Genomic DNA, 72089 nt, shown 5'->3' on the forward strand with positions numbered 1-72089 from the left:
CCTCAACTGTTTTCAGTTCTGTATTTTAAATTGTTGTGAAACACCTTCACAGCTTCCAAAGGCTTGAATAACTTGTTCCACTATTGCAGCTGGTTGGAGCAGATGACCCTTTGGGTCATTTTCAACTCAACCATTCTATATTAAAGGGATGTCCAACAGGTCGATCCCTGGGAGGTTTTGGTAGATCGCGGTCGATTGCTGGCTCCTCCATCCGGCCCCACCCCCTCGCCCCGGCCACTAGATCGCTAGAACGGAAGTTGGAGGCCTCACTGAGATGCTTACTGTTTCATTAGCGATTTCTAGGTGAGTGACTTTTTTCATTTATTCCCTTGTCCTGCTCCTCCCCCCCCAAAAAACGGGACGTTCCTCCCTAAAAAAAAAGCTCAACAATTTTGACCTGAACGCCCCCCAGCACTGCCAGTTTTTAAATTGTGCGAGTAGATCACAGTCTCTTGGAAGCTGGACGTCCCTGCATTATATTATATTATATTATATTATAATTAAACTATAATATACAGGTAGGTAGCCGTGTTGGTCTGACATAGTCGAAACAAAATAAAAAATTCCTTCCACTAGCACCTTAGAGACCAACTAAGTTTGTCATTGGTATGAGCTTTCGTGGGCATGCACGAAATCTGAAGAAGTGTGCATGCACACGAAAGCTCATACCAATGACAAACTTAGTTGGTCTCTAAGGTGCTACTGGAAGGAATATATATATAATTTTCTGTTTTACAATTTAGAATACAGTGGTACCTCGGGTTACAGACGCTTCAGGTTACGCGTTTTCAGGTTGCGGACCGCAGGAAACCCGGAAGTACTGGAAAGGGTTACTTCCGGGTTTCGCCGATCGCGCATACGCAGAAGCGCCAAATCACATCATGCGCATGCACAGACACGGCGCTGCAGGTTACGAACACTGAGGGTTGCAGACGTGCCTCCATCACGGATTACGTCCACAACCTGAGAATCCACTGTACTCATTTAAGCATCCTTAAAGTTTAATGACTTTCCTTCTTCTCTTCCCATGGTTCATTTTGCATGTCATAAATCCCCGCATATTTTACAAGGAGTATACCGTCCAGTATTCCATTACTGTATTGCATCCATCAAAACTTATATGCACGGTTGAATTTATCTTAATGCTGCCAAAGTTTTCAAGTGTACACAATTCCCCCCATATATTCAATAAGCATTTTCCAATCTTCTCCAAACATATGTTGTTCTTGTTCTCTTATTCTATATGTTAAGTCCGCAAGCTGTGCCTATTCCATCAGCTTAGGTTGCCATTCGTCTTTGGTTGGGACCTCACTCGTTTTCCATTTCTGGGTTAACAAAACATGGGCCGCAGTAGTGCCAAACATAAATAACCTTTTGGGGGAATTTCCGTCTGAATTATCCCCAACAAAAAGCACACTGGATTTTGTTTTGTTTTTAAAAAAGGTGCGTTTAAACATTTTTTCCAATTCATTATAAATTATTTCCCCATACTCTTTTAGCCTTTTACAGGTCCACCACATATGAAAGAACATTCTTCCAACTTGACTATTCTATAACTTTGCTGAGGCATTTGCAGCCTCTTGAATCCACTGGGCCCAATTCCATCAACAGAAGTTCTTCTTTCTGATCCCTGCCAAATTTCAAGTCTCTCCTCATTACGCCCTTGAAACTTCTCTTTCCCACACCTGTTACCTATTAAACTGAAAGAGGGAGCTTTTGCCCAGCAGACCTGAGAATGTCGGAAAACTCTGCTCTCCAACGAACTTCTCGCCTCGTTAACTTTTACAAGTGGGCTGTGCCCTTTGTACTTTAGTGTCAACTAAAGGGGGAACAAAATGCATTCTCCAGTTTTTGGGCCCACTATGAGTCTAAAAAGGGACGTCCCGTAGCCCTGGGACGACGAATGTGGAACATTGCTCTGAAAAACAGTTGTTCTTTTAGAATTGAAATTGGTTTGGCCAATTGTGTAACTCTCTCTCTCTCTCTCTCTCTCTCTCTCTCTCTCTCTCTCTCTCTCTCTCTGTGTGTGTGTGTGTGTGTGTGACCAAAATCCAGCATCGCCTGAGCTCTGCGAGTGCGGCTTTCTCCCGATTGAACTGCAGAGTGTTTGAGGACCGGGACATTCTCAGGGAAACCAAAATGCTTGTTTACAAAGAAGCAGAAGCAGAGTTTGGACTTGATATCTCACCTTTCACTCCCCTTAAGGAGTCTCAACGCGGCTAACAATCTCCTTTCCCTTCCTCCCCCACAACAAACACTCTGTGAGGTGAGTGAGGCTGAGAGACTTCAGAGAAGAGTGACTAGCCCAAGGTCACCCAGCAGCTGCATGTGGAGGATAGGGGAATCGAACTCAGTTCACCAGATTACAAGTCCACTGCTCTTAACCACTACACCACTATTGTACTACCAACCTTATTGTATGCTTGTGAAACATGGACCACTTATAAATGCCATGTCCAACTCCTCAAAAGATTCCATCAATAGTGTCTCTGGAAATTTTACACATCACTTGGGAAGACAGGTGAACTAATACCAGTGTACTGGAAAAAGCAAAGATCACCAGTGTGGAAGCAATGATTCTTCAACATCAACTTTGTTGGACTGGTCATGTTGTATGGATGCCTGATGATTGTCTTCCAAAGCAACTACTCTATTCCCAACTTAAAAATGGAAAGCGTAATGCTGGTGGTCAACAAAAGAGTTTTAAAGACTGTCTCAAGGCAATTTTTTTAAAAAATAGTATCAACACCAACAATTGGGAAACACTTGCCTGTGAGCACTCCAATGGGAGAACAGCCTTTACCAAAGGTGTCATGGGCTTTGAAGATGCTCGAACTCAGGACAAAAGGGAGAAACATGCTAAGAGGAAGGCATGCTTGGCAAACCCTCACCATGATCAACTCCCACCCAGAAACCAATGTCCCCACTGTGGAAGGACGTGTGGATCGAGAATTGGACTCATTGTTAAAACTGTGTTTATGGAAGACAATCTTTATTGGCTACAAGGGATCACAGAAGAAGGAGAAGGAGAAGGAGAAGGAGAAGAAGAAGAAGTGTGTGTGTGTGTGTGTGTGTGTGTGTGTGTGACAACCTAGGACATAAAAGGAGTCATTAAAACCAAGTAAAGAGCTAAAATGTTAGCAATCCAGATTGCAGATGGACCTTTTCACCAAATCAGCCTACCGGCACACAGGAATCTATTTAATGCCAAGTTAGTGAAGGCAATGAAGGTCCTGGAGGCGGTTGGAGGATGGATGGCGGCTCACAGATTGAGGTTGAATCCTGACAAGACAGAAGTACTGTTTGTGGGGGACAGGAGGCGGGCAGGTGTGGAGGACTCCCTGGAAGTAGACATAGGGCCTTCTCGGTAGTGCCGCCCGCCCTGTGGAACACCTTCCCATCAGATATCAAAGAGAAAAACAACTACCAGACTTTTAGAAGACATCTGAAGGCAGCCCTGTTTAGGGAGGCTTTTAATGTTTAATAGATCACTGTGTTTTATTTTTCTGTTGGAAGCCCCCCAGAGTGGCTAGGGAAACCCAGCCAGATGGGCGGGGTATAAATAATAAATTATTATTATTATTATTATTATTATTCCATTCCCCTAGCTAGCTCAATACTGTCTTCCTTGGGGATAGCCAACATAGCATCCTCAATGTGTTGTTGGACTCCAACTCCCATGATGCCTTGTGTCTGACTTGTTAGTTGGAGTCCAACAACAACTGAAGGGCACCATCTTTGCTGTCTCTGGTCTACATTAACCAGCAACATGTCTCCATTTTTTTCAGACAAGTGTCTTTTATAGGGACTGAACCTGGGACCTTTTGCATGCTCTACAGCCGAGCTACATGGCTGTTCCTCTACAGCAGGCATCCCCAAACTGCGGCCCTCCAGATGTTTTGGCCTACAACTCCCATGATCCCTAGCTAAGAGGACCAGTGGTCAGGGATGATGGGAATTGTAGTCCAAAACATCTGGAGGGCCGAAGTGGGGATGCCTGCTCTACAGCCGAGCTACAGCCCTTTCCCAGTTGTTAAGAGGCTTTCTTGCTAGCCTGGTTTCTTTGCCTGCAGTTCCCCCCTTTGCCCAGAGCTTGGTGGGGGCACACTAGCTACATCTCTGCTTGACATCTAGTACCAGATTCAGGACCTGCTCCAAACTCCAGTCCTGATCTTTTGCTGCTATAATAGCACTGGAATGTTGACTATGTTTCTGGGGTCAGTCACGTCGACCCTCTTTCATTTCCTTCAGTCTTCTTGTGCCGAACTCTTAGAATCCGGATTCTTGGGATGCAGGATTTTGATCTTGGATTTGCAAATGTTATACTTAGCAGAGGGACTTTGAGTCTGCACAAATCACATTTTGTACATTTTGAAGAAGGGTTGATTCACACACACACAGGTTGCTCAATCTGGCATGTGTGAAACAGTCGCCAGACTTGCGAGGACGGCTCTGTCTTTACCTACATGGGAATAGGTTGACATATTTTTTTTAAATATAAAAAAACCTATTTATTGATGCAGCATAAAACAGTGCTTATTCACCTATCATTTCCAGAAGATTGAGATCAAAGAATACTTTTGTACTGTCTAACCTAACCATGTTATCATGAAAATTCTCTTTTTTATTATTACTAAAAAATTATTTAGTTTTTCAGTTGAAAGTTTTACAGTCAATTATCAAACAACCAATATGAAAACAAGATTCCAAAAAATATCCTGAACTTCCACTCCTCCCCTTTGTGGGTCCTTTCGTTAACCATTCCCTCCTCCATCTTTTAGGATTATCCAAATCTTTTAGATCTCCAAATTTCCAAAATTCAACTACAAGTGTTATTCCAATCCTACTAATGATTTTAGCTATTTACAGTGGTTTTTAAGATAAATTATAAATTTCCCCTGTTCCTTATTAAAATTTTGTTCTTCCTGATTTCTGATTCTTCCAGTCATTTTTGCCATTTCGCCATAATCCATCAAATTAATCTGCTTTTCTTCTTTGTCTTCTTTCCATCTTTGGGCCATTAACATCCTTGCAGGTTACCATGAAAATTCTCATTCCCAAAGTTAATAAAGCGTCACCACTTTTCTATAAATCTGTCAGCTTGGGATTTAGAAGAACCTCTTGTGAAATTAATTGGTTTTCTTAAAAGTGTGATTTCCGCTTTTTCAAAAACCCACTAATCTATGGTCCATGCTTCAGAAGGTCTGAAGTTCAACGGCATCTCCGGGTGTTGCCTGAAACTCTGGAGAGCAGCTGCCAGTCAGTGTAGAGAACACTGAGCTAGATGGATGCAGCATATAGTTAGCTTCCTGTGGTTCCAGTGCAAGAAAGGACACATTCTGGCAGCACTTAATAAATTTAATACTAATTGTCAGTCCCCCATTTTTATTTTTATTTTATTTTGGAGGACACAATGAGGCTATTTTAGGAGTCTGTAGGCAGGCGGCTGCCTGTTCTCCATTGAATAATTGTCAAAATATTGTTTCAGAATTGGCTAGTTATTAGGATAGGTCCAAAAAAATGATATGAAATCAGCTAGAGGGAAGTTATTACAATTAGGAATGCTGGTGTAGGTATGGCATATTATTGTCGTCAAACCAACGATTCATGTTTTGCCAGACAGGCACACAAAGGGGCTGAGGCTCATAGAGCTTTCCGATAAAACTTGCTAGAGAGAACTCTGTGAGATCACTTCCTTTGTCTGCCTTGGCAGGAAGCTGTTCATCCTTCCTTCCTGCCTGAGCAGCATTCTCTTTCAGGGCCATCTTAAGCGTATCTGCTTTGATGGTGTTTCCTGCTCGGCAGGGGGTTGGACTGGATGGCCCTTGTGGTCTCTTCCAACTCTACGATTCTATGATTCTATCATTCTTTATTTCAGCAGCCGATATTTCACATTGATATTTGAATTCGGCAGCTGAGATATCACGGACACTATTGGACACTATTTGATGAGCTGAAATACAGCGGTTGCCACACTTGGAGTTGTCTCAGGTATCAGGACAGGTGACGTGGGACCTTGGACAGCTGCTGCCAGCCAGGGTTGACAATACTGAGCTCAATGGACCAACAGCTTGTGAGCCATCTTCTTATTCCTTTGGTCTTGGAGCTTGCAAACTGTTCCAGGCTCACATTCCTAGACCTTCAGTGTGCAGCCTTGTGCAAATCAATACCATTCCCCCCCAACGATGGCCTCTCTAATTAGTCTCAAATGTGTATTTAGTTAAGGAAATGTCTAGGGAGCCCAGCAGTAAAGTTAATTGCTTGCAAAGGTTTTAATGGTGATCTGATTGCATTAGCTTTCGACTGTTGCTGACTTTGGCAGCGGGCTCTGTAATTTTCACCGAATTTATGTTAACTTTGACCCTAGACCTTCCTGTCCCCCCCCCCCTTTGAAACCTGCTGCGGAAAAGACAGCCAATGAATTTGACTTTTTAGTGCACCTCGGTCTATTTTTAGGTACGGGCGTTTGGTGTTTATATTCCGGGGGGAAAGTGGAGAATCTGCATAATTTCAAATAGATCTAGCCTGGGATATCGTATGGAGACTGTGGCTCTGTATGAATTTCACAAGGGTTTGCTTTTAATTCATTTTAGGGAAATCTGCACTGAATTCTCGGGAATGACGAAAGGAGAGTGGGTTAATGGGTCAATGGAGCTGACTGTGAACCAGGAGGTTGGTGGTTTGAGCCCACCCAGGGACAGCTGTGAGCAGAATTCCTGCATTGCAGGGGCTGGACTAGATGACCCCCGGGGACCCTTCCAACTTTGCAATTCTATGATTCTATGGTTGACTTGCTCCACCATCAGTGGCGTAGCATGGCTTGCGAGTGCCTGGGGCAGTGTGGAGGGGATGGCTGGGAAACAGATGGAGAACACATGCGTATTCAACTGCCTAACCACGTCCACATCAACGCATCAAACCAACTTGTTAAATCTGTAATGATTCAATGGGTGAGAGATTTTGGATATCTTCTTCTTCTTCTTTGGCAATCACTCGTACCTGAGTAAGATTGTCTTCCATAAACACAGATTTAACAATGAGTCCATAAGTGACTGTGGAGGCCAATTCTGGATCCACACGTCCTTCCACAATGGGGACATTGGTTTCCGTTTCCGGGCGGGAGTTGATCACAGTGTGGGTTTGCCAAGCGTGTCTTCCTCTTGGCACGTTTCTCCCTTGCATCCTGAGTTCGAGCATCTTCAAAGCCCATGCCACCAATTGGAGAGTCCACAGGCAAGTGTTTCCCAGCTATCGGTGTTTATAGTACAGTACTTTTCAAAAATTCTTTCTTTCTTTCTTTCTTTCTTTCTTTCTTTCTTTCTTTCTTTCTTTCTTTCTTTCTTTATACCCCGCCAATCTGGCTGGGTTTCCCCAGCCACTCTGGGCAGCTTCCAACAGAAAAATAAAATAAAATAATCTATTAAACATTAAAAGTCTCCCTAAACAGGGCTGCCTTCCGATGTCTTGTAACTTTTTCTCTTTGACATCTGATGGGATGGTGTTACACAGGGCGGGTGCCACTACCGAGAAGGCCCTCTCCCTGGTTCCCTGCAACTTGGCTTCTCGAAACGAGGAGACCGCCAGAAGGCCCTCGGAGCTGGACCTCAGTGACCGGACAGAACGATGGGGGTGGAGACGCTCCTTCAGGTAGATTGGGCCGAGGCCATTTAGGGCTTTAAAGGTCAGCACCAACACTTTGAACTGTGCTCAGAAACGTACTGGGAGCTAATGTAGATTTTTCAAGACCGGTGTTATGTGGTCACGGCGGCCGCTCCCAGTCACTAGTCTAGCTGCCGCATTCTGGATTAGTTGTAGTTTCCGAGTCACCTTCAAAGGTAGCCCCACGTAGAGCGCATTGCAGTATTCCAAGCGGGAGATAACCAGAGCATGCACCACTCTGGCGAGACAGTCTGCAGGCAGGTAGGGTAGGCCTTGAAAAAGTCTTTGAAACTCTTTTGTTGACCACCAGCATTACGCTTTCCATTTTTAAGTTGGGAATAGAGTACAGTAGTACCTCGGGTTACGAACACGATCCGTTCCGGGTCGCAGTTCGTAACCCGAAAAGTTCGTAACCCGCAGTTCGTAACCGAGCGCCACTTCTGCGCATGCGCAAAGCGCGATTTTCATGATTTGCGCATGCGCAACGCACACGCTGCTTCTGCGCATGCGTGGGACGCGCGCACACCGAAAACACTTCCGGGGGTGCAGAGTTCGTAACCCGAACTGTTCGCAACCCGAGCGGTTCGTAAACCGAGGTACGACTGTAGTTGCTTTGGAAGACGATCATCAGGCATCCACACAACAGGACCAGTCCAACGAAGTTGATGTCGAAGAATCATTGCTTCAACACTGGTTGTCTTTGCTTCTTCCGGTACACTGGTATTAATTCGCCTGTCTTCCCAAGTGATGTGTACAATTTTCTGGAGACACAGTTGATGGAATCTTTCAAGGAGTTTATAAGTGGTCCATGTTTCACAAGCATAAAGTAAGGTTGGTAGTACCATAACTTTGTAAACTACATTGCGAATGTCCTGGTCCTCAAACACTCTGTGGGAAAAACTATGGAAAGAGGATTTAAAATTTACAGCGTGTTACATGCTGAAAGAAAACTACATGAAGATTATGTACCGTTGGTATTTAACACCCGCTAAGTAAGCAAAAATGTATAGGACTAGCTCAAATGTATGTTGCAGATGTAAGGAAAAGGAGGGCACCTCTTATAATATGTGGTGGAATTGTAAAAAGATAACGGAATTCTGGGAAATGATATATAATGAATTAAAGAAAATGTTTAAAATAACATTTGTTAAAAGACCGGAAGCCTTTCTCTTAGCAATTCTAGGTGCAGACATATATGAGAAGACTATTTCTGTACAGCTGCAAGGATGTTACTTGCCCAGCGGTGGAAAGAGGAGCAGATGCCGACAAAAGCAGATTGGCAGATGAAATTATTAGACTATGCAGACAGGGGAAATCAGAAATCAGGAGGGTCAAAACTTCAACAGGGAATGGGACAAATACAGACTGCATCTTAAAGAACACTGTAATCACCTGAGTTCTTTGGCAGGATTTTGACAACTCCTGCAGTGTTACAGAGATTTGGATATTGTGGAGAACTTCAATGTGGAGAAATTATAATAATGCAGTTGACTTAGATATACAAAGGACCCACAGAGGGGAGGAGGGAGGTCCTAAGATTCAGAAGAATCTCATTTGATTCTAAAATTTAAATTAAATGTGATATTTATTTTGAAGAAGAAGAAGAAGAAGAAGAAGAAGAAGAAGAAGAAGAAGAAGAAGAAGAAGAAGAAGAAGAAGAAGAAGAAGAAGAAGAAGAAGATGATCCAAGGGCACGGGGAAGCTATGAGACAGGGGTCCCAGTGGCTTAAAAATTGAGAGGAAGAGTGTAGCAATTGTTTTATGGGATGAAACTTAATTTTTGAAAATGTCTTCAATTTAGTGGTCATGAAAATATGTTTTGGGGCATGTGGAATTCAAATCTGCTATTATTTTTGTGATTGGGCAACATTTAGCTTGGTAAGTCTCCATTTGATGACAAGACCAAAGGGTAACGGCGGAGGTAGCCGAGTTTTTGGTAGGAGTCCTCCAAGGAGCAGATTAACAGAAAAAACCACAGATTCTACACACACACACACACACACACACACACACACACACAATCAGTCTATGTAGCCAACTGCTGCCTATATATATATATATATATATATATATATATATATATATATATATATATATATATATATCAAGGCTCTTATATGTGATTTTCTCTTTTATGGTTTTATTTGTAAAATGCCTAATAAAGGTTTGATAAGTGACAACACATAAACTGCTTTCAGAAAGCAAAACAAAACAATTTCTCCTGAAAATGACAGGCAATGCTAAAAAATAGTAGTAGCAAATAAAATAATATCAGCAGGGTGGATAAAAATCAATGATTTTTTTAAAAAAAATCGAAAAAAAATCGGATTTTTTTTATTTAAATCGATTTTTTTGATTTAAATTGGATTTTTTTAAATAAAATGCTTTTTGAGGAAAACATATTACCATCCAAAGGTTATTCCATCATGAAATAAAGATTAGTTTTTTAATTATGTAGTATAAGGTTGTATATGTTTAATTTTGGGGGTAAATAAATTCCATTAATCCATTCAGCTCTTCCAGAGGTTTTTGTAAGATTATTGGGCAGTTTCTCTGCCTACAAGATATTATCTCAGGTGCTTGGTTTACTTTTGCAGTTCTCAAAACTGAATTTGACTCAACAGAGATCACATGCCTCTTCTTCACAGCAAAAATGTTATAACATGAACAGAGTTGAGAAAAAGACCTTAATCCTATTGTTCTACAAACCTCTGAATACAGAAGCAAGCCCTTCAATGCTAAGTTTCAAGAAGTTCAGTGAATAGAATAGAAACAATATTTTTCTGATTGTTTGGAGTGGACAGTATTTAAGTTTTTCATGTGTAGGCTGGGATGACAGTCTAAGTTTCTTAAAATATATATATTTTGTTTTTGTTTAGCCAAATTAGTTAACAAACATGGATGTTTGTTTAAGCAAATAACATTTGCTGAAATGTTATTGTTTCAGTTGAATAAATCTATTTAAATTGTTATTATTAAGGTAATGATTATTTTTCTCCTTCCTAAGTACAACAGTAAAGTTGTCCAAATATGAATGATTAACCTATTAAACTGGGGATAAAAAAACTAATATGAAAAGTTGTTATTCTAAAAATCTTCATCTACTTGCATAATAAAGTTATACCAGCAAGAATTAGTCTTTATGATTTAAATCAACTATGATTTAAATCAAGCCTTACTGACTAGTGATTTAAATCGTGATTTAAATCAGTTTGATTTAAATCAAATCCACCCTGAATATCAGTATATATGGTATACCTGAAAGTACTTGGAATTTTAATGATTCCCCTGCCATTTTACATGCATTTTACTTACCAAGCAAAGTTAAATTATATTGATTTAACCAAAATCTCTTTTAAATTCCTAAGTCAGGTTACAACTTTTTAGCACCTCTCTCTCTCTCTCTCTCTCTCTCTCTCTCTCTCTCTCTCTCTCTCTTGGAATTTGAAAGTTGAAAAATTCAACATGCCCTGGACTGTGGCATAGTTAGCATTTCCTGGTAGGGCTGGGACAGAACCATGGGTTGCTGCTGCCTGTCAGTGTGGACAGTATGGAGCTAAATGGACCAATGGTTTGACTCAGTATAAAGCAGGGGAAAGTTCCACCAGCTGATGGTAGCCATCCCGGTTTTGGTAGGCATAATGCCCCGTGGATGCCCTAGGCAGGCTAAGACACCCTCCCCCATCCCATCTGGGCCAGCTAAAGAATACGTATTCGTCAGAAAAGCCCCGCAGGCTGCGTTTGTGCTCCCCCTTCTATAAAAAGACAGGATATTTTGTTTCCAGCGAAATATTAAATCCCCCGTTCTCTCACACCTCTGAATGGTTTCTCGCTAGGGGTAGAAAAATAATACTATGAAATTACCCTTTTAATAGATGGTTATATATACATATAGAATAATTTTAGAATTCCTTCCTTTCAGGCCCGTTATTCTTGGTCGGTGGCCAACCATGTCTGGAAAAACATTGGCAGAGACTTTTGCGGGGGTGGTGCAGAGGGCAGAGAGTTAAGGGGGCAGGGAGGAGAAAAAAATATGAATCAAGAGGAGAAATGGAATCACGCCCGTGGGGGAATAAAGTCTTTATGTAGTCCAGGCTTTGGGCCATTTCTAGGGCTTGGGATGAGGAAGCAGAGAAGCAGTTTTATAAATGTGGGGTTGCATGTGGAAGTCAAACTCTCCGTAGAAAAGTCGGCTGTCAACGCTGGCATTCTGCCACTCCAACATGGAGAACCTCAGACCTATGGGACCTGTCATGGCCTGGTTGGGCACAGAGGAATGTTAAGAGGTGAGGAACCCTCAAAGGTAGTGTAGGATGTGATACATAAGTAGCAGTCAAGTACAACATTCCTTGTTTTCCTAGAGTGGACATGCAGGGGAATGTTTGGTCCAGCCAGTCGAAAACTTCCTGTTTCCTCCTGACTGGGACATACTTCCTTTGCATGTGACTAGAGGTGGGCGTGACCTTACCTGTCCAGCTATCAAAAGGGACAAGGCACACAGCACTCTCTGTCTTTTTTACTTCCTCCATCGTTGGAACAGCTTTTAGCTAGAGATGCTCTGTCAGCTTCCAGCCAACAAAGGACACTGGGATTATCCCCATATGGAATAACTCCACATGTATATACTTTGTAACTAAGTCTACCTCCAAGGATCCATCTGTGAACTGAATGTGAGTAAACTACTTTTATATACTTTACACAAGATTGTGGCGTGTTTATACTTTTAAGAAGGATATAAGGGGACTTACCAGGAACCTGATAGTGAGAGGCTTACACAAGCCTGCAACTGGCTACCCGCTGTGCGTTCAAAAGGGAAATGTGAAACTCTGCTAAGTAAAGGAACTTGCTAGCGCAAGTTTGGAAGGCTATCAAAAAACACTATACCCTCTCCTGCCTCCCTGAACATTCCCACAGGAAGAAGGCTCAGAGTCCAGGGAGTGGTGGTGTGACAATGAAGAGTGGACATTGGGAGAAGAGGGAGAAGATTCGGAAGAGGAGAGGGCAGAAGCTGAAGTGGCAACAGGGTTTAGTGAGCAGGAAGAGTCTGTGGCAGAGAGCAGTGCAGATTCAGAGGCCAATTCAGAGGCATACCTTCCAACTTTCCCCAGATGAAAATACGGACATTTCTCACTCCCCTGCAGCTGACCGTCCTCGATCCCCCGCTTCTCTCTCCTCCCCACAGAGCATTTGCTATCAGAAGTAGGGCTGCCACCACTTCGCCAGCGGGACACACCCTCCACCGGTCTGAGAAAACCCTTTTAACCCCCCCCCCCAGCTTGGTAGATTTATAGGGACAGAACTACCCAAACTGTATAGAAACTTATTACAGCTAGGTAGCTGTGTTGTTCTGACGCAGTCAAAATAAAAATAAAAAATCCTTCCAGTAGCACCTTAGAGACCAACTAAGTTTGTCATAGGAATGAGCTTTCGTGTGCATGCACACTTCTTCAGAATGTAATGTAAGAACCATGAATGAAGGTAAGCTGGATGTGGTCAAAAATGAGATGGCAAGAATAAAGATGGAGGGCACAAGGAGAAGGGGATGACAGAGGATGAGATGGTTGGACAGTGTTCTCGAAGCTACGAACATGAGTTTGACCAAACTGTGGGAGGCAGTGCAAGACAGGAGTGCCTGGCGTGCTCTGGTCCATGGGGTCATGAAGAGTCGGACACGACTAAACGACTAAACAACAAAATGGCGTCTTGCTCATGAGTGTTAGAACAATGTTTTCTCTCTTCCCTTTGATCATTTTTGAACCCCTGTTTCTTTTCTCATCAATTGCTGGAGGGCGACTGGGAAGAAAGTGTGCAGGAGTGAAGTTTCGTTTCCAGCACAGCGCCAACTGAAGCGGCCTCATCTCTCCGGGTTCTTAGCGTAGTAGCAGCAGCAGCAGTAGCATCGCCCCTGTTCTCTCCAAGCCAGGTGTTCCTTGTTAACAGCGCGGCTGAGCAAAGAGGAGATGAATGAAAAGCCTTTCCAAGAAATCGTACGGGCTAGAAATAGCTCTCCAGTCTTCCCTCCTGCCAAATCCATCTTCCCACACTCAGATGCTTTGGCGGCGCCTCCCTTGCACACATCTGAGGTACGCAGGCTGCTGGGGCGACTCTAGGTGGGGCTGGATCCACACAAAGCTAGCAGCGTTTTGCTCTGTAGAAAGCGAGGAGACTTTAGCGATCAGGGCTAAGGTCTACTGATGTCAAGATGCAAACACCATCTTAAAGGGGGAGGGGAGGCTCTTTTGATCTTGCCAAACTTTCTTGCAAACCTGCCACCCTCACCCATTTTCCCTCAGCTCTGTGCTTTGCATTCCTTTAATTATTTATTTATTCATAGGTAAAAGGTAAAGGGACCCCTGACCATTAGGTCCAGTCGTGACCGACTCTGGGGTTGCGCGCTCATCTCGCATTATTGGCCGAGGGAGCCGGCGTATAGCTTCCGGGTCATGTGGCCAGCATGACAAAGCCGCTTCTGGCAAACCAGAGCAGCACATGGAAACACCGTTTACCTTCCCGCTGTAGCGGTTCCTATTTATCTACTTGCATTTTGATGTGCTTTCGAACTGCAAGGTTGGCAGGAGCTGGGACCAAGCAACGGGAGCTCACCCCGTCACAGGGATTCGAACCGCCGACCTTCTGATCAGCAAGCCCTAGGCTCAGTGGTTTAACCACAGCGCCACCTGGTATATATAAGATTTTAATTCAGTTTTCAGTTTTACAGTTTAGAATACTCATTTTTTTTTACATCCTTAAGATATCAACGACTTCCCTTCTTCTCTTTCCTTGGTTCATTTTACAAATCCCTGCATATTTTACAGAAACTATACCATTCAGTATTCCGTTAATTCATTCAATCAAAACTTGTTTATGCTGTTGAATTTATCTTAACGCTGCCAGCATTTTCAGCTGTACACAGTTATATTCTGTAAACACTTTCCAATCCTCTTTAAACGTAGGTTCTTCTTGTTCTCTTATTCTATATGTTAAGTCTGCAGGTTGCACATATTCTGTCGACTTAAGTTGCCATCCTTCTTTGATTGGGACCTCGCTCGTTTTCCATTTGGGGGCTAACAAAACACGGGCCGCAGGAGTAGCATACATAAATAACCTTTTTTGACACCTGGGAATTTCAGTCTGAATTATCCCCAACAGAAAAGACTTTGGTTTCGGGGCAGAAAGTATTTTTAAACATTCCCCCCCCCCATTTCGTTATGGATCATTTCCCAATACTCTTTTACCTTTTTACAAGCCCACCCTATATGAAAGAACATTCCCTCCACTTCTTTGCCGTGCTTTGCATTCCAACTCCTTCCTTCAAAAGAGATGTGTGTGATGTCATCAGTGTGACGCCACATCACCAGGAGGAGGCTGTGGAAGGAGCCTGACATGGCACGGCTTCAATGGCCGGTGTCTCCGCCTCTCTCACACTCAGGTAGGTAAAAAAATGGTGTACAGTATAAAAAACCCTCTTTTTCTCTTTCCTCTACTTTGTTTTCCTTTCCTTCCTTTTTTTATTTAGTTTGTTTTAACTGTATGCTGAAAGTTTCAAAAAAAAGGAGAAACCTTTAAATAAATAAAGTCCCATCAACACCAGGCAGCAAATACCGAGCTCCTCTGAGCATGTGCCGATCACCTTCTCTGAGAATAAAGGTGTTGCTTAAGAGCAGAGGGGAGACAAAAAACCTTTGGAGAGTGAGGTAGCTGGGTTTTGGGTTTGTTTGATTTTTGCTGCTCTCCTTAAAAATTGGCCCAGTGCTCTGAGACTCTGCCCATTCCCTCTGGTCCCTGTTAACTGATTTTAAGAGAAAGAGTTCCACTGGGCATGTGCAAAGTACCTCTGAAACAGAAAAGCACCCACCTGTTGTTTCTTAACTGATCTTCTATGAAGGAGAGCAATAAAACTGCAGGGCCACAAACTGGCATGACGACACCTGGCCACAAGGGATGGGACAAATTTCTGGGCTAGTAAAATCCTGAAAAGGTTTGCGCAGGGTAAAAAGGTAAAGGACGCCTGGACGGTCAAGTCAAGTCCAGTCAAAGGTGACTATGGGATTGCGGCGCTCATCTTGCTTTCAGGCCGAGGGAGCCGGCCTTTGTCCACAGACAGCTTTCCGGGTCATGTGGCCATCATGACTAAACTGGCGCACGGAGGACCATGACGAGTGCCAGAGCGCACGGAAACACCGTGTACCTTCCCGCCACACTGGTACCTATTTATCTATTTGCACTGGTGTGCTTTTGAACTGCTAGGTTGGCAGAAACTGGGTGAGAGCAATGGGAGCTCACTCCGTCCCGGGGATTCGAACCGCCGACCTTCTGATCAGCCAGCCCAAGAGGCTCAGTGGTTTAGACCACAGAGCCACCCGCGTCCCATGCCACACTCGGGAGGAGCCGGCCATTGAAGCTGCACCGCACTTGGCATAGCTGCCAAGTTATCCCTTTTTTAAAGGGATTTTCCATTATGCTGAATAGGCTTCCTCGCAAGAAAAGGGAAAACTTGGCAGCTATGCGCACTTGGCCTCCTCAACATTGAGGGGGTGTGGATCCTTCCCAACAGATATTGAGGGGGCTGAAGACACCTGGGCCCCTTAGAGTTGGTGCGCCTGATCAGAAGATAGTGTCAAATTTCCTTCCCACTCACAGCAAAATGAGCAATCAGTCAGACAGCATCTATTACCACTTTCCTTAAAGTCAAGCAGATTCTCAAGGATAAGCCAATCAGTCTAGTCAAGCAGTCGAGACATTTGCCTGTCAGCGTCCTCAGCCTCTCTGCATCCTCCTCATCTTCCTCAACACACCTGGAAGCCTTTTCCCAATCATTTCCTTGTGGATTTCCTCTTGTGACGCTTCGGCATCCAGTTGCCAGTCTTTTGCATTTGCATTTTGTATCTTTATGTTGTGAACCACTTAGGGTTGCCAGACTCAATAGAGGAGAGGACTTCTGTGCCTTTAATTGCCCTGCTCGCTTTTGAGTCTGGAAGCCTTAAAGAGAAACCAGCAGACCCTTTGTTTAATTTCCAAGCAAAGGGTCTGCTGGTTTCTCTCTAAGGTTTCCAGACGCAAAAGAGAGCAGGGCAATTAAAGGCACAGAAGTCCCGTCCTCTATTGAGTCTGGCAACCCTAGAACCACTCCGTGATGTTCGGATGAAGGGCTCTATACCAATGTAATGAATCAATACTGGTGGGTTCTCTGTTTCTGACACGGGATGGAATTAGCTCCTGGTCAGAAGACACCCATGCAATAGGGACAATTAGCCCCATGGCCATCGCATGTCATGCATGCAGCGATATGTTGAAAAAACAGCACATCCAGATCATCTAAGCAGATGTTCTACAGCTTATTGCTATACAAAATTCATTGCCTTTCGGGGTTTGGGCTGGCAATTTTGGGGTTTTTTCTTCCATTCCTCACTGCTGCCAGTTGCTTCAGAGAAGGATCAGCAAATTCAGATCAGCAAATGCCAGCTGGCTTATTTTCCAAACAATAATTACAGGGATTTCTTTGACAAGATATTTCTAATTTGCCCATTATGCTTTCCAAAGTCTCTCTCTCTCTCTCTCTCTCCTTTCTGTCCGGTCTCCATTTATTCATTTATTACTGCATTTAGGAATTGCATCCTATGAAGCCATTTCACAATGAAGAATGATTTTGTTTCCCTAGATGTACATCTTTAAAAAGAAAAGGAAGAAACTCACAGATATGTATACAGATAAACAGATGGTATGGAAGGAGAGACAGCGTGGTGCAGTGGTTAGAGTGCAGGACTAGGAACCGGGAGAGACCAGGGTTCAAATCCCCCCACTTGACCATGACGCTCACTGAGTGACCTTGTGGGGCAGTCACTGCCTCTCACAGCCTATCCTACCACACAGGATTGTTGTGGGGATTAAATGGGGTGGGGGTGGGACTTGTGTACCACCTTGAATACCTTGGAGGAAAAAGTGAAACTGAAATGAAATGGAAGGAGCCTCCCTTGTGAATTGGTATAATAAGGTCTGGAAATGGACACTTTGTTGAGAAATTCATCAATAAACGTACAATCATAGAATTGTAGAGTTGGAAGAGACCACAAGGGCCATCCAGTCCAACCCCCTGCCAAGCAGGAAACACCATCAAAGCATTCTTGACATATGCCTGTCAAGCCTCTGCTTAAAGACCTCCAAAGAAGGAGACTCCACCACACTCCTTGGTAGCAAATTCCACTGCCGCACAGCTCTTACTGTCAGAAAGTTCTTCCTAATGTTTAGATGGAATCTTCTTTCTTGTAGTTTGAATCCATTGCTCCGTGTCCACTTCTCTGACGCAGCAGAAAACAACCTTTCTCCCTCCTCCATATGACATCCTTTTATGTATTTGAACATGGCTATCATATCACCCTTTAACCTTCTCTTCTCCAGGCTAAACATACCCAGCTCCCTAAGCCGTTCCTCATAAGGCATCGTTTCCAGGCCTTTGAATAGCACAAGGTATAAAAGTGGTCCTTTACAGCAGACTGGTAGAGTTTTATTATGCATACAGAGAAGCATGGCTATAAAAGATTTCGCCCTTTTGCTTGGTTTGATAATTGTTATCTTTGTGTTATCTTTTGCAGACCTCAGGAACCTGGATATACAACGTGGACTTGAATGGACTCTGGAAGGAGACTTCTTATCTCAGGGACTGAGAGAGGGATGGGAGATACATTTTTTCATTGCCATTTTCTGTGTTTGTATTGCTTTAAAAAGGTAAAGGGACCCCTGACCTTTAAGTCCAGTTGCAAACGACTCTGGTGTTGCTCGCTCATCTCGCTTTACTCGCCAAGTCCGCAGACAGCTTCCGGGTCATGTGGCTCGCATGACTAAGCCGCTTCTGGCGAAACCAGAGCAGCGCACGGAAACGCCGTTTACCTTCCCGCCGGAGCAGTACCTATTTATCTACTTGCACTTTGACGTGCTTTTGAACTGCTAGGTGGGCAGGAGCTGGGACCGAGCAACGGGAGCTCACCCCGTTGCAGGGATTCGAACCGCCGACCTTCTGATCAGCAAGCCCTAGGCTCTGTGGTTTAGACCACAGCGCCACCCGCATCCCTGACATTGTAATATAGTACATAAATGAACAGAGAATTAAAAATAATGAACAGATATCTCTCACACACACATTTCCTGTAACTGTTGCATTAAGTAATGAAGATACAGTAGAGATCAAGCCTTCCAAGTAATTTAACCCTTCCAGGTAATTTAATAATACACCGATCGGCTCATTGGAAATATTATATCCTGTGATCTGTTATAATGCAGACCTAATTGCCAAATGCTTTTAATTTTAATTTATTGTTCATTCCCCCCCCCCCCAGAGAACAATTTCTTTACCTTCTTCACTGACGTTGCATGCAAACTTATTTCTCATTGGCTGCTTATTTATTCATTCATATATTCATTTTACTCACTCGGCCCATTTCTGGCTCTCCTTTCAAAATGCCTGCTTGTGTTTTGGTTTAAATCAGGCATCCCCAAACTGCGGCCCTCCAGATGTTTTGGCCTACAACTCCCGTGATCCCTAGCTAACAGGCCCAGTGGTCAGGGATGGTGGGAATTGTAGTCCAAAACATCTGGAGGGCCGAAGTTTGGGGATGCCTGGTTTAAATTTTGTGAGCTCTAACCACTCATCGTCATCTCACCACCACTCCCCTGGCTTTGAGCCTTCTTCCCTTGCGGGTTCCCCCACTGGTATCTCCAGCCCTTCCCCTGCACCCTCTGTCAGTCCAGAACAACACCCTGAATGGAATTCTGGGAAATGACATTTCCCGGGACTCCAATCACGAGCCATTCCATGCTGCTCTGCCAATCTGCTTCACCTACCCACGCCTTGGTGGTGTCCAGGCAATTTCTGACTTGACCAAAAGACAGGGAGAGAAAGGAGCACCCTTCTCCCATCCTAACCGCGAACCTCTCCCCCCCTTTTTAGGAATCGTTTGGAAGGTGCCAGTCTTAACAAAATGGCCAAGTTGCCCTCAGTGAGTAAGGAAGTGACCAAGGCAGACAGTGTTTTGTGGGAGCGAGTAGCCACAACGCCCATTTCCTTGGCCGTGACCCGAAGCACTACTAGACAGGATGTAAACGCTCAATCATTGTTCCTGGGATTTGGGTTATGGTGAGTTGGGCTGCTTGTGTATCTGTGGGCGAGGGAGAGAGGGAGAGAGAGAGTTTGCCAGTGGGCTGCAGGATGGATATGGGAAACGACAAGCAGTTGGGTGAGGTCACTCCAGCTGATTTACGATACGCAAGATGGTTTCATGGTCACGTACCGAGGTCACTTTGCGGCACAAGTTGTTCAGAAAGGCAAGATCATCAGAAAGTCAGGTTTCAGAAAACAAAACTTGTGCTAATGGGTTCAGAAGCTGTGCTTGATTCTGCTACATAGGTCAGCCTTCCTCAAGCTGGTTCTCTCCAGATTTTGTTGGACTACAACTCCCACCACCCCTGACCTTTGGCCATGGTGGCTAGGGCAGATGGGAGTTGGAGTCCCGTACCATCTGAAGGGCCAAAGGTTGGCATTGCCTAAGAGTCCCCCTCCCCATTATTAACTGATACATAAATCTTAGAATCATAGAGTTGTAGAGTTGGAAGAGCTCCAAAGGGTCGTCCAGTTCCACCCCCTGCAATGCAGGAATAATTTGATGAATTCAACAAAGTGCTTTGTTAATTCCTGGTTGTCAATTTGTTCCTTCCCCATCAACCACTTTTGAGATTTTGGTGCTCTTGCAGGAGGAATGTCCACCATCAGATCAGAGGTATGTGTCCTTAAGGCTATGCTCTCCCTTGATGATTGGAGGCAGGAATGCTTCTGAAGACCAGTTGCTGGAAACCACAGGACGGGAGAGTGTTGCTGTTCTTCTCAGCTCTTTCTTGTGGATTTCCTGGAGGCAACTGGTTAGACACTTTGAGAACAGGATGCTGGACTGAATAGGCCATTGGCCTGATCCAGCAGGCTCTATTTTCTTATGATCTAAGGTCCCCACAAGGGGGTGGAGCCTGGGAGAGGTAGTAGACAACTGGGCCAAAGCAAACAAGATGAATTTTAACAGGGAGAAATGTAAAGTACTACACTTGGGCAAAAAGAAAGAAAGAAAGAAAGAAAGAAAGAAAGAAAGAAAGAAAGAAAGAAAGAAAGAAAGAAAGAAAGAAAGAAAGGCACAAATACAGGATGGGAGACACCTGGCTTGAGAGCAGTACATGTGAAAAGGATCTAGGAGTCTTGGTAGACCACAAACTTGGCATGAGTCAACAGTGTGATGCAGCAGCTAAAAAAGCCCATGCAATTCTGGGCTGCATCAATAGGAGTATAGCGTCTAGATCAAGGGAAGTAATAGTATCACTGTATTCTGCTCTGGTCAGACCTCACCTGGAGTACTATGTCCAGTTCTGGGCACCACAGTTCAAGAAGGATACTGACAAGCTGGAACGTGTCCAGAGGAGGGCAACCAAAATGGTCAAAGGCCTGGAAACGATGCCTTATGAGGAACGGCTTAGGGAGCTGGGTATGTTTAGCCTGGAGAAGAGAAGGTTAAGGAGTGATATGATAGCCATGTTCAAATATATAAAAGGATGTCATATAGAAGAAGGTGAAAGGTTGTTTTCTGCTGCTCCAGAGAAGCGGACACGGAGCAATGGATTCAAGCTACAAGAAAGAAGATTCCACCTAAACATTAGGAAGAACTTCCTGACAGTAAGAGCTGTGGAATTTGCTGCCAAGCAGTGTGGTGGAGTCTCCTTCTTTGGAGGTCTTTAAGCGGAGGCTTGACAGCCATCTGTCAGGAATGCTTTGGTGGTGTTTCCTGCTTGGCATGGGGCTGGACTGGATGGCCCTTGTGGTCTCTTCCCACTCTATGATTCTATGATTCTAGTATGAGAGGCAAAAGCTTTCTAAGGCCCTGTTTGCATTCCACATTTGTTGGAGCAGGTGTCTTACTTGGAACTCTCCATGGTGCTGAAATGCCCTGTGGACTCCAATACTAGGACATCACTTTGTTGTGCATTGCTCAAGATTGCCAGAAAACAGTGCTGGCGCCAAGGGTCTGCACCCCAGCCAAGGGCTTGCTGAAAAGAGCCCCCTAGGCCTGCCCCTCCTCTTCACCATTGCAACCTACTTGCTCTCTGGCCTCTTGCTCTGGCAAGCAAATCAACAGCAGCAGTGGTGGGGAGTAGTTAGATCACCTGCCAGGACCTGTTTGCTCATTGGCTGTGCCCGGCATGAGCAAACAGGTGGCAGCAACGATTAGGTAGAGGAGGAGGAGGGAGAGCAGTTGGCAACCATGGCAGGTAGGCAAGAGAGCAGGGATTGGGAACCCAAGAGTTAAATGCACCCACCCATTTTCTGGCCCTTTGTACTCTTCCCATTCCTGCTCTGCACCCCCGCTCGAGTGTTGTGGGAGGTGGGATGACAAGACATCGCACCGGGTACCACCTGACCTTGCTACGCCCCTGGATGGAGAGGAAGAGATCAGCTCAAAGCATCTTTGAGAACATACCCCAAGTGGGGCTCTTGACATGCATTTGTGACATTTGAGATGTTCAGCCCTCTCCCTGCCGCGCACACAGCAATTGTTTTCACATGTGCACCCAGTCAATTGTCTTCAGGACTTGAAAGGAGATGTCCCAGGGTAGCGTTTGGCTCATGCCAAGGACAGATCTGGTGATTATTTTTAGCTTCTTGGAAGAGCAACTGTGTCCAGGACAGTTCCTCCTCTGGAGAGCCCTTTGTTCTGGAGAGAGAGGCATGAATTGATTGCTTGGGACAGTTGCAGCTTTCTGAACTTTAGCACCGGCAGGGCACTCGCTTCTGTTCCTGTCAGTCACGAGTTCGAAACACCTGCGTGGTTTGGCGATTTGGGGGGGGCTCATGCTACGGGCTTTGTTTCCTTGTGAAGAAGCGTGGCTCTCTTTGGGGCAGCTGTGTCATAAAACACGTAAAGACTGACAAACACAAAAGGCAATGCTGGGCGGGGGCGGGGGGATATATATATATATATATATATATATATATATATATATATATATATATGCCTTCCCCCCACAGAACAAAGGAGCTCTAAATAGCTCAAAAATAGCTGGGTGAAGAAACTGATATGCTCTCCAGAGATGTCCTGCAGGCCTAAATTTATGTCTTCTCAGGTTACCAGCCCATAAGGGTCCGAGAATGCAAACAAGGCTTCCATGGGATTGGGGGCGGGTTAAAATAAATAAAATGCAGATAGGTCTTATCTGAGCTGAAACAGGCCATTCTTTTAAAAAGTTTTCTCCCAATTTAAATCTGCTTGCAAACATTCTGGATAGCTAAATATAGGCTTCATTCACACCTCCGTTCATCCCCTTTCCTTCAGCTTTCCCTAACAGTTAATTTCCTCATTCTTTGAGTTTTCACACAATGTAAAATCCACTTCCAGAAATATAGCAGAAGACAGCACAAGTTTGGGATTCATTTCCAAGTTCTTTGCAAAGAGATTTTTTTTTCCCCTGGAAGCAGATAATGAGCCCTAAACTTGTGCTATATTGTGCTTTATTTCCAGAAGTGGCTTTTGCATCACACGAAAGCTCAGGTGTAATGTGGAAATAAACAGTATAGGAGACCTCAGGAAAATGGAATAAACTGTTGTGTGGATGCAGCCACAGAGGAGTGTGAAGATCATAGAATCATAGAGTTGGAAGGGACACTGAGCAAAATGCAACTGTCCCATATGGGGATTGAACCCACAACCTTGGCGTTCTCATGCTCTAACCAACTGAGCTATGGAAATGTGTGTTTTTGTCTCCTCCAAGGACTAACAAATCCAAATAAAGTGTGCCATGCATTTAAATCTGAGCTCTGCAGATTAACTGTCCGATGAGAAAGGAGTGCTGTTGCCAGGGGGACTCCAGCCCCCCCCCATTCCTCTCCCAAGCAGCTGACCATTGTATTACTGTCTATTTTCTTGTGGGTTAAACCACTGAGTTTACGGCTTGCCAATCAGAAGGTCGGCGGTTTGAATCCCCACGACAGGGTGAGCTCCTGTTGTTCAGTCCCAGCTCCTGCCCAACTAGCAGTTCAAAAGCACATCAAAGTGCAAGTAGATAAATAGGTACCGCTCTGGCAGGAAGGTAAACGGCGTTTTCATGCGCTGCTCTGGTTCGCCAGAAGCAGTTCTGTCATGCTGGCCACATGACCCGGAAGCTGTACGCCGGCTCCCTCAGCCAATAAAGCGAGATGAGCGCCGCAACCCCAGAGTTATCTGCGACTGGACCTAATGGTCAGGGGTCCCTTTACCTTTACCTAAACATATTGCAAACCTCCTCGAAAACTTTGAGTAAAGCATTCTGGGAAATGATTTATAATGAGTTGATTTTTTAAAAATAAATAAATAAATAACGTTTGTAAAAAAAACCCAAAACCCCAGAGGCTTCCCCCCCCCCCAATTAGGAATCTTAGGTGCAGAGATACCAAAGGAGCAGAAACGATTACCGTATTTATGTATGCGACAACAGCGCAGATACTACTGGCCCAGAGATGGAAAGGAAATAAAGCCCCGACCAGAGAGAAATGGTTGATGAAGGTGATGGAACAAAACAAAACAATTCCTTCCAACAGCACCTTAGAGACCAACTAAGTTTGTCATTGAGGGACCCAGGTGGCGCTGAGGGTTAATCCACAGAGTCTAGGGCTGGCTGATCAGAAGGTTGGCGGTTCGAATCCCCGCAACGGGGTGAGCTCCCGTTGCTTGGTCCCAGCTCCTGCCCACCTAGCAGTTCGAAAGCACATCAAAGTGCAAGTAGATAAATAGGTACCGCTCCGGCGGGAAGGTAAACGGCGTTTCCGTGCGCTGCTCTGGTTCGCCAGAGGCGGCTTTGTCATGCTGGCCACATAACCCGGAAGCTGTCTGCGGACAAACGCTGGCTCCCTTGGCCTATAGAGCGAGATGAGCACCGCAACCCCAGAGTCGGACACGACTGGACCTGATGGTCAGGGTCCCCTTTACCTTTACCTTTAAGTTTGTCATTGGTATGAGCTTTTGTGTGCATGCACACTTCTTCAGAAGGTGATGGACTATGTCGAAATGGTGAAACTGACCAGGAAAATCAGAAACCAGGAAGAGAAGAACTTTAAGAAGGAATGACAAATTTTTTAAAATGTATTTAAGAGAACACTGTAAACAATTAAAAACTTTGGCAGGATTTGAGTGATGCTTGTAATGTACTAAAAATTATGGTTAAAATGGACTATTTTTAAAAAAATAGAGGAAATAAGAGAAGCAGCTGAATTATTATTTTTTTATAATGGTAACCAGGGAAGGGCAGAGGGTTGTCGAAAGATTCAGGGAATCCTAAATCATGGGTAGGCAAACTAAGGCCCGGGGGCCGGATCTGGCCCAATTGCCTTCTCAATCCGGCCTGCAGACTCATAGCTGCCAAGTCTCCCGTTTTCCCCGGGAAACCCCCATTTTTCCAGCTGTCCCCAGCCGGAAAAAAACGGATTTTTTTTGTTTTTTCCTGGTTTATTCTGGCGCGGCGGCCATTTTGGAACTGGGCGGAGCATGCTCATAAGTGACTTTTTATGCTGCTCTGCCCAGTTCCAAAATGGCTGCAGCGTGACTTTTGGTGCGGTGGCCATTTTGGAACTGGGCACAGCAGCATCAAAAGTCACTTCTGAGCATGCTCCACCCAGTTCCAAAATGGCCGCCGCGCTACTTCCTGTATGCTACTTCCAGTCCGGTCCCTTTTTTTCAGAGAGGAACTTGGCAGGTATGCGCAGACGGTTCTGGAATCAGCATATTTTTACATGAGTAGAATGTGTCCTTTTATTTAAAATGGGTTATTTGTGGGGCATAGGAATTCGTTCTTTTTTTCTTCCCCCCCCAAAATATAGTCCGGCCCCCCACAAGGTCTGAGGGACAGTGGACCGGCCCATGGCTGAAAAAGGTCGCTAACCCCTGCCCCAAATGTTGATCTTTGAATTTTAATTTGCAATGTAAAACTTAATTTAAAAAAAGATGTGACAAAAACTTTGAGTAGCAGTCAGGGTATAAATATTCCTAAGAAAGTAAGCAAGCAAATAAATACCGGTAAATAAATGACGATGCAAATATTTATTATCCAGGTACCAGGCAGCAAAACTGGACAACTGTTAGTCATCAAGAGCCAGATAGCTAGACGGAGGGGACTTTTCTCCTTCTGTTCCCAGGTTGCCAGACGGACAGGGATAAAGTGTGAATGTGCTTGTTTGATGTCTCTTCTTCTTTACCCGCAGAAAGTGTGAGGTTCGATCCTTGTTGGCATCTCCCGGTGGGTCTCTGGAACCCCTGGGCTGAAGCCCAGGAGAGCCACTGTTTTTGCTCAGTGGGGACAACGCTGACCTAGGTGGAGCAATGGCGCGACTCAGTATAAAAGCAGAGTCCTCTGCTCTTTCTGGAAAGCTTCGTTTGGCTTTGTGCCGAACCACAAAGCTGTGTAGTCTGGGACTCTCCCCCACGATCTTTGGGGTTTCTTCCTGCTAACATTTGAGGCTGCAGCCGGTTCAAGAGGGTGGCATGCCTAGGCATAAGCTGGCACCCCCCAAGGACCCCCAGAGTCTCAGCACACCTGAGCTAAAGAGAGGCACAGATGGATGTCCAGGCCTCTGAGTTTCCCCAGATTCTGAAACCGGCACTTTATAAGGCATATACCAGGCAAAGGGCCTTCTCGGTGGTGGCGCCCGCCCTGTGGAACACCCTCCCATCAGATGTCAAGGACATAAACAACTATCTGACTTTTAGAAGACGTCTGAAGGCAGCCCTGATTAGGGAAGTTTTTAATGCTTGATGTTTCATTCTGTTTTTCATCTGTTGGGAGCCGCCAGAGTGGCTGGGGAAAGCCAGCCAGATGGACGGGGTACAAATAAATTATTATTATTATTATTATTATTATTATTATTATTATACATCCCAATAACCAGTTTGGCTAACTTCTCTGGAACATGAGGTAGCTTCGCTAGATATAGCCATTTTAGCACAGCTACATACAAGAGCCAAAGATTAATGCTTTTGCGTGTGTCAGTAAGAGAGGCCTAATAGTGGTTAGTTGCCAGGACTATTTCTAATAGTAGTAAATTACTATTGTGTTACTACTAGAGGTAAATTACTATTGTGTTACTACTAGCAGTAAATTACTGTTGTGTTACTACTAGTAGTAAATTACTATTGTGTTACTACTAGTAGTAAATTACTATTGTGTTACTACTACTACTACTAGTAGTAGTAGTAGAGGACTACAATTTCAAGCTAATTGAGTGCCAACACTGCTCTCTGCCTAGAACACTGAGTCTCAGCATCCCAGCTCAGGGGTCTGGTGTCTTTATTACAGGAAAAAGACAGGCAGAGGATGGAGTTGCTCCAAAGAATTAAGGGGATAGAGAGAAACCAGTGGAAGTGGGTCTGTGGAGAGGGCTGGGCTTATTCAGGAGAAGGAAGCGGAGGTGGCTGTTCCAAGCAGAGGGAACGACATGGCGAAAGGTGTGAGGTGGCCAGACAGAGTGAAAAAGAGCCCATCCCAGAGGGACAGAGACAAACACAAGACAGTTGATGGGATCTGAGCATCGATTCTGACGAGTAGAAATACTAATTCCATTCCACGGGTTTGGTTGAAATCCAATCTCGGTATCCAGTTCCAGTGGACGTAGCCTAAAAACAATTTTGGAAACAAAGTTTTATTCATTGGTTGGTTGATAGATTGATAGATCAATGAATAGATAGATGATAGATAGATAGATAGATAGATAGATAGATAGATAGATAGATAGATAGATAGATAAAACAGTAAGTTTGGCATAATGACTAGGGTGTTGGACTACAACCTGGGAGATGAGAGTTGAAATCCCAACTCATTTATGAAGCTCACTGGGTGGCCGTAGGCCAATTGCTGCCTCTCAGTCCAACCTACAGTACCTGACAGAGTTGCTGTGAGGATAAAATGGCAATGGGGAGAAGTCTGTTTGCCACCTTGAGCTCCTTGAAGAAAAGGTGGAATATACTACTACGACTACTACTACTACATCTTGGGCCCCGGGTGGCGCTGTGGTTAATCCACTGAGCCTAGGGCTTGCCGATCAGAAGGTCGCCGGTTCGAATCCTTGTGATGGGGTGAGCTCCCGTTGCTTGGTCCCAGCTCCTGCCAACCTAGCAGTTCGAAAGCAGGTCAAAATGCAAGTAGATAAATAGGAACCGCTACAGCGGGAAGGTAAACGGCGTTTCCATGTGCTGCTCTGGTTTGCCAGAAGCGGCTTTGTCATGCTGGCCACATGACCTGGAAGCTATACGCCGGCTCCCTCGGCCAATAATGTCAGATGAGCGCACAACCCCAGAGTCGGTCACGACTGGACCTAATGGTCAGGGGTCCCTTTACCTTTACCTTACTACTACTACATAGATGCTGGATAGCTAGCTGCCTAGGTAGATATAGACGTACAGTATTTGTTCAGTGTTAACATCTGATTCACACTTCCCAAACCAAAAAACAATGCAAAATTGTCCTTCCTTTAAAAAATAAAATAAAATGAATCACGCAGCACAGTTCTTCCAGCCAAAAAATAAATACATGTGTGCACAAAACTGCAAATATTAGTGAAAAATAAAAAAAGTGCAAGATTGCATGCAGGAATGTGAATACTGGGCAAAATTATTTACAATAATTCCCAAATAATAATAATAATAATAATAATAATAATAATAATAATAATAATAATAATATATTTGTACCCCGCCCATCTGGCTGGGTCTCCCCAGCCACTCTGGGCAGCTTCCAACAAAGATTAAAAATACATTAAAATGTTAGACATTAAAAACTTCCCTAAACAGGGCTGCCTTCAGATGTCTTCTAAAAGTCAGATAGTTGTTTATTTCCTTGACATCTGATGGGAGGGCGTTCTACAGGGCGGGCGCCACCACCGAGAAGGCCCTCTGCCTGGTTCTCTGTATCCTCTCTTCTCACAGGGAGGGAGCTGCCAGAAGGCCCTCGGAGCTGGACTTCAGTATCTGGGCTGAATGATGGAGGTGGAGACGCTCCTTCAGGTATACTGGACCAAGGCCGTTTAGGGCTTTCAAGGCCAGCACCAACACTTTGAATTGTGCTTGAAAACATACTGGGAGCCAATGAAGATCTTTCAGGACCAGTGTTATATGGTCTTGGTGACCGCTCCCAGTCACCAGTCTAGCTGCCGCATTCTGGATTAATTGTAGTTTCTGGGTCACCTTCAAAGGTAGCCCCACATAGAGCGCATTGCAGTAGTCCAAGCAAGAGATAACCAGAGCATGCACCACTCTGGCGAGACAGTCTGCAGGCAGGTAGGGTCTCAGCCTGCGTACCAGATGGAGCGGGTAACAGCTGTCCTGGACACAGAAATGACTTGCACCTCCATGGACAGCTGTGAGTCCAAAATGACTCCCAGGCTGCACAGTTGCCTCATTCAGGACCAGGGAGTCCTCCCCACCAGCCCGCCCCCTGTCCCCCAAGAACAGTACTTCTGTCTTGTCAGGATTCAACCTCAATCCTGTAAGGAAAACGTGCCGGCCTATGGCTTTTCCTGCAATCCATTTGGAAATGAAGATTTGCAAATTCTGTGGAAATGCAGCCCGCTGAAGGATGGGGTAGAAAAGGTTCTGCCAAAATTGACAGATCTGTCCTTTTCTATAGTAGTGTGCCATTAATTGTTTCTGCTTTGAATTTTATCGTGTTATTATCTTCCTTTGTGGGTCATGCAAACAGCTCTTCTGAATAATGCTTTTTATAGCATAGGTCTGTAGCCTTGATGGCAGAAAGTGAGGAGGAATTAAAGAACCTTTTAATGAGGGTGAAAGAGGAGAGCGCAAAATATGGTCTGAAGCTCAACATCAAAAAAACCAAGATCAGGGCCACTGGTCCCATCACCTCCTGGCATATGGAAGGGGAAGAAATGGAGGCAGTGAGATATTTTATTTTCTTGGGCTCCTTGATCACTGCAGATGGTGACAGCAGTCACGAAATTAAAAGAAGCCTGCTTCTTGGGAGAAAAGCAATGACAAACCTAGACAACATCTTAAAAAGCAGAGACATCACCTTGCCGACAAAGGTCCGTATAGTTGTTGTTGTTTAGTCGTTTAGTCGTGTCCAACTCTTCGTGACCCCATGGACCATAGCACGCCAGGCATAGTTAAAGCTATGGTTTTCCCAGTAGTGATGTATGGAAGTGAGAGCTGGACCATGAAGAAGGCTGATCGCTGAAGAATTGATGCTTTTGAATTATGGTGCTGGAGGAGACTCTTGAGAGTCCTGTGGACTGCAAGAAGATCAAACCTATCCATTCTGAAGGAAATCAGCCCTGAGTGCTCACTGGAAGGACAGATTGTGAAGCTGAGCCTCCAATACTTTGGCCACCTCATGAGAAGAGAAGACTCCCTGGGAAGGACCCTGATGTTGGGAAAGATGGAGGGCACAAGGAGAAGGGGACGACAGAGGACGAGATGGTTGGACAGTGTTCTCGAAGCCACCAACATGAGTCTGACCAAACTGCGGGAGGCAGTGGAAGACAGGAGTGCCTGGCGTGCTCTGGTCCATGGGGTCACGAAGAGTCGGACATGACTAAACAACTAAACAACAACAAATAGCATAGGTCAGGGGATGCTAGGGATGAATTTATGGAACCAAGGGGGCAGTGCCCCCCCTCCAAAAAGGTTTGGGCACTTTAAGAGCTGACTCAGAATGAATTGCTACTGTAAAGATCCCAATACTGTACATCTCCATGAGGGAGAGAGAGAGGGAGAGATAAGGGAAATGGCTGGCAATGGGAGTCGTAGGCTACAACTTCGCTGCATTGCTCAAGGCAAGAAGTCGCAGAAGACGGAATCTGGGAAAAGTGCCTATATAGGAGCTGTAAGTTATCTGACGAGAACGGGCTGCGAGCCAGGCGAGTACTTGACCCCCGGGGGTCAAAAAAAATAAGCTGCGGGCGGATGTAACAAATTGCTCCAGATTATCAAGATTTTGCAGCCTGTGCAAGAAAGGGAGCCAGCAAAGGAGGCTGCTCTGTGTGTGGGCTGAAAATTAAACAACAGCAACATCCCCGTTGGGAAAGGTATCGGAAGAGACGGAGAGTGACTCACGGGCTCTGGGCTAGGGAAGGAGCAAAGGTTTCCACGTGGTGGGTTTTGCTGCTCCCTGGCAAGTTGTGCGCTTGGATGGCTTTAGACAGGCCTACCAGCAACTCCCCTTCATGGATCAATGCCTTGTCGTGGCAAAGGGGCTTGAATAACTCAGTGAAGCTATGAGCTATGTCATGCAGGGCCAATCCCAAACCGGAATTAAGATTGGCGGAAGAAATATCAACAACCTCAGGTATGCAGATGACGCAACCTTGATGGCAGAAAGTGAGAAGGAATTAAAGAACCTTTTAATGAGGGTGAAAGAGGAGAGCGCAAAATATGGTCTGAAGCTCAACATCAAAAAAACCAAGATCATGGCCACTGGTCCCATCACCTCCTGACAAATAGAAGGGGAAGAAACGGAGGCAGTGAGAGATTTTACTTTCTTGGGCTCCTTGATCACTGCAGATGGTGACAGCAGTCACGAAATTAAAAGACGCCTGCTTCTTGGGAGAAAAGCAATGACAAACCTAGACAGCATCTTAAAAAGCAGAGACATCCCCTTGCCTACAAAGGTCCGTATAGTTAAAGCTATGGTTTTCCCAGTAGTGATGCATGGAAGTGAGAGCTGGACCACAAAGAAGGCTGATCGCCGAAGAATGGATGCTTTTGAATTATGGTGCTGGAGGAGACTCTTGAGAGTCGCATAGACTGCAAGAAGATCAAACCTATCCATTCTGAAGGAAATCAGCCCTGAGTGCTCACTGGAAGGACAGATCCTGAAGCTGAGGCTCCAATACTTTGGCCACATCATGAGAAGAGAAGACTCCCTGGAAAAGACCCTGATGTTGGGAAAGATTGAGGGCACTAGGAGAAGGGGACGACAGAGGACGAGATGGTTGGACAGTGTTCTCGAAGCTACGAACATGAGTTTGACCAAACTGCGGGAGACAGTGCAAGACAGGAGTGCCTGGCGTGCTCTGGTCCATGGGGTCATGAAGAGTCGGACATGACTAAATGACTAAACAACAACAACAACATCTCTCTCGGTAAAAGCTGCTGGGACTGGCAATCTGTTTTCTTTATGCCCTGCTTGTGAGCTTCCCCAAAGCAACAATTTTTTTAAAAAATAATAGTAATTGAGGAACAGTCCACATCAGGAAGTCCCCCATATTTTCCTTAATACAGTGTACCTTGGTTCCCAAACGCCAAAAGCCCGGAAGTAAGTTTTTCGGTTTTCAAACATTTTTCAGAAGCCGAATGTCCAATGCAGCTGTCGGCTATTGTTTCTGGGGCGCCTGCACCAACCAGAAGCCCCACCTTAGTTTTTGAACATTTCGACAATCAAACGGACATCCGGAATGGATTAAGTTCAAGAACCAAGGTACCATTGTATTTGGCACTTTTGGTTTTTGCTATTTATTTTGTGTTTTTATTTTTGAGGCTATTTTGGTTGATTTGGTTTTGTGACCGTGTGGAACCCAGTCCAACTACTGATTGATTGATTGATTGATTGATTGTGTGACTACGGAAATGGATAAAAAGCCCCCATCCAAACAATGACTATCATCAGTGCAGCTAAGAAAATAATAATAATTTTAATTTTTATCATCTACAATCCTTTCTTATTTATTTTATAGTAAATTGCTGTTTTAGGGGTTGCTTTTTAAAAGCCTGGAACGGATTAATCTGTTTTGCATTACTTTCTATGGGAAAGCACGCCTTGGTTTTGAAACGGACTTCCAGAACGGATTACGTTTGAGAACCAAGGTGAGTGTGGGTGACTCAACTCACAAGGAGAGATGGACTGTAAAGATCCCAGGAGAGGGGACAGGGATCCAGCAGGTTCCTTCACAAATTACTTGCTGTGGAGTCCATATATTAGAGATGGACAGAGTAGCCAATTCTGTCCTGTTTCATTTCACTGGAATGCAATTGCAGATCTGTTCCTTTTCGTGCAGATTATGTGAACTTTTTTTGAAATATGTGCGTACGCAAAAGTGGATGGAAACTACACATTTCTGAAAATGTAAAATAAGAATTCTCTGGTGCTTTTCAACTCTTTCATCTAGAAAACATACCCTTTCCATTAGATTTGAACATAAAATATATATTTTCTGAGTTCATCTTTCGCAGACTACCGACTGCTTCATTAAATCCCATGCTGCTTCAGAAAATCCAGAGAAGTGTGCCATCTCACAGGGACGTGCGCAAGTTTGGGATCCTCAGATCTGGTTGGGTCCACTGTGGAAAGTAGACCAAACAATTTTTTCTGGTCTCTATCCAAAAGGAAGATCTGAGTAACACAGCAATTTGCTGTGATGAAAGGAAAAGAAGGAACGACGAGGGACTCCAACATTTTTGTTTCCTTTCTGCTCCTTATTTTCCCAGCCTTAGGTTCAGTCCAAATTTCCACATCAGTTTCTGATATTATCATTTTTTTAAAAGCCCTTTTGAGTAATTTTCAATTCAGCACCATGCAACATTTTTCTCCTTATATACACATTATTATATTCCATTTTGCCCATTTTGTCCAAAGTACACATCTGGCCAGCAAATCGCCCCAAGTGGCGGTGCATTTTTGTATATTCTTCTGCATGCTTTACCCTAGCATAGAATTTTTTTTGTAGGTGTTCCTTAGCCAGAGAAGTATATTGCAAAATTCAGGGAAGTGCGTTTTGTTTTTTTAAGGTTATGGTTCGTGTATTGTTTTCAATGAGGTAGGTGTGCCTTCAGGTGTGAACTGAACCAAATCCCCCCCAAAAAAACATCCATCCCAGGGAAGGTGAGGGGTTGAGATGGGGAAGCATCAACGGTGTCTCTGAAAATTTTTACACATCGCTTGGGAAGACAGGCGAACTAATACCAGTATACTGGAAGAAGCAAAGATCACCAGTGTGGAAGCAATGATTCTTCAACATCAACTTTGTTGGGCTGGTCATGTTGTGCGGATGCCTGATGATCGTCTTCCAAAGCAACTACTCTATTCCCAACTTAAAAATGGAAAGCGTAATGCTAAAGGTAAAGGGGCCCCTGACCATCAGGTCCAGTCGTGTCCGACTCTGGGGTTGCGGCGCTCATCTCGCTCTATAGGCCGAGGGAGCCGGCGTTTGTCCGCAGACAGCTTCCGGGTCATGTGGCCAGCATGACAAAGCTGCTTCTGGCGAACCAGAGCAGCGCACGGAAACGCCATTTACCTTCCCGCCAGAGCGGTCCCTATTTATCTACTTGCACTTTTGATGTGCTTTCGAACTGCTAGGTTGGCAGGAGCTAGGACCGAGCAACGGGAGCTCACCCCGTTGCAGGGATTCGAACCGCCGACCTTCTGATCAGCAAGCCCTAGACTCTGTGGTTTAACCCACAGAGCCACCTGGGTCCCTAAGGTCCCTAAGCAACTAGTCTATTCCCAACTTAAAAATGGAAAGCGTAATGCTGGCAGTCAACAAAAGAGGTTTAAAGACTGTCTCAAGGCAAATCTTTAAAAATGTAGTATAAACACCGACAGCTGGGAAACCCTGGCCTGGGAGCGCTCCAGGTGGAGAACAGCCTTGACCAAAGGTGTCATGGGCTTTGAAGACACTCGATCTCAGGACACAAGGGAGAAACATGCTAAGAGGAAGGCACGCTTGGCAAATCCACACTGTGATCAACTCCCGCCTGGAAACCAATGTCCTCACTGTGGAAGGAAGTGTGGATCCAGAATTGGCCTCCACAGTCACTTACGGATCCATTGTTAAAACCGTGTTTATGAAAGAAGAAGAAGAAGAAGAAGAAGAAGAAGAAGAAGAAGAAGAAGAAGAAGAAGAAGAAGAAGAAGAAGAAGAAGAAGAAGAAGAAGAAGAAGAAGCAGAAGAAGAAGCAGAAGAAGAAGAAGAAGAAGAAGAAGAAGAAGAAGAAGAAGAAGAAGAAGAAGAAGAAGAAGAAGAAGAAGAAGAAGAAGGGCAGAGACAGAGGGAATGGCATGCATATGTTGAGAAGTAGGAGGAGAGCTGGAAGGTATGGTTCAGTCGTAATCATCAAGACTGACATGAAAACATCAGAAGAGACTGCTGGATCAGGCCAATGGCCGAGATAGCCCAGCATCCTGTTCTCACAGGGGCCAACTTGTGGAAAACCAGCAAGCAGGATCCAAGCACAAGAGCCCTCTCCCCACCTTGTGGTTTCCAGAAACTGATATTCAGAAAGATTTCCTGGCTCCGTGAAAGCTCAGCATAGCCATCCCGGCTACAAGCCATCGGTAGCCCTCTCCTCCTCCACGAATTTGCCCAATCCTCTTTTAAAGCCATCCACATTGGTGGCCGTTCCTGACTCCTGCAGGAGTTCCATAGCTTAACTCTGTGGTACGTATAAGGCCATTTTTTATCTGTCCCAAATGGAGAGAGGGAGGGAAATTGTTCTCTGTCCTCTTTCTCCTCGCCATCCACTCGAACTCAGCATCCTGAGTTTATCTTCTCCTCTTGTTTGCTCTCTCCCTGGGGTTTTGCTGACCGGATGAAAGCCCATGTTTTAAAGGGCTTTGGCCCCACAAGCTGGGATAATTTCAGATCTCCCTAAGCAAACAAGATCAGGAGGCAACGACAGATAAATAAACCAGAGCAGCAGGAAAACAGGAACTGATAGGACAGAGTTTGGATTGTTTTCTAATTTATCTAAGACACACAGAGTATTTTTCCCCACAAAATTGTGGTTGCATCCTAGGTCATTCCCCTCCCCCCAGCCTAAAAGATATCAGCAGAGGTTCTTAGTAATCAGATGTTTCTGTTGTTGTTCTCTGTGTGTTTTTCTTCCAGGAAGATACTGTCCTCAGTGACTGCGGAAGAGATGATTGGCGCTCCTTTGCAATGGCAAAATCGGCTGCGTTATACATTTAAAGCTCTATGATACCACCTTAAACAGCTCTGGTTTGCCCCAAAGAATCCTGGGAGCGAGGGCCGTCTTAAGCCCATCCAGCGCCCTGGCGCTAAGGTCCCTCCAGCGCCCCCCTCCAGAGCCCCTCCAAGGACCCGGGAGTGCCAAGCGGACCGCGGCAGCAGCGGGAGGCCACCTCTGAGGACTCCGTGCTGCGTCCTTCTCATTTCCCCAGCGCTGGGTTCTGCTCAGTCAAGCTTCGCCACCAGCATGCGCACCGCGGGACCAGCAAGAGCTGCTTGGGTGCTGTGCGCGCGCTGGTGGCGAAGCTCGACTGAGCGGAACCCAGCGCTGGGGAAACGAGAAGGAGGCGCAGCGTGGAGTCCTCAGAGAAGGAGAGAGACACGGCGCAGCCTCTCATCTTGTGGAGCGCAGACCTGGCCAGATCGCCGGAACCCTGCGCTCACTTGGCGCCCTTCCAGCGCCCTCCAGCGCCCGGCGCCGTGGTTCTCCGCGCCACTAGCCTCTATGGCTAGGACGGGCCTGCTGGGAGCTGTAGTTTGTTCTGGGTGGTCAGAGTTGTTGGGAGGTCCCTATTCTCTGCCCAAAGCCGCAATCCCCAGAGTTCCCTAAGGAAGAGGGATTGATAGTTAAACCACTCTGAGAACGGCAGCTCTTTGAGGGGTAAAGGGTAATCTAGTCCAACCCCCTGCAATGCAGGAATCACAGCTCAATAATCCATGACAGATGGCCATCCAACCTCCGTTGAAAAATCTCCAAGGAAGGAGACTCCACCACCTTCTGAGGAAATCTGTTCTGCTGTTGGGCAGTTCTTGCCGTCAAGAAGTTCCTCCTAATGTGCACTCGAAACCCAAACCACTTGATTCTTGTCAATTGAAAAAAATGGTTTGGGTCCTACCCTCTGGAGCAGCAGAAAACAAGCTTGCTCCATCTTCCATGGACAGCCCTTCCAGATATTGGAAGATGGCCATCATATCTCCTCTTCTCCAAGCTATACATACCCATCTCCCTCAACTGTTCCTCAAAAGTTTTGGTTTGCAGACCCTTGATCATCTTGGCTTTCTTCCGCTGCACCCATTCCAGCTTGTCGAATAAAGCCCTTCAATTTGGATAATCAGCAAGCCCTTCACTGAAATTATCTAATAATGGAAAGCTATATAAATATAGTCCCATTCATCCCAAAACCAACCCATTTGTGAATAACTGTCATTCTCCAGATGTTCTAGATGCAAGCCAACTCCCCTCAGTCCACAACATCTGGAGAATCAGTTTCTTCACCTTTTTGCTGTATATGCATCAATCTGGGTCGGTGGGTGGGGTGGGGTTTTGAAAACAAAAGAATGATGACCTTGGTTGGCTTACCTGACATTCAACTTGCCATGATATGCTTCACAAACGCTGGGGGAAAAAAAACAGAAGAGAGCCATTGGTATCTCAGAGGCAGTGTGGTGTAATGGTTAGAGTGTTGGGCTAGAGCTTGGGATACGAGGGTCTGAATCCTAACTCAGTCATGAATCTCACTGGGTGTCAGAGACCAGGCTGAGGACTACTGCTCTGACGAGGAATGGAGGGAGCCTCCCCCTCCTGCTGCTCCTGACCAGGATCCTAAAGTTGCCCAGGAACAGTGGAGCAGTAAAGATATGGAGCAGTGGTTTGCAGAGGGGCATAGTTCTGAAGGCAAAAGTTGAGACTGTGGAATGTGATACATAAGTAGCAGTCAAGTGCAACATTCCTTGTTTTCCTAGAGTGGACATGCAGGGGAATGTTTGGTCCAGCCAGTCGAAAACTTCCTGTTTCCTCCTGGCTGGGACATACTTCCTTTGCATGTGACTAGAGGTGGGCGTGACCTTACCTGTCCAGGTAACAAAAGGGACAAGGCACGCAGCACTCTCTCTCTCTCTCTCTTTGACTTCCTGCATCGTTGGAGCAGCTTTTGAGCTAGATGCTCTGTTGGCTTCCACATGTATATACTATGTAACTAAGTCTGTCTTCAGGGATCCACCTGTGAACTGATGTTGTAAGTAGGCTTCTTTTGTTGACTTTACACAAGATTGTGGCATCTTTATTCTTTTAAGAGGGATATAAGGGGACTTACCAGGAACATACAATTCAGTACTGAATTATATGATAGTGAGAGGCTACCTACCCGCTGTGCGTTTTAAAGGGGAATATAAAACTCTGCTAAGTAACGGAACTTGCTAGCGCAAGTTAGGAAGGATATTAATAAACAATATATCCTCTCCTGCGTCCCTGAACATTCCCACAGAGGCGAACGGCAAAGTGAAGAAGAACTGGAAGAGAGAGAGAGAGAGAGAGCTAACAGACTCTCTCTCACTGGAAAATGTCCAGCCTATCAGTCCAAGGTCACGTAGAGAAGATAAGGTGGCTACATAAAAAGCACAGTGGTTGCGAGATCAGGTTGCAAGGCACAGAAGTGACTAGGGGGGAAGCGGGTGGAAACCTTAATTGGGAACACCTTCGTTCCGAGAATAGCTGCTTTGTTCTTTTGCTGTGATCCTTAAAGACTCTTTAAATGGCAAACGACTCTTTTCGCTTGGTCCTGCTGATCTATCTCCAAAGGCAGGGAGGAAGCCGAGTCCCCAAAGCCTGAGACTGGGTGACCTTGGGGGCCAGTCTCTCAGTCTAGCCTACCTCGCAGGGATGTTGTGAGGGTAAAATGGCATAAAAGGAGAACCACATAGAGCTCAGAGGTGGGTTTAGGGCAGTGCGAGCAGCGGTTGCGGTTGCACCGGGCGCAAAGCCAAGGAGGGCACCTTCTCAAAGCCCGGAAAGCGCTTGCCAAACGCTTGTCAAACGGACTTCCGGAACGGATTAGGTTTGGCGCTTTTGTTTTTGCTATTTATTTTGCTTTTTTGTTTTCTGGGGCCTTTCCGGTTAATTTGTTTTCGTGACTGTGCGGAACCCAGTTCAGCCACCAATTGATTGATTGTGTGGCTGTGGAAATGGATAAAAGCCCCCCATCCAAACAATGACTATTCTCAGTTCAGGTAAGAAAGAAAAAAAGTAGTTTTAATTTTTATCATCTACCATTCTGTCTTATTTTATAGTATAGTACATTGATTAATGCTTTCATTTTATGGATCAATGGCCTCGTTAGATAGTAAAATCCATATTAAATTGCTGTTTTAGGGGTGGTTTTTAAAAGTCTGGAACGGATGTTCTGTTTTGCATTACTTTCTATGGGAAAGCGTGCCTTGGTTTTGGAACGCTTTGGTTTTTGAACGGATTTCTGGAATGGATTAAGTTTGAGAACCAAGGTACCTTCATAGCTGATGCAACCATTGGAGTCTTCCTGGCCAACCATTAGCTTATCGACCTCCTCCTCAGTCAGCCTTTCGCCTGGAACAGAAAAAAAGATACACAAGTTGACTCAAATTTTCAGGGTTAAGTAAGAGCCCAAAGCAAATTACAAGTAGGACTATGTGATTCGGTCAAAGCTCAAATCACTAACTGATTTGGGGGGCAAGATTCCAGTTTTGGCCGCGTTGGGCCAAAAAAGTTGGTTAAAACGTTTCTGTATATTATGTCCGCAGCCAGAATTCTGTATACCCAGAAATGGAAAGAAGTTGTTCCAAAGAAAAAGGAGTGGACTTTTAAAACTATTGGACGGAGATGGCAAAATTAATGGCAAAAATAAGAGACCCAAAAGAAGAAATGTTTGTGGAGGAGTGAAGATCCTTGGAGAAATTATTATTGTCAAATGAAACAGCAGGTAGGACAGGAAATATAAGCAAAGGAATGAGAATGATAAAGGAATGCAATATGGAAAGAAGCAGAAGTCCCAGCAAAGGAAGAATGGATGCAAAAACTTACGAAACTTACGAAATGACAAAACTTACCGGAAGAATAAGAAATCAAGAGAACAAACTTTTTATAAAAGAATGGAAATGGTTTGTTGAATATTTACAGATAAATTGTAAACAGATCGGCATGATTATTGTAATATATTTAAAGTACATATTTAAAATAGATGAATCAATGAGCAAATTAAGTTAATCTGGATATGCAGAAGATATTAAAAATAAATTTAAGGAACTGCAGAAAGAGAGGGGAGGAAGTCAAGTTTTGAAATGTCAAAAATGATTGTAAAATCAGTGAAATGTATAAACCTGAAAAGTATAAATAATTTTTAAAAAAGTTAAAGGAATTTAATATGTATGTTATAGAAATCAGTGTTACGTTTAAGGCAGTAGAGAAAGGATTTGAACAGAAACATCATGAAAGGAATGATGGAAAGATCTTTAAATAGGCATAGTAGTAGTTACAGCAATGGAAAATGACTTTACATAGGGAAGCGTGTTGTAAATCTTCTTTGATGTCTTTTTTTTCTTTTATTTTTTCTTTCTTTCTTTTTTCTTTCGTTGTTTTCTATTTTTTGAGTACAGTATATGCATTTTTGTATTTTTTGTGTTTATGTATGACTGGGTTTTCTTTATATGTTTTATATGATTCCTTTTTCTTGAATTTTTATTGTATTTTTGATTTTGATTTTGATTTTGTATTTTTGCTTCTGTATTTTTAAAATTATCTGAATAAAGTTTTTTTAAAAAAATTTTTTAAAAAGAAAGTAACGATGGATGTTATTGCAGCAATCCTGCCCCTCCATCGTTACACTGCAGCTCGCAGCTCGCAGCTCGCAGCGCCACCTGTCTGTGGCCAAGAGAACTTCAGCGTGACAACACTCTTACATGCTTGTTATACATTACGATTAGATTGATATAGATAGATATATCACTAAATGTATACAGCTAGTTTACATTGTGAACTGCCCTGAGATCTTGTGTTGAAGGGCGGTATATAAATCTTAATGATGATTATGATCCTTCCAAACTATTCTATTTATTTATTTTATTTATTAAATCTATATACCACCCTTCATCTGAAAATCTCAGGGCAGTTCACAATGTAAAAAATACAGAACAAAAGCCACAGTTCCGTGATTCTACGATTCCTGCAAAATCGGCTTAGAGGGCCGCGTTGTAGGACTATAGATCAGCTCACCGAGAGTGGCCAAAACATGGCGAAGTTCGGCTCCCATGACCTTGCCGTTCCCTTCCTTGTCGAAAACCCGCAGGCCTTCCACGAAATCCTCGTAGGTCCCGGTGTCTTTGGCTTTGGAGATGTGCTGAAGCATGGGCAGAAAGGTGTCGAAGTCTAACATCTTGTGGTTCATTTCTGAGGATGGACAAACAGGAAATCAGGTTAGAGCTGACCGTCCGTTTTGCATGCAAGTTAAGGATGCAAATAATAAGGAACGAGGGGAACACCCAAAATATAACATGAAGGCTCTGAGATCACGGTAAGGGATATATCATCATCATCATATTTTATTATTTATACCCCACCCATCTGGCTGGGTTTCTCCAACCACTCCGGGCGGCTCCCAACAGAATATTAAAAACACGATAAAACATCAAACATTAAAAACTTCCCTAAACAGGGCTGCCTTCAGGTGTCTTCTAAAAGTCAGATAGTTGTACATTTCCTTGACATCTGATGGGAGGGCGTTCACAGGGTGGGCACCACCACCGAGAAGGCCCTGTAAGCTCCCTTCTGGCAGGGAGGGAACCGCCAGAAGGCCCTCGGTGCTGGACCTCAGTGTCAGGGCTGAACGATGGAGGTGGAGACGCTCCTTCAGGTATATAATAATAATAATAATAATAATAATAATAATAATAATAATAATAATAATAATTTCTTATTTGTACCCCACCCATCTAGCCAGGCCTCCCAGCCACTCTGGGCAGCTTCCAACAAAACATTAAAAATACAATAAAACACCAAACATTAAAAACCTCCCCAAACAGGGCTGCCTTCAGATGTCTTCTAAAAGTCAGAGAGTTGTTTATTTCCTTGACATCTGATGGGAGGGCCTTTCCACAGGGCGGGCATCACCACTGAGAAGGCCCTCTGCCTGGTTCCCTGTAACCTCACTTCTCACAGGGAGGGAACCGCCAGAAGGCCCTCGGAGCTGGACCTCAGTGTCCGGGCTGAACGATGGGGGTAGAGACGCTCCTTCAGGTATACTGGACTGAGGCCGTTTAGGGCTTTAAAGGTCAGCACCAACACTTTGAATTGTGCTTGGAAACGTACTGAGAGCCAATGAAGGTGTTATGCACAGATGAATAAAATGTCAGAGAGAGGCCCCTCCTCAATAACCTGTAGCTCATTGGCGCCAACACTCCTAAGACAGACCCGAGAAGCCAAACCTGTCCCATGAAGTTGCCATCATGAAAACAGGACGAGAAGTCTCTCACCATCATGCTTGGGCCGGCCAAGGACCTTGAGAACTTCCGCCTGGGTGGGATTTGTCCCGCAAGCCCTCAAGACGTCTCCGCACTGCGCGTACGTGATTTTCCCTTCCCCTTTCGGAGTTCTGTCGAAGAGCATGAAGACTTCCTTGAATTCTGTATAGGAGAGGGGACACACAAAAAAACGCTTGCTGAGGAAGTGGGAAGGTGGAGGAGAAGAAAGGAAGTGAAAGGTAAAAGGGAATGGATGCGATCGTGGAAAAAGTTTCACTTGTATATGAAAAAGTCAAGCCTTCATTATCATTGTTATTTTCAAGGGATCCTGTCCCCTTGTGTTTTGTATTGTTTTTTATTTTGTTTTTTTTAATGAACTTCGCTGTTGATCTTGATATCAGAGATGTTTACATTCCATCTCCTGTGGACATCCTGGAGGAACTGCGGCAGAGAAAGAACCAGGTCAGGAAGCTAGGAAAAATTGGGAATTGCTCAGAAACCCGTGTCAGAGATTGACCTCTGTGGTGTTTCAGGGCAGGGCAGCAGTCCTCAGTGCAAAAAAATGAAAATGAAAATGAAAACACCACCAGCACGTCCCCCTTTGTCTCTAACATCTCTATAATTCAATAGTTTGGGGGGCATTGTGGGGGTCTGTGACAATGAGGGTTCATCAGCCATCATTTCTGAATGCCCCCCCAAAAAATCATCACACATAGAAATGTAGCACATAAGAGTGTAGCACACAAGATCCTTCTCCCTTCCCGTGGCTTCCAGCAAATGATCTGCAGAATCATAGAATCTTAGAGTTGGAAGGTACCCAAGGGTCATCTAGTCCAACCCTCTGCAATGCAGGAATCTCAGCTAACGCACCCATGACAGATGGCCACCCAACCTCTGCTTTAAAACCCCAAGGAAGGAGAGTCCGCCACCTACCAAAGGAGTCCGTTCCACCATCGAACAGCTCTTAATGCCAGTTCTTCCTGATGTCAAGTCGGAAATCTCCTTTCTTGCAATTTGAAGGCATGGGTTCGAGTCCTACCCTCCAGGAGCAGAAGAAAACAAGCTTGCTCCACCTTCCGTGTGACAGCCCTCAGATATTTGAAGATGGCTACCATATCTCCTCTCAGTGTCCTCTTTCCCAGGCTAAACATACCCAGCTCCTTCAAATGTTCCTCATAAGGCTTAGTTTCCAGACCCTTCATCATTTTCATCTCCCTCCTCTGCACACCTTCCAGCTTGTCAACATCCTTTTTAAATTATGGTGTCCAGAACTGGACACAATATTCCAGGTGTGGTCTGACCAAGGCAGAATAGAGCAATACTACGACTTCCTTTGACGTGGACACTAGACTTCTGATGATGCAGCCCAGAATAACATTAGCTTTATTTGCTGCTGCATCACACTGTGGGCTCCATATTTTCCTTCGCCTAATCTCTGGGGTCTCAACCCCCTCAGAGCATGAATTGTCAGCTCCTAGGAAGGAGTCAAACTGTGTTGGGCAATACAGCTGAATGTTGTCTATACTGCTTGGCTGGACAGGAGGGTTTTTAAGCAGAGGTTGGGTGGCCATCTGTCATGGATGCTTCAGCTGAGATTCCTGAATTGCAGGAGGTTGGAATCCCTTCCAACTCTACAACTCAATGATTCTGTGATTTCTGTTGTTGTTGTTTAGTTATTTAGTCGTGTCCGACTCTTCGTGACCCCATGGACCAGAGCACGCCAGGCACTCCTGTCTTCCACTGCCTCCCGCAGTTTGGTCAGACTCATGTTGGTAGCTTCGAGAACACTGTCCAACCATCTCGTCCTCTGTCGCCCCCTCCTCCTTGTGCCCGCAATCTTTCCCAACATCAGGGTCTTCTCCAGGGAGTCTTCTCTTCTCATGAGGTGGCCTAAGTATTGGAGCCTCAGCTTCAGGATCTGTCCTTCCACCTACCCCAATTTCTTCCCACCACAATGGCCATTTCGACCCTGAAATTGCAACACCAGACTCTCGGGTGCAGCCTCCCTTGCAGAGTTCGCACAACAAAAGCTTCTATTTTCACCCTGTTGTCTGCAAAGAATCCCGGACGCAAGGCCTGTTGTTTTATTTTTTTTAACGAGGGAACACGATGGCGGCATCAGCAGCAGCTCCCACTTGGTGGCAGCTGAACAAACATGGAAACTTTTTTAAAAGAATAATAGTGAACAATAAAAATATCAGCCTCTTCTTTTGCTTTCGTTAGGGCCTATCATTATCTAAACTCCTCGTCAGCGGGATCCGCTCAGTCCCTGGGTTCATGCATGAACCACAGAGAGAAATCTCCGGCTTCACTGACCACAGACAGTGGGATGGGGTTGTGGGGGGCGGCTTCGCAATAGAAGGAGGAAAGGCTTCGGGAAGGCAATCTGGGTCAAATCCCCCCAGAAGCCCCAGAGCATTGATCATATCCAATATGTCTCGCCTAGAAGCTTTTGCTTTCTTAAGGTTCTTAAAATGACGGATTGTATCCAGCACTCTGCAAGTGGGGTGCTGTTTGCACAATCGTAGAATCGGAAGGGACCGCAAAGGCCCATCTAGTCCAACCCTCTGCCATGCAATTGGACTATCCCTTTCTCTCCTCTCCCTGGGCGTACCCTAAATCTACTCCAGGGGGTCCCCCAACCCCCCCTACTCAGGAGCGGGGCTCCAAATGAGATTCTTGACAGAGGAAATAAAGCCTTTCCTGAAACACATCGTTAAACTGTGGAACTCACTCCCACAGGACGGGAAACAATTTGGATGCCTTTGAAAGAGGAGGAGGAGAAAGCTATCAATGACTGCTAGCTACATAGGAGCCAGTTCCTAGGGGCCAATGTCCCTTTGCCCTCCCCCCCCCCAAAATTGAGCTCCCTCCCCCCCCCCGCTGTTGATGGGCATTGCCATTCAAATTATGTGTTTGTGTCATGTCATATGATCAATTATGTGGGGCGGGGATTACCTGGGCCCCCCAATATTTTATTCAAATTGGCACCCCTGACTAGAAAGAGGTGCCAGAGCTTGCCACGAACGCCTCCTTTGTTCTCTTATACTAGCAGTGGCACCCGCCTGAGAGGAGCCAGAACTGAGATTCTGGTGAGTTCTGGCTGAAAAACAGCCCTGGAGGTAGAAATGGCTGGAAGCCACAGGAGGGAAGAGTAGCTCTTCGGCTTAAATCCTGCTTGCATGTTTCCCAAAGGCATCTGGATGGCCACTGTGAGAACAGGATGCTGGAATAAAGCGGTCCTTGGCCTGTGGGAACGCCACAAGCAGGACTCGAACTCAGGATCCTTCTCCCTTCCCGTGGCTTCCAGCAAATGATCTTCAGAATCATAGAATCTTAGAGTTGGAAGGGACCCAAGGGTCATCTAGTCCAACCCCCTGCAATGCAGGAATCTCAGCTAAAGCATCCATGAGAGATGGCCACCCTAAACCTCTGCTTTGAAACCTCCAAGGAAAGAGAGTCCACCAGCTCTCGTGGGAGTCTTTCCCACTTTTCCAACAGCTCTTGCTGACAGAAAGTTTTTTTCCAAATGTTTCGTTGGAATCTCCTTTCTTGTAAGTTGAAGCCATGGGTTCGAGTCCTACCCTCCAGAGCGGGAGAAAACAAGCTTGCTCCACCTTCCATGTCCCACAGCCCTTGAGATATTTGAAGATGGCTCTCCTGTCTCCTCTCACTCTCTTCTTTTCCAGGCTAAACATACCCAGCTCCTTCAAGCCCTCCTTGTAAGGCTTAGTTTCCAGACATCTTGGTTGCCCTGCTCATTTGCTGCCTATGGAAGCAGAGTGTTGCCTTTCATGCCTAGTGGTCATTGAGAGACTTCTCCTCCACGGAAGGTCTGCCTTTGCAACGAGTCAAAAGCAGGAGAAAGAAAACGAGAGTCTTCTGGGAAGCGCTGCATCCTTAGGGACACATCCCCGCCAGATTTCGCAAAGGGGCAGGGGGTGGAGCCAAAACATTTTAATCTAAACAGCGTATGGAAAGAGATTGGGTTGTTGTTTGGGCCGTCAAATGCTGGGGAGGGAAGCTTTGCATGGCTCTCATTTACAGAGGAACGTAGAATCATAGAATCATAGAGTTGGAAGAGACCACAAGGGCCATCCAGTCCAACCCCCTGCCGAGCAGGAAACACCATCAAAGCATTCCTGACAGATGGCTGTCAAGCCTCTGCTTAAAGACCTCCAAAGAAGGAGACTCCACCACACTCCTTGGCAGCAAATTCCACTGCCAAACAGCTCTTACTGTCAGGAAGTTCTTCCTAATGTTTAGGTGGAATCTTCTTTCTTGTAGTTTGCATCCATTGCTCCGTGTCTGCTTCTCTGGAGCAGCAGAAAACAACCTTTCTCCCTCCTCCATATGACATCCTTTTATATATTTGAACATGGCTATCATATCACCCCTTAACCTTCTCTTCTCCAGGCTAAACATACCCAGCTCCCTAAGCAGTTCCTCATAAGACATTGTTTCCAGGCCTTTGACCATTTTGGTTGCCCTCTTCTGGACACGTCCCAGCTTGTCAGTATCCTTCTTGAACTGTGGTGCCTAGAACTGGACACAGTACTCCAGGTGAGGTCTGACCAGAGCAGAATACAGTGGTACTATTACTTCCCTTGATCTAGATGCTATACTCCTATTGATGCAGCCCAGAATTGCATTGGCTTTTTTAGCTTTGGGCTTTCCTGGTTTGCAAACGTAAATGCAACCGAGATGATCGAGGGTCTGGAAACCAGGCCCGATGAGGAACGGTCGAAGGAATTGAGTATGTTCAGCCTAGAGAAGAGGCGGCTGAGAGGAGATATGATAGCCATCTTCAAATATCGCAAAGGCTGTCTCAAAGAAGATGGAGCAAGCATCTCTACAGCTCTATGATTCTCTCTCTCTCTCTCTCTCTGGAATAACTGTTAACATTGCTTCCGAGAACAGGGGGATTTGTGAAAGACAGAAAAGTTACTAACCTTCAAGCTGTTCATTAGTGAATTCAACCTGAAAGTAAAGAGAGAGATTATTCACTATGATGCCTCTCCCTGACGTCCCATGAGATTGACAAGGCTGACAATTTTCGGCGCGCTCATTTTGCCTCTCTTACTTGAAGCGAGTGCTGTGTTGTTTATGCATTAATTTGAATTATTCATATATCTCTTAACCACATCACCTCTAAGCCTGGTGCAAGAAATAAAATACAGAAAGACAACAGTTAGGGCCACCTCACTACACTGAAGGAATGTCCCCTCGTTGATAGGATATGTGCTTCTGGTTCATGGCCGGGTCAGTGCAGCCCCATATGATCTCAGTGATATGGTACTTAAAGGTGGTACTTAAAGCATAGCTGCCAAGTCTCCCGTATTCCCCGGGAAACCCCCGTTTTTCTGGCTGTCCCCAGCCGAAAAAACGGATTTTTTTGGTTTCCCCCCGGTTTATTCTAGTGTGGCAGCCATTTTGGAACTGGGCGGAGCATGCTCAGAAGCGACTTTTCATGCTGCTCTGCCCAGTTCCAAAATGGCAGCAGTGCGACTTCTGGTGCGGCAGCCATTTTGGAACTGGGCACAGCAGCATCAAAAGTCACTTCTGAGCATGCTCCGCCCAGTTCCAAAATGGCCGCCGCGCTACTTCCGGTATGCTAATTTCGGTCCGGTCCCTTATTTTTCAGAGAGGAACTTGGCAATTATGACTTAAAGTATCCCGGGCCTAAATTGTTCGGGGCATTGTGCCATAATACAAGAAACTTGAACCTGACCTCGTAGCAGTAGGGAAGCCCGTGCAAGGGTTTTCATGGACTCAGAGAATTGCAGAGTTGGAAGGGACCCCCAAGGGTCATCTAGTCCAACCCCCTGCAATCACAGCTGGAGAATCCCTGACACCTGTGTCATTTGTTTGCGGTAGTATGTCCCCAACCCCAGTCTAGCATTCTGCATGGGTCGAAGCATCTGGACTGGACCCAAGGGCAACCCCACGTAGAGCATGTTGCAGTAATTCAGATTCGATAATAATAATAATACTATAATAATAATTTATTATTTATACCCCAGCCACTCTGGGCGGCTCCCAACAGAAAATTAAATGCACAATAAAACATAAAACATTGAAAACTTCTCCAAAGATGTCTTCTAAAAGTCAGATAGTTGTTTATCTCCTTGACATCTGATGGGAGGGCGTTCTACAGGGTGGGTGCCACCACCGAGAAGGCCCTCTGCCTGGTTCCCTGTAACCCCACTTCTCGCGGGGAGGGAACCGCCAGAAGACCCCCGGAGCTGGACCTCAGTGTCCAGGCTGAACAATGGAGGTGGAGACGCTCCGTCAGGTATACCGGGTCAGGGCCATTTAGGGCTTTAAAGGTCAGCGCCAACACTTTGAATTGTGCTCGGAAACATACTGGGAGTCAATGTAGGTCTTTCAGGACCGGTGTTATGTGGTCTCGGCGGCCGCTCCCAGTCACCAGTCTAGCTGCCGCATTCTGGATTAGTTGTAGTTTGTGGGTCACCTTCAAAGATGGAGCACATTGCAGTAGTCCAAGCGAGAGATAACTAGAGCATGCACCACTCTGGCGAGACAGTCCACGGGCAGGTAGGGTCTCAGCCTGCGTACCAGATGGAGCTGGTAAACAGCTGCCCTGGACACAGAATTGACCTGCGCCTCCATGGACAGCTGTGAGTCCAAAATGACTCCCAGGCTGTGCACCTGGTCCTTGAGGGGTACAGTTACCCCATTCAGGACGAGGGAGTCCCCCGTCCTCACAGACCCCCTGTCCCACCAAAACAGTACTTCTGTCTTGTCAGGATTCAACCTCAATCTGTTAGCCGCCATCCATCCTCCAGCCGCCTCCAGACACTCACACAGGACTAAAATGCAGGGGCTAAAATGAAGGAGCTACAACCCTCTATCAAATTAATATTTCCTTTTGAATGCCTTGTAACCTTTGTGGGTTTTTTTAGCATTCGGGAAGGGCCCAAACCACGCCCATTTCCTGCTCCGAATATCTTGTTCCGTTACCTCAATGGATGGAGGCAGAAAGCTCAACTTTGGAAAAGGAGATGGGGACTCCACTCTTCGGGGATATTGACACAAAGACAACATGCTTACATGCCCAGGCACACACACACACAAAAACCTTTTCTCATAAGTACACCACAGTCTCTATTGTGCCTTATTATCCTAAATGGAAACAGATACCCTGTAAAGTGTGTCGGTCTTGGGGTCTTGTGTAACATTTATTTGTCTCAACAGTTTAAGAAGGTTTCCTCGGGAGGTGGAATTTTAATTTCATTTTACAAACCAATACTGTACATAAACAGCAGCAGGTTTTATATTTTAAAAAAACCCACGAAATACTCAGGAGAAATGCAGTTCCTTTTGCTAGGATGATTTCCTGGCAGAACACCAGGCGAAGAGAATGGGACCCCAGCGTTCCCAAATGTTCCTGGTGCTATTACAACATGTTTGGGGGAGTCTAATGAGGACTGGCACCTTGAGCGTGTGGTTTGTCTGCCTTGTTCCTTTGACTCCTAAACTGAGTCGGTGCAAAGCCTCCATCCTCTTCCACAGCCTGGCGGGAATTAGTGCGAAGCATTGGCAAAGGAGAAGTGCAGACTTTTCGGAGAAATGACATGGGCTTTTTGGCAAGTGCATGACCAAAAATACAAAGCATTTCACAGAATGACTGTCCCGCCGGCTAATGGACTTCAGAAACATGATTTCAGATTCCATGGCCTCCAACATTTCTCCGATGAAAATAGGGATGTCCCATTCCATAATGAAAAATTTACTATTTATACCCCGCCCATCTGACTGGGTTGCCCCAACCACTCTGGGCAGCTTCCAACATATATAAAAAAACATAATGAAACATTAAACATTTTTTTTAAAAAAATACCCTTCCCTATACAGGATTGCCTTCAGATGGATTGGGGGGGTCGAATAACTCCATACCCTTCAACATTTATCCAATAAAAATAGGGACATCCTAAGAAAAAGCAGGACATTTTGGGATCAAATCAGAAACCGTGATTCCTTCTCTAAATCAGAGACATCCCTTGAAAATAGGGACACTTGGAGGGGGTGAAACTCTCTATTTCTTGACCTTTCCACAGGCTTACCAAAAACAAGCGTGGACAGTTGTTTGCTTGCTTTGTTTGTTTGTTTGTTTGTCTTTTGCTTTTAGACTGTCTACACTACCGTATCTGCAAGTCACGTTACAGCTTTTTAGCACCGCCTCAATTTTGGAGTCTGAAAGTTGAAAAATTCAACAGGCAGCTGCATCACATGAAAGAAGAAATCGTTAAAACCATATTGGTTGGGGTTTAAAAGCTAGGCAAAGGATGAATCTTTGCAGATGACACCTAACTGGGAGGGGCGGTTAATCCCACAAGAAAACAGAATCAGAATTCAAGAAGGGTTTTCTTTCCTCTGTCCCAAATCTTCCAATGTGCATTTGATGCCCAAGAATTCTAGTGTTTTGTGAGAGGGAGAAAACCCTTTCTCTACCCACATCTTCCAGGCCACGTGTGATTTTATAGATTTTCTCACTAGCCACGCCCCTTCTCCCCAGGCCACACCCCTCGTTGGTCCTGCTCAGAGTGTGCTTGCCTCTTTGAAGTGCATCCTCGAACTCTCGATGCTTCTTGCTTGCTTGGATGAAGGCTGGGAAGGGTGTGTGAGCGGCTGTAGAAACTAACTTACCACCCCAAGGCAAAATTTGCATTTATTGCTCCTCCCACATTGGCCTCTGGCCCCACCCACCACTGCCACGTGACTCCTGAAAGGTTGTCCAGAAGAGAATGTGACCCCTGGGATTAATAAATGCAGTGGTTCCTCGGTTTATGAACACAATTGGTTCTGGAAGTCTGTTCATAAACTGAAGCGTTCATAAACTGAAGCGAACTTTCCCATTGAAAGTAATGGAAAGTGAATTAATCCATTCCAGATGGGTCCGCGGCGTTCGTAAACCGAGGTGTTCGTAAACTGAGGTTCCACTGTAAATAAATTTAAAAACCCTGCTCTTGTTTTACACAGAAAATGATACCCAGTTTTGCCTGATGATTTAGGAACATCAGAAGCTGCCTTTGACCGAATCAGGCCAGGGGTCCATCTATTACAGGCATCCCCAAACTTCGGCCCTCCAGATGTTTTGAACTACAATTCCCATCTTCCCCGACCACTGGTCCTGTTAGCTAGGGATCATGGGAGTTGTAGGCCAAAACATCTGGAGGGCCGCAGTTTGGGGATGCCTGATCTATTAGGATTGTCACACGTCCAGAATTTCCCAGGATTCGGTCGTTGGAAACAAGTGTTCAGGCAGAAATCACTTAAATGTCTCGGCAAATCCAGACATATTTCAACCCATGTTGGAAGTTTAGTTGTTTGTGAATTTCATTAAAAAATAGCTCATGAACTGGACTACGCCAAAATGGCAAAAGCTGACTGGAAAGCTCAGGAATGAGGAGGGCAAAAACTTTTTAAAAAAAGAATGGGGGGGAATATATTTTATTTAAGAGACCACTGCAAGCAGGATTTTAATCTGACTTGTAATGTAACAAACATTGTGGACAATATGAATTGGTATAAAATATAGACTATGGAATAATATGCAGTTCTAAAATGTTGACAATAGGACCCAGGAAGGGGATGGGAAGAAGTTTCGAGATTCGGAGTAATCTCTTCTTCTTTTTTCTTTCTTCTTCTTCTTCTTCTTTTTTTTTTTTGAGATAAAAAGAAGAAAAAAGGTCAACTGCTTTGGGCAAAACTGAAAGAAGCTCAGCAACTTTTGCCAAGAAATGCTCAACAACTTCTGTGTTCAGATTTCCGCTTTTTGAAATATGGCAACCCTATTCTAGCTCAATATTGCCTGCACTGACTGGCAGCAGCCCTCCCGGGTTTCAGGCAGGGGATCTCTCCTAGCGCTACATGGAGATGCCCTTGAGGGCTGAAACACCATCCTTGCAGGCGAAAAACCCTTCCTGGCAGGGAGATGCAGCGGCTTTCCTCGAGCCGGACAGTTGCAAAAGGCGACGGGAGTTGGGCCAAGAAAAAGCATGCCCGCCGCTCACTCTCCTCCTTCCTTTTACGTTCTCAAACTAGTGATTCTATTTGGGACGGTGACAAAGGGCGAGCTCAACAGGAGCCAGGTAAACGGGAGAGGAGGCAGGCGCAGTTGTCCGGCTATTAAAAGCCTGACAGCTCACCCCGCTGGGGAAAAGAGAGGACCCAAACAATTACCGCCCAGTCAGCCTGACATCAATACCAGGAAAGATTCTAGAGCAGATCATTAAGCAAACAGTCTGTGAGCACCTAGAAAGAAACTCTGTGATCACTAAAAGTCAGCATGGGTTCCTGAAAAATAAGTCATGTCAGACTAATCTGATCTCATTTTTTGACAGAATTACAAGCCTGGTAGATGAAGGGAACGCTGTGGATGTAGCCTATCTTGATTTCAGCAAGGCCTTTGACAAGGTGCCCCATGATATTCTTGTAAAGAAGCTGGTAAAATGCGGGCTAGACAATGCTACCATTCAGTGGATTTGTAACTGGCTTACTGACCGAACCCAAAGGGTGCTCATCAATGGCTCCTCCTCATCCTGGAGAGTAGTGACTAGTGGGGTGCTACAGGGTTCTGTCTTGGGCCCAGTCTTGTTCAACATCTTTATCAATGACTTGGATGATGGGCTTGAGGGAATCCTGAGCAAGTTTGCAGATGACACCAAATTGGGAGGGGTGGCTAACACCCCAGAGGACAGGATCACACTTCAGAATGACCTTAACAGATTAGACAACTGGGCCAAAGCAAACAAGATGAATTTTAACAAGGAGAAATGTAAAGTACTACACTTGGGCAAAAAATATGAAAGGCACAAATACAGGATGGGAGACACCTGGCTTGAGAGCAGTACATGTGAAAATGATCTAGGAGTTTTGGTTGACCACAAACTTGACATGAGTCAGCAGTGTGATGCAGCAGCTAAAAAAGCCAATGCAATTCTGGGCTGCATCAATAGGAGTATAGCATCTAGATCAAGGGAAGTAATAGTACCACTGTATTCTGCTCTGGTCAGACCTCACCTGGAGTATTGTGTCCAGTTCTGGGCACCACAGTTCAAGAAGGATACTGATAAGCTGGAACGTGTCCAGAAGAGGGCAACCAAAATGGTCAAAGGCCTGGAAACGATGCCTTATGAGGAACGGCTTAGGGAGCTGGGTATGTTTAGCCTGGAGAAGAGAAGGTTAAGGGGTGATATGATAACCATGTTCAAATATATAAAATGATGTCATATAAAGGAGGGAGAAAGGTTGTTTTCTGCTGCTCCAGAGAAGCGGACACGGAGCAACGGATTCAAACTACAAGAAAGAAAATTCCACCTAAACATTAGGAAGAACTTCCTGACAGTAAGAGCTGTTCGGCAGTGGAATTTGCTGCCAAGGAGTGTGGTGGAGTCTCCTTCTTTGGAGGTCTTTAAGCAGAAAGGCTTGACAGCCATATGTCAAGAATGCTTTGATGGTGTTTCCTGCTTGGCAGGGGGTTGGACTGGATGGCCCTTGTGGTCTCTTCCAACTCTATGATTCTATGATTCTACTTCTGCCCTTCTCAAGCCCAGGCAAAGAACAGACTGAAACATTTGAAAATTATGTAAGAAAGGGGCCTGTAGATGTGAAATGTGGGAGATCTGCCTTGGTAGCTCAGTCAGTAGAGCATGAGACTCTTCATCTCAGGGTTGTGGGTTCGAGCCCCACGTTGGGCAAAAGATTCCTGTATTGTAGGGGGTTGGACTAGATGATCCTCAGGATCCCTTCCGACTCTACAATTCTATGATTCTCTGATAACAGAAAGGAAGGGATTAGGGTGAAGTTACTCAATGAAACAGACATACATTTAATGTGAAAACTTCACAACCGTCCCTCGCTGAGGTCTCCAAAGAAACAAGGCGTTGTTCTTAATAGTCTGAGATGACTTAACCATGTAAACAAACCACCGTTTCTGTTCTTTGTGGGCAGGAAATGGTCATCTTTAATATTCTCTTTCTCATCAAATTTAGAAACACAGAATACAGACTATCCTTTTTACTTCAAGAACATAAAAGGGACCTGCAGGATGAGGCCAGGAGCCCTTTAGGGCATGTTGAATTTCCAACTTTCAAAGTCCCAAAAAATGACGGGTGCTAAAATGTTGGCACATGACTTGGGAATCCAAGAGATATTTTGGGTAAATTAATATCATTTAGTTTTGCTTGGTAAGCAAAGTGGGTGTGAAATTGCATAGAAACCATGAAAAATGATTTCTAAGTACTTGCAGCTTGTGTGGGAGAGAGAGAGAGTGTGTGTGATATTCATTCATTCATTCATTAGCATTACCTGACATTTTCGGAAGGTAAAATTAAAATTATTCGATTTTCCCGAAAGCTGTCGTTCATCAAAGGCAGACCTTAGGGAGATAAATGTTGTTCAGTCGCAACAAAAACAGCAGATTCCTCACACCCAAAAACATATTTGAAAGACTGCTGGCTGAAGAAATTTGCAAAAGTTCACCCCTGGAAACGACACACCCTAATGGCCCATGCATTCCAGCATCCTGTTCTCCCAGTGGCCGACCACAGGCAGGATCTGAACGCAGGACCAACTCTCCCTACCAGCAATTCCTGGCATTCAATAACACCCGACGCAGCCAAAATGGCTCAAAATGTATGTAGAGAGAGGAACCCACAACGATTTGCCTCTACCAGGTCAGCGGGGTGGCGGTAACCCTTCAGAGCTAAATCAATGGGATATTTGGGGTGGATGAGAGAGAAACTGGACCCAATCCTACCAGGTTTCTTTTCTTTCCTTTTTTGAATTTCTCCTTTTATTTTATTATGTTAATCCATACACAGTCTTTTGCACATGTACAACATTAGTTACATACACTATTAGACACAATTTACACTTTAAGAGTACACGCTTCCTGTTTCTTTTCCTTTACGGTGTTTGCATTGGACTGTCACATATTCAAATATTACATTTGATTAACCTAACTATGTTAAATAAACAAAAATTCAACTAAACGTGTAGACTCCTGTCATTTCCCCAAATCCTTTACATTTGTAACACTGAATGTACTTACATTCCTTATCCAATTCCTGTTATCATTTTCCGTACTTTCTCATAACATATTGTCAGGGGTTGTTACGGCTACTCCTGAGTACAGACCTTCCACATACTTGTCTTTTAAAAGTCTTTACTGGTGAACGTTATTTACAGTGTAGTGAGCTGTCGGTTTCATGTCCCCTCATTCCGTTTCAGGATCCGGCACTGCTCCTTTTCATGACTTTGACCAACATAACAGCCTCAGGACAGTGAATCTCCTCCCCTTTCTCCTCCTCCGTAATTCTGGTGCCGGGGGAAAGGGTCTACGCTCCGTCTTTTCCCTCTCCCCCCCCCTTTCCGTCTCTCTCTCTTCCCGCCTGTGGAGCAGGGGCTCTCCCATGCTGCCAGAGACCTGGCACTCTCTCTCCGTTTCCTGACTAGCCCCTTCAGACCCTGCACTACCATGGCTGCTTGGGGACGAACTGCTCCTGATGAGAGGGGGAGGTTCTCTATAATCTCTCCCCCTTACACATATCATACCATGAATTCCTCCCCTTCTTCCCGCCGCCGCCAAGCCAGTCCCCAAGACAAATTGTGGTGCGGTGGGGGCTTTTCGCCATTTGCCTCCCCCTTGGCTTCGGGAAGGCAAACGGCGAAAAGCCCCCACCGCGCCGCAATTCGGCTCCGTCCCACGCATGCTTTGGCTTGGGGAAGCAGGCAGGGAGACGGCAACAGCCCGGGAAGCTGCGGCCTGTTGCTGTCTCCCTGCCTGCTTCCCCGAGCCGTAGCTCATCGGGGGACAGAGCCGAAGATTGGCGGGCGCTGTTTGCCAGGGTTGACAAGCCCCGGCAAGCAGCGCCCACCGATCTTCGTGTCCCAGGGCTTCCCCTCTGTTCCTGCCCGGCTAGCGCCCATTTACTGAACGGGCTGAATGACACTAATAAATAATAAATTATTATTATTATTATTATTATTATTATTATTATTCAGCAGAGATGAGGAACCTCAGGAACGATCTGGTCCCCAACACTCTTATCAGATTGTTTCACCTTTCCCAGGCCACATCCCTGACCAGTTGGCGGCCACGGGGAGAACTAGATGCTAGATTCGATCCAACAGAATTTCTTATGTTCCTAGGTAGGAAGCCGGTTGGGGAGTGATTGAACCAGAACGCTGGCCGAGACGCAGAGGCGGAGCTAGCTGCTCCGGCACCTGGCTCGCCGCACGTGCTCTGCACCTGGGGGTGGGGCCATAGGGGCGGGGTGAGCATCCCAAGGGGGCGGGGCGAGTGTCACAGGAGCCGAGATGCCCACCCATGATGGGCTGCTTTCTGGGCGGGGGGGGAGGGAGCTGTGCCACTTTGCCAGCAGCCTTCCTCCCTTCCCTCTTCCTTTTGACAGCTCGGGGGAGGCTCCCACCCCCCACAGTAAGCAGCCCGGAAGCAATGACACTCCCCAAAGCTGTCAAAATGAAATGGGGAGGGGGCAAGGCCGTTGGCAAGGCGGCGCAGCTCCGGCCCTTCCCCCGACGGCTCGGGGTACGCTTGAGAGTGGCAGGTGGGCAGGTGGCGGGCCTAATGTCACCCCCCTCAGTGATGGCACCCGGGGCGGCCCGCCCCCACCGCACCGCCCCTTCCTCCACCCCTGCCGAGACGGACCGTGGTTTGATCCTGCAAAGCATGATTGTGTGCTAGGGTTGCCTGGTTTAGCACAGGAGGGAATGCTGGTTCCTTCGCTCGGTCACCTTCTACGAGGTCTCCCCAGATGCAGGAAATTTCCTCCTCAGGTGCCCCAAGGGGACACAACTGAATTCACACTCCATCACATACAGATGCATACATATATATGGATTTAGAATATTCATTTAAACAACCTTAAAATACCAGTGACTTCCCTTCTTCTCTTTCCATGGTTCATTTTGCATAGCATAAATCCCTGTATATTTTTACATAAACTAAACCATTCAGTATTCCGTTATTGCAGTCATCAAAACTTATTTACACTGCTGGATTTATCTTAATGCTGCCAACGTTTTCAAGTGTACACAATTCCCCCCCCCATATATTCAATAAACGTTTTCCAATCTTAGAATCATAGAATCATAGAATCATAGAGTTGGAAGAGACCACAAGGGCCATCCAGTCCAACCCCCTGCCAAGCAGGAAACACCATCAAAGCATTCCTGACAGATGGCTGTCAAGCCTCTGCTTAAAGACCTCCAAAGAAGGAGACTCCACCACACTCCTTGGCAGCAAATTCCACTGCCGAACAGCTCTTACTGTCAGGAAGTTCTTCCTAATGTTTAGGTGGAATTTTCTTTCTTGTAGTTTGAATCCGTTGCTCGATACAGCTGGCCACGTGCCCCCCCACACACCTCACCCCAAGATGGGCTGTTCTCACCTCTCTCCAGGCTCCATACCCGATACCCTCCAACCATCATTCCATTTCAACGCTAATTCAGAACAATGCCCTAAGCGGACGCTCTTCTTTAAACGAATTAGCTTAATTAGCTGTAGCTCCTATAACTGAACTCATTCTTTTGGGATGCGGATGAGGGCACTGAAAGTAACCAGCTAAGCTCCTTGTCTTACAAATAAACTTGTTCAGAAACCGTTAGATTCCTACTCTCACTGGGCACAGGAACCCAAGACTTGGAAGGGACTCAGGGAATCATCCAAACTGACCCTCCCAAACTCGCCACACTGTCCTTAGCTGTGGTTGATTGACTTGTGCTGCTTTCAAAGCGATTGTCCTTGTTTTTATGTCAATCACATTGTAGCGAAGAAGAAGAAGAAGAAGAAGAGGAGGAGGAGGAGGAGGAGGAGGAGGAGGAGGAGGAGGAGGAGGAGGAGGAAGCTTCACCCAGGAACCAAAGAAAGAGCAGTCCTCCCCTGCCCTGTTAATGCACAATTTAAGGATGGCAAAAAGAGGCACTTACTTTGATGTGTGCTGGGTTAAACTCCACTTCCTTGCGGACTTCTGGCTCGGGTGGGGGTGCTGGCTTAGGGGCCGCCTTGGGCTCCTCTTTCTTAGCTTCTGCTTTCTTGGGTTCTGGTTTCTTGGGGGCCATGGTGTTGGTTCTGCACCGGGATGAAGGAGAAGGAGAGGCTGGCCGCTCGGGGGGCGATTCAACAGAGCGGAGGATGTCCCTCCTCGCAGAGGCCTTTATCCACCTCCTGGTCCTTGGATGTCACACGTCATGACACTTGGCTTCCAAACCAAACCACCCCCCACCACCTCATCCATTGCCCCCTCCCCAGCCACACATACCACGTCTCACAATAGGGTCATTCCTATAAAAGGAGAAGATATCTGGCCCGGCTATTTTGGAGCGTCCGCTTAGGGCATTGTTCTGAATTAGCGTTGAAATGGAATGATGGTTGGAGGGTATCGGGTATGGAGCCTGGAGAGAGGTCAGAACAGCCCATCTTGGGGTGAGGTGGGGGGGGCACGTGGCCAGCTGTATCGATTTCATCCCCCGAGGTGCAGAGAGGACGGCTGTTCCCCAATGTTGCTCCAGGCTCCGCATTTGCATCCGAGCGAAAAGGAGGGAGGCTGGCGCTTGGTTCATCGCAAAGCTGTCCGGAACGAATCGGTTTCGAGGAAATTAACCGGCGAGGAGTGATCAAAGAAAGAGCTGGCAGGTTGCAGCTGGGTTTCATAGCATCATAGAATTGGAGAGTTGAAAGGGACCCAAAGAGTCTTCTAGTCCAACCCCTGCAGCTGCTATTATTATTATTATTATTATTATTATTATTATTATTATTATTATTATTATTCCACCCATCTGACTGGGTTACCCCAGCCACTCCAACAAATTAAAACCCAATAAGACATCAAACATTAAAAAAACTTCCCTATACAGCGCTGTCTTCAGATGTCTTCTAAAAGTCAAACAGGACCAGTGCTTTTTTTCTGGGTGGGGACGCAGGGGTACAAATACCCCTAAACATTTTGTGAATCTAAGTTTGGCCTCATTGAGGGGCAGTATTTCAATATGAGTAGGAAAATGAGAGTACCCCAAAATAATAATAATAATAATAATAATAATAATAATAATAATAATAATAATAATTTATTATTTATACCCCACCCATCTGGCTGGGTTTCCCCAGCCACTCTGGGCGGCTTCCAACCAAATATTTAAAAAAGTACAGCATCGAACATTAAAAACTTCCCTAAACAGGGCCGCCTTCAGTTGTCTTCTAAAAGTAAAATAGTTGCTTATTGCCTTGACATCTGCTGGGAGGGCGTTCCACAGGGTGGGTGCCACTACCGAGATGGCCCCTTTTTTAGGGGGGGGGAGCACTGAGCAGGATTAAATCAGGGCAACTTCCATTTGAATCCCCTCTAAAACATGCAACTCAACTTGACTTCCCTATGAAGAAATGTTGCATTGTTTGGTATTTTTCAGTTTGGAGACAAGGCAAGCAACACCTGTTGCATGTTGGTTGTTTTCCTTCGGACAGCTAGATGCTTCAGAGGCAGAAATGTTTGGCAAAGCCTCGGCGATCCTCTGCTGCACAGTATATTCTTCAGACTTGCTTGCGCTTGAGTAGAAGCAGCGATAAGTAGAAGCTTGGCAGGAAGAGACGTAGCAGAGCGAGAGTCTCAGATTCCAGTAGAGCAGGGAAGGACAGCGGACATTTAGCCTGAGATATCCTCTGACTTTTCTTTTCACTGGAACTCCTGAGATTTAAGATCTGCTTCTCTCCGTTACCTTTCCTCTAGCTCACTCCCTCCCCACCTCCTCTTCAAATCCTTACCTTATATACTTAAAACTTTTAAATGTTACAGCCGCAACAATTCTGCCTTATGTGGACAGCATTGTTCTATTGAGGCCGGCCGTGCTTCGCAGACCACAAATCTCTGGGAAATGTACATATATAAATAAGTTGGCCGTGACTGACAGCTATTTATATCCAGCTCTCTGGTTGGCAGAGCAGCTTACAAATGCCAGGGATGAGACAGTCATTGTGCTCGGGCTCACATGTCTAAAAGACATGGCACAAAAGGAAAGGGCGTTCGGAGGGAGGAAAAGAAAAGCAAGCTCAGGTGCTAGTTCTCCATTGCAAAGTTCTTGCAGTGTAGGGTTGCCATATTTTGAAGAGCAAAAAATAGGATGCTATGATTACTCTCTATGTAGAAGCTAAATAAAAAATTCCTTCCCAGTAGCACCTTAGAGACCAACTAAGCTTGTTATTGGTATGAGCTTTCGTGTGCATGCACACTTCTTCAGATACAGCATGCACACGAAAGCTCATACCAATGGCAAGCTTAAAAGGTAAAGGTAAAGGGACCCCTGACCATTAGGTCCAGTCGTGACCGACTCTGGGGTTGCGCGCTCATCTCGCATTATTGGCCGAGGGAGCCGGCGTACAGCTTCCAGGTCATGTGGCCAGCATGACAAAGCTGCTTCTGGCGAACCAGAGCAGCACATGGAAACACCGTTTACCTTCCCACTGTAGCGGTTCCTATTTATCTACTTGCATTTTGATGTGCTTCTGAACTGCTAGGTTGGCAGGAGCTGGGACCGAGCAACGGGAGCTCACCCCTTCACAGGGATTTGAACCGCCGACCTTCTGATCAGCAAGCCCTAGGCTCAGTGGTTTAACCCACAGTGCCACCTGGGTCCCTACTCTCTATATAGAAGCTAAATAAAAAAATTCCTTCCAGTAGCACCTTAGAGACCAACTAAGCTTGTTATTGGTATGAGCTTTCGTGTGCATGCACGCTGTCTCGCTGTCATGGACGCTCCGGCCCTGCCTACAATGACTCAAGCTGTGCACTGGACCTGGCCGAATCATAGATCCCAAACCCACTCAGCAGAGGAAACACAGCCCAGAATAAGTAAGGAGGTAGTACAAGAATACTTGGCTAGTTTAGATGTATTCAAGTCTCCAGAGCCAGATGAACTACATCCAAGAGTATTAAAAGAACTGGCAGAGGTGATTTCAGAACCACTGGCAATAGTCTCTGAAAATTCCTGGAGAACAGGCGAAGTTCCAGCAGACTGGAGGAGGGCAAATGTTGTCCCTATTTTCAAAAAGGGGGAAAGAGAGGACCCAAACAATTACCGCCCAGTCAGCCTGACATCAATACCAGGAAAGATTATAGAGCAGATCATTAAGCAAATGGTCTGTGAGCACCTAGAAAGGAACACTGTGATCACTAAAAGTCAGCATGGGCCGTAGTTTGGGGGTGCCTGTCCTAGTCCAACACTCTTAACCATTAGGCAGCTACCTCATGCTGCTTGTCCCCTTCAACATTTCTCTGGTGGAAATAGGGACACCCTATTACCAAACTCCTCCATTTCACTTGATGAAAAGAGGGCCATCCTATTCCATCCCCTCCAACGTTTCTCCGCTAAAAATAGGGAGATTCAAAAGCGGGACCTTCCAGGATTGAGTCAGATACCAGGACGGCTTCTGTAATTTCAGAACTGTCCCTGGAAAACCAGGATACTTGGAGGGTATCTGGTATCTCTCACTCAGAGGTAGACTTCCTCTGGCTATGGAGGTTCTCTTCTGAGCTCCTTGCAGCTCCTAGCTTGACTGAATCCCTGGGTGAGCCTTGTCATAGCGTTCCATTACTAGTGAACAGATTCTTTTGTTAAGGCTGGCGGCCAGCAGGCACGTCACATTCCTTTGTAAAGCTCAACTTTCCACCAGAGCTTGGCACCCTGAGCCAGAATCTTGCCCCGTGATGTCATGCGTGTGCAGCAAAGCCACTTCCCAAAAATACGAGCTCCCTTTTCTCATTCGGCGGGGAAACCCGATCTGGCTTTCGAGCACTGAAACGCAACACCCCGGCGGGAGCTTAGAACAATACTTGGGAGGTGAAGTTTTGCCTACGTAGACGGTCTGCTCCTGTCCACCGGCTCAGTGAGAGAACATGGAGCGAAGCCAGGGAACAGCACAAAGCCTTCCTAAATGTCTGAGGATCTGGGGTTAACTGCGTGGCTGACCACTGCTTAAAGGCTCATCTCGAAATGGAGAGATGCCCTTTCCGGATTCTGCCGTCCCTCTTAAAGTGTTGGAAACCCATGGTGAAATGTGTACATCCTTCCAAGCAGTTTGGTGGGTGTGTCTTTGTGTTCCCCCTTCAAAAAAATGTGGAGTCCCCTGTTCCAGATGGGATCTTTGCGATCTCTGAGAAGTGATAAGAAATTTTTTATTTTTAGGAGGGGAGCCACTGGCATTTTGAGGAGGCTAAGAAAGTGAGGCCTGACCCAGAGACTCTGCTACGGTAGGTCCGATCTGCATCATACAGCTATCTCCCGATTGAAGCGCAGAGTATTCGAGGACCGGGACATTTCAGGGAAACCAAAATGCTTGTTCACAAAGCTATTGGACTACCAACCTTACTATATGCTTGTGAAATGTGAACCACTTATAAACGCCACCTCCAGCTCCTCGAAAGATTCCATCAACGGTGCTTCCAAAAAATTTTACACATCACTTGGGAAGACAGGCAAACTAATACCAGTGTACTGGAAGAAGCAAAGATCACCAGTGTGGAAGCAATGATTCTTCAACATCAACTTCGTTGGACTGGTCATGTTGTGCGGATGCCTGATGATCGTCTTCCAAAGCAACTACTCTATTCCGAACTTTAAAATGGAAAGCGTAATGCTGGTGGCCAACAAAAGAGGTTCAGAGACTCTCTCAAGGCAAATCTTTAAAAATGTAGTATAAACACCGACAACTGGGAAACACTGGCCTGCGAGCGCTCCAGTTGGGATATTATGTGGAACCTGTACTAGTGCTCCTAAGCCTTCCCAGAGCCGTCAGGGGGAAGGGGAGGCCGCCGGCAAAGCAGCCCAGGAGCTGCCATTTTGTCACACACACACACCCCTTAGTAATGACACCCGGGGCGCCACGCACCCCCCGCACCCCCTTCCCACGCCACTTCAGCGGGGGCACCCCTAGCATAAATCTTTGGGAGGCATCTGGATGCCCTCCTGGCATAGCTGTCAAGTTTTCCCTTTTCTCACGAGGAAGCCTATTCAGCATAAGGGAATTGATTTCCCTTTTTTTAAAAAAGGGAGAACTTGACAGCTATGCCTCCTGGTAGAATTCGAATCTTGGCCTCATATTGCAAAAGCAGTTGTTGTTTTTTCTTCTCCTGCTCTTAGCTGACTCCTCCCTTGAACAAAACAGAACTCACACAATGAGAAACTGTTTCATATATATATATATATATATATATATATATATATAATCTCACACAGCTGCAGAGACAGGCTTTTACTTCTTTATTTAGAAGTCTCCCCCCCCTTCCCCGCCCGTCAGTCTCACTCACTTAATTTGCTTTTTCAACAGAATGCCCCAAAACACAATGGGGACTGCGTATAAATAGCAGAAGCTGGTCTCAATTAAAACATCCATAGTCTGCACGTGCCTCTGAGCGCTCTCGCTCTTACTGTGTTTTGGGGAGGGGAGATTCGGTTCTCCCTGTTCCTTCTTCTTTCTTCCTCACTCCCCCCCCCCACTTTCTTTCTTTCTTTCTTTCTTTCTTTCTTTCTTTCTTTCTTTCTTTCTTTCTTTCTTTCTTTCTTTCTTTCTTTTTCATTTCCCTAAATTAATTCATTCCCTGATGGGGCATGCTCTAAATGCATTCCAGACATATTTATTTTTCTGCTGACAGCCAATGTTTTGGGGGGAAAGGGGGTTAAGAGAGCCATATGATACCCTGGGTGGAAGTTTGGAAAGAGCTGCAACTCGGATCGATTTCTCCAGTGGGAATTGGGGATTGAAGCCCTAATGCAAAGCAGAATGGCAATGCGAAAAACCGAAGTCTATAAGTCTGTTTCCCTCCTCCTCAGCTGAAGTTAGCAAGCTGGAACGAAGGGTGTTGCACAAATTCAACTGGTTTCATTTTGTGGAAACCACTTTCCTCCCCAGGTTCTCACCTTCCTCCTTTGCTGGCCGCTTTGCAGAACCTCTCCCCCCCCCCCAGCAGTTTTTCAGGGGGCACCGAAAATGGGCAAAGTTTTGCTCTGCTTCCAGTTGGGTTCCATGCTCCTGGCGGGAAACCATTTATTTACTTGTTTTACCCAGTCAATATCAGAAAGAGGAGGGTAAGGGAGCCTTGTTGCCATCGCTCAGTGTTGGCTTCACCTGACATCGTGTGGGGCAGGCGGGTGTGGCTTGGGGGAGGCAGCCACACTTGAAACCCATTCTGGCCCTAAGGAGGCATGGGGCCCAGAAGCCGCCCGCCCTTTCTCTTGGGGATGCTGCCAGACAATTCCCTCCCCTGCTCTTTCTTGGAGCCGAGTGCGAAATCACACAACACAGAGAGGCCCACGGAAAGACCTGCTGGACTTTGCAAAAGCAGGGGAACTTTTGAACTCAGAGTGCACTTTCAGTATCCCGGATCAACGGAGGGGGGGAGGGGGAGGGAATGCTATAAAGGTTTTTATTGCTGTTTATTTGGAGAATGACTGGCTAGGAGGGCAAGAGGCCATGCTGCCAGTAAACGGGTGATATTGTTGATCCCAAACTCCCAGCCCTTGAGCTCTTTATGGCTCTCAGGGTCATCGTAATCGACTAGACCGGGGAAGGTTATGGGGAAGCCCGGAGTGAAATCGACTGGGGCAGGCGAAAAGGCTGCCGAGGAAACAAGCGGCAGGAGTTTATAGAATCATAGAGTTGGAAGAGATCATAAGGGTCATCCAGTCCAACCCCCTGCCAAGCAGGAAACACCATCAAAGCATTCTTGACATATGCCTGTCAAGCCTCTGCTTAAAGACCTCCAAGGAAGGAGACTCCACCACACTCCTTGGTAGCAAATTCCACTGCTGAACAGCTCTTACTGTCAGGAAGTTCTTCCTAATGTTTAGGTGGAATCTTCTTTCTTGAAGTTTGAATCCATTGTAAACATTTTAAAGACCAATAAAGTATATTTTTAATCTTAAAAAATAAAATAAAGCAGAGGTTGGACACCCATCTGTCATGTATGACGAAGTTGAGATTCCTGCATTGCAGGGGGTTGGATTGGATGACCTTTGGGGTCCTTTTCAAATCTACAATTTTATGATTCTCTGGTTGTGACAGCTGCTACAGGCAACCAGAGAAAGCTTGATTCCAGGTCTCTCTCAGCATCACCAGTGACTCATTCTCTGGCAGCACTCAGTGGAAACCAATGCGGGAGAAAGCGAGCACATTGAAGGACACAGCTAGGGGCAAAGTCTACAACCTGCCATTAATGCTGGCGACCTCTTCAAAACCAGCCAACGCAGGCAGCCGAGGCTTTATCAGGCCTATGATTAAAACTGATTGCAGAGCAAAGCTTGGCTCAAAGGAAGGCATGGGCCCTGGAATCTTAATCGAAGCCTTATGTCCATTCTCCAAAGCACTTCAAGACCCACAGCATCACAGGGTTAGAATCCAGCGTTCCCTGGCAATAACTTAAAAACAAACAAAAAAATCTCATTCCCTAACCCCTGCTTGTCAGCTTCTTTGAAATAAACCAAATGCTGTGAGCCACACCATTGGGTAGCCACATCAAAACGAAACCACAGGTACCGTAAGCAACCTCAATCGCAGCTGCGAAACACTGAAATTCAGAATATATTAATGCCGTCTACAGAGTGTAGCAGGCGGCCAGGAGTTTCATTTGTTTGCTGCAGTTCGTAAAGCAACCGGAGCTCCAGTCTGGAGATCAACAGCCAAGCATTGTCCCCCTGCGCTGCCAGGGTTGCTCCCCAGAAGAGGACGCAGCTGGCTTGCTATTTGCTGCACCTGAGAGCCCCCAGTGCAGGTGGCCAGAAGGAGTACTGCACCTTATTACCTTGGTTTTCAAACCTAATCCGTTCCAGAAGTCCATTGCAAAACCAAAGCCTTCCAAAACCAAGGCACACACTTTCCCATAGAAAGTAATCCAAAACAGAATAATCCGTTCCAGACTTTTAAAAATGACCCCTAAAGCAGCAGTTTAACATGGATTTTACTATCTAACGAGACCATTGATCCATAAAATGAAAGCAATAAACAATGTACTGTACAGTGGTACCTCTTGTTATGAACTTAATTCCTTCCGGAGGTCCGTTCTTAACCCAAAACCATTCTTAACCTGAGGTACCACTTTAGCTAATGGGGCCTCCCGATGCCGCCAGAGCACAATTTTTGTTCTCATCCTGAGGTAAAGTTCACTACCAGGAGCACTCACTTCCGGGTTAGCGGGTTAACTTTGGTTTTTGCTATTTATTTTTCGTTTTTCGTTTTGAGGCTCTTTCGGTTAATTTCTTTTTGTGACTGTGTGGAATCCAGTTCAGCTACTGACTGATCGTGTGACTGTGCATGGGTGTACCCAGCATGGGGCAGGGGGGAGCTGCCCCCCCAGAAGCAAAAAAAAATTAAATCGTCCTGCTTCACGGTGGCTGCAGCTGAGCTGGAGACGCGTCGAGGTCCCGCAAGAAGAGCCTGAAGCGGCTCAGCAAGGCGCAGCGGTGTCGCTAGCCGTCTGGCTGCCCGGGGCAGCAAATCAGAAGGCACCCCGCCAGGGGGGCGGGGCGGCCGTCATGCGCATAAAGGCTAGCGACACCACTGAGAGGAAGGGACCCGCGCAAAGGGAAAGGAGGAGCAATGGAGACAGGAAAGCTGCTTCCTCCTCCTCTCTGTTTCTCCCTCCCCTCCTCGAGCTCCAGCGTGAGGGCAGCGCGGGAGCCGCATCCCTAACCAGCCCAGCCCAACCCCGGCGGCGCTGCCATCACCACCACTTACTGCTCCTGCTGGCTGCGGCCCGACGACATGCCCAACCCCGCTGGCCCCGACTCCGAGGGCTGCACATGGGCCGCTCCTGGCGGCTGCAACAATAGTCCACAGCGGTGCAGGCGGGGCAGCCGTCGGTGGAGGTGGCGAGGGGGCACCGCGCTGCCCCCCACAAAGTGGAGCCCGGGCCCTCCCGCCCCCCTATTGCGATGCCCCTGGCCGCACATGTGCGCTCTCCCCCAGGGCAGCGCCCAGGATGAAACTTCTTCCCGGAGTCAGTTTCACATGGGCTCCGTAGCCCCGCCCACATTCCCACTTTGTGGCCCCTCCCCTCCCGTGCCTTGGCCCTGCCCCTGAACGACCATGGCTTTCCCCCCCCCCCCAGTTTTGATCCTGGGTACGCCCCTGTGACTGCGGAAATGGATAAAAGCCCCCCATCCAAACAATGACTATCATCAGTGCAGGAAAGAAAAATATATACAGTGGAACCTCGGTTTATGAACACCTCGGTTTATGAATTTTCGGTTTATGAACACCGCAGACCCATCTGGAATGGATTAATTCATTTTCCATTACTTTCAATGGGGAAGTTCGCTTCAGTTTATGAATGCTTCAGTTTATGAACAGACTTCCGGAACCAATTACACCCATGCTTCAGTTTATGAACGCTTCAGTTTAAGTACTCTGCGGACCCGTCTGGAACGGATTAATCCACTTTCCATTACTTTCAATGGGAAAGTTCGCTTCAGTTTATGAACGCTTCAGTTTAAGTACTCCGCGGACTGTCTGGAACAGACTAATCCACTTTCCATTACTTTCAATGGGAAAGTTCGCTTCAGTTTATGAACGCTTCAGTTTATGAACAGACTTCCGGAACCAATTGTGTTCATAAACCGAGGTACCACTGTAATTTTAATTTTTATCATCTACAATATGTACTTATTTATTTTATAATACACTCCATTGATTATTGCTTTCATTATATGGATCAGTGGTCTCGTTAGATAGTAAACGTCATGTTAAATTGCTGTTTTAGGGGTTGTATTTTAAAATATGGAATGGATTCATCCGTTTTGCATTGCTTTCTAGGGGAAAGCACGCCTTGGTTTTGGAACACTTTGGTTTTGGAACAGCCTTCTGGAACAGATTAAGTTTGATAACCAAGGTACCACTGTATTAGTAATTTGGCATTGTTATAATGAGGCTATTATTGGATTGTTGTAATTGAAAATTAATAAAAAATATTTTTTAAAAAAAAGAAATACAGGAGTATCTTTCCGAATACCAGTTGCTGAAAAGTGCAGGAGGGGTGAGCGCTCTTGTGTTCGAATCCTGATGGTGGGTTTCCCAGAATAGGCATCCGGCTGGCCACTGTGAGAATGGGATCCTGGACGAGATGCTAGCCCCCTTTAGCCTGATCCAGCTGCAAAGCTGTTCTTATATTCCCTGACCCCCATGTCCATCTGGCCCCCACAACCTGAGGGGGTGAATTCAACTGCCAAGCAGCTCTTCCCCTCAGAAAGTTCTCCAAAATGTTTAGTCAGAATCTCCTTTCTTGTCATTTGAACCCATTGGTTCGAGTCCTCCCCTCCAGAGCAGCAGAAAACAGTCAAGGGATAAAAGCCATCAAAATACAGTGGTACCTTGGCTCTCAAACGCCTTGGTTCCCAAATGGCGAAAACCCGGAAGTGTTCCAGTTTTTGAATGTTTTTCAGAAGCCGAAGGTCCGATGAGGCTGTCGGCTATTGTTTCTGGGGCGCCTGAACCAATCATAGAATCATAGAGTTGGAAGAGACTACAAGGGCCATCCAGTCCAACCGTCTGCCAAGCAGGAAACACCATCAAAGCATTCTTGACATATGCCTGCCAAGCCTCCGCTTAAATACCTCCAAAGAAGGAGACTACACCACACTCCTTGGTAGCAAATTCCACTGCCGAACAGCTCTTACTGTCAGGAAGTTCTTCCTATTGTTTAGGTGGAATCTTCTTTCTTGTAGTTTGAATCCATTGCTCCGTGTCCGCTTCTCTGGAGCAGCAGAAAACAACCTTTCTCCCTCCTCTATAAGACATCCTTTTATATATTTGAACATGGCTATCATATCACCCCTTCACCTTCTCTTCTCCAGGCTAAACATACCCAGCTCCCTAAGCCGTTCCTCATAAGGCATCGTTTCTAGGCCTTTGACCACTTTGGTTGCCCTCTTCTGGACACGTTCCAGCTTGTCAGTATCCTTCTTGAACTGTGGTTCCCAGAACTGGACACAGTACTCCAGGTGAGGTCTGACCAGAGCAGAATACAGTGGTACTATTACTTCCCTTGATCTAGATGCTATACTCCTATTGATGCAGCCCAGAATTGCATTGGCTTTTTTAGCTGCTGCATCACACAGAAGCTGTGCCTTGGTTTTCAAACATTTTGGAAGTCAAATGGACTTCCAGAATGGATTAAGTTTGGCGCTTTTGTTTTTGCTATTTATTTTGCGTTTTTGTGGCTTTTTTTTTTTTTGGTTAATTTGTTTTTGTGACTGTGTGGAACCCAGTTCAGCTACTGATTGACTGATTGTGTGACTGCGGAAATGGTTAAAGCCCCCTATCCAAACAATGACTATCATCATTGCAGGAAAAAATAATAATTTTAATTTTTATCATCTACAATACTGTCTTATTTATTTTATAGTACAGTACATTGATTATTGCCTTCATTTTATGGATCAATGGTCTCGTCAGAAACTAAAATTCATGTTAAATTGCTGTTTTATGGGTTGTTTTTAAAAGTCTGGAACAGATTAATCCATTTTGCATTACTTTCTATGGGAAAGTGCACCTTGGTTTTGGAACGCCTTGGTTTTGGAACCGACGTCCGGAACGGATTAAGTTCCTAAATCAAGGTACCACTGTGCATGTGAAAAGATCTGAGCAGAAACATGCAGGCATCTTTAAGTGCAGAATCCCCCAAACCCCCAAGCCCTGAAGGTCAAGTTATATTTTTTAAAAAAGATAAGGGGGGAAAATAGCATGTTAGAAAAAGAAAACACTTAAGTAGAAACATCTTTGCAGTTTTAAATGCGGAAATATTTGAGGGAGCGATTTGCATAGCAGTCTTTTGCTATCTTAATTAAGCAATTCCCTACATCGCACATTCCAGCCCCTAAAGGGCAAAATGTACTGTTATGGTTTCCGTAATTTGTTCCCGCCTTACTGGTTGTGGTCATATTCTTTAAAAAAAAGAAAGAATTGTCCTTGGGGAATCTGAAGTAACAATGCAAGAGTCTCTCATATCTGAGACCAAGTTTAGAATCTGAGCGGAACATGAGACGAGCCGGCTTGGATCTTATTAAAGATTTGCCGGACCCAATATTGGGTTTCCGCAGAGGCCGGCCAAATGCCCATAGGAGGTCAATAGACAAGGCATGGCAGAGGAGGCAGGAACTTAAGCATTTGTCCCCAGCATCTTGGGAACTGGGTGTTCTGACCAAGTATGAAGATCAGCTATGGGGAGTCATTAAGATCAGCTATTTGCTCCACGAGTAGGGCTGAATCTCTCCCTGGAGAATAGGCAGCCATGCCTCTTAAGAACTTAAGAAAAGCCTGCTGGATCAGGCCAATGGCTCTGATCCAGCCCAACATCTGTTCTCCCAGGGCCCAGCCAATTGCCTGTGGGAAACCCGCAAGCAGGATTCGAACACGAGCCCTCTCCCTTCCTGTTGTTTCCATCAACTTGTCTTCAGAAGCATTGCTTTTTAGCCCATTATTTTCTATTGATTTTCCAAATTTAAACCCAATTACAGCGGTACTTTGGTTCTCAAACGTAATCTGTTCCGGAAGTCCGTTCCAAAACCAAAGAGTTCCAAAAGCAAGGCACGCTTTCCTATAGAAAGTAAGGCAAAATGGATCAATTTGTTCCAGACTCTTAAAAACAACCCCTAAAACAGCAATTTAAGGTGAATTTTACTATCTAACGAGACCACTGATCCATAAAATGAAAGCAGTAAACAATGTACTGCAGTCACACCATCAATCAATCAGTCAGTCAGTCAGTCAATCAATCAATCAATCAATTAGTACCTGAACTGGTTTCCACACAGTTGCAAAAACAAAACAAAAAAGAGCCGCAAAAACAAAAATGCAAAATAAATAGCAAAAGCAGACAGACCTCAGCGTAACACGCAAAACGGAAGTGTGGCACTCAAACCAGAAGCATAACACTCAAAACGGAGCATGTACAGCTTCCAAAAAAAGTCCGCAAACCGAAACACTTACTTCCGGGTTTGCAGTGTTTGGGTTCCAGGTTGTTTGAATACCAAGGCGTTTGAGAACCAAGGTACCACTGTACACAAATTGATTCCAAATTCATGAAATTTTGTATAAGTGGTCTCCCGCACGCCGATCTTGATGCATCCTTGCCCTCTGATATTACCGCGTCCCATATTCTTTTTTCCTTCCAGTTACATTCCATTTTACAAAATTATCACTTAGCCAACAGCTGCACTCCTAACGATTTCTGATCGTGCTATTCTATTATTTGACGTTTCATAAAACATCAAGCGAGGAACAAAAATTCTTTTCTTTTCTTTTTCTTTTTCTTTTTTGGTTTTTCTTTAACTTTTAAAAATAAACTTTATTAAATTTCAAATAAAAATACAATAATATAAACACCTTCACATACACACTCAAAAAAGGAAAAACATAAAAGAAAAAGAAAAAAGGAACAAAACAGACCCATCACATAATTCTTATTAAAAAAAATGTTCTCATATAAAATCATGTTTAAATGATATTAGTAAAGGCATATCATCCAAAAATAGTAATGGTGATAAGGTAACGTCAAACTCGAATCATGATGGTCTTAGACATAAATCCAATACAGATTTAACTAAATCAAATACAGATTTAACTAAAAAGAATCAACAGTCAAATATATACGTCCAAATGCTCATTCATATCCTTAATCGAGATAATCAAGGCAATTTAAATGTCTTTCAAATACATATTCTTCAACTTCAACTTATCCCCTTACTCCTCCTCCTCTCCTGTCCGACTTCCACTCATCTCACTCCCAGGTTTATCAGAGACTATATTCCAGTACTGCTTCCCCTCAAGTCTATAAATCTATGTCCTATGATTCCTGAAAGTATTCATACTGTACAAAGGGGGGGGGGAGGAAAGAAAAATTAGACAATTCACCGTCGTTCAAAATTGATTGATTCCATAGATTAAATCAAATCAAATCATTCAAATCATTCAAAAAATTCTTTTCTTTTCAGCCGGCGTGGGTCCAATCTGATAAATGTTTCGTCCCTTAAAGAGCAATACAGGTTTCTGAAGGGAAAGACTTGCCTCCCAGCACCATCTTCCGGACATGCCATCAGGAATTTAGCATTTCAGCAGAACCAAAAGTGGGCACATGACGGAGCAAGAAAAAGAAAGAAGAAACGGTTGACTCTCCTG

General features: G+C 45.5%; 1 protein-coding gene across 1 annotated transcript; it reads right to left on the minus strand.

Moving 5' to 3' along the window:
- Positions 1-27010: 27010 nt before the first annotated feature.
- On the minus strand, positions 27011-58080 carry MYL3 (myosin light chain 3). Its single transcript, XM_035129918.3, has 7 exons — positions 57866-58080; positions 46840-46867; positions 41900-42049; positions 40644-40817; positions 38904-38981; positions 36984-37019; positions 27011-27320 (listed from the first exon to the last, which is right to left on the minus strand). The coding sequence occupies exons 1-6, from the start codon at positions 57995-57997 to the stop codon at positions 36991-36993; spliced, it is 591 nt and encodes a 196-aa protein (XP_034985809.1). The 5' UTR covers positions 57998-58080; the 3' UTR covers positions 27011-27320; positions 36984-36990.
- Positions 58081-72089: the final 14009 nt, after the last annotated feature.

Source organism: Zootoca vivipara, chromosome 11 (assembly GCF_965207765.1).
Source record: "Zootoca vivipara chromosome 11, rZooViv2.hap1.1, whole genome shotgun sequence".
Taxonomy (NCBI): domain Eukaryota; kingdom Metazoa; phylum Chordata; class Lepidosauria; order Squamata; family Lacertidae; genus Zootoca; species Zootoca vivipara.

Bases quoted from the DNA above. Each gene is read 5' to 3' on its own strand.
- MYL3 (XM_035129918.3), bottom strand. From the start codon at position 57,997: ATGGCCCCCAAGAAACCAGAACCCAAGAAAGCAGAAGCTAAGAAAGAG. The intron at 42,050-46,839 runs GTTAGTAACTTT...TCTCCTATACAG, and splicing joins CACTAATGAACAGCTTGAAG to AATTCAAGGAAGTCTTCATG. The intron at 38,982-40,643 runs GTGAGCTGATCT...TTTCTGTTCCAG, and splicing joins CCATGTTTTGGCCACTCTCG to GCGAAAGGCTGACTGAGGAG.